The sequence below is a fragment of the Theobroma cacao genome, chromosome 3 (assembly GCF_053813885.1).
Source record: "Theobroma cacao isolate CCN51 chromosome 3, ASM5381388v1, whole genome shotgun sequence".
Taxonomy (NCBI): domain Eukaryota; kingdom Viridiplantae; phylum Streptophyta; class Magnoliopsida; order Malvales; family Malvaceae; genus Theobroma; species Theobroma cacao.
Genome location: NC_142641.1, coordinates 25766539 through 25838627, shown reverse-complemented (window position 1 = coordinate 25838627; position 72089 = coordinate 25766539).

The following is a 72089-nucleotide window of genomic DNA, read 5'->3' as shown; positions in this document are numbered from 1 at the left end:
TAAATCAAACTCTGTTTCATTTTGGATAAACCGATCATAAATGGATGTTTGATTCAAGAAATGTAAAGTGGATGCCATCATTGACAAGAAAAGTCCATTTATAGTCACTCATACGTTCGAAAGCATTGTTACTTGCTTTAAACGGTTTTATAATCTTGTAAATTTTTTTAAATCAAACTCTTTTCTATCATAGCTCAATCCCAAGCCATGACCGACGCAAGGACCCAATAGGCACAGCCCACTAGGCCTAAGCAAGTTCCTATATGAATCTGTACATTAGTCCATCTATCATTCATATTCTTTAAGATCTATACTTAATAGTGTTCGAATGCTAATTTCTTCGAAGATAATTCATAGAACCTAAGTAAATACTCGCACTGGCATCATAAATTAAAATTTACGTAGATAGTTTGTCAAATGTATCTTAACAATTCACATTAAATATATATGTGCATATACAAAGACCTTGACTATTAGTGGAATGACTCTGGGTGTGGGTGCTAACATTTAGTGTCAGGGCGACCTACCAACTACCCTCAAACCTAAAAACTAAAACATGAAGTTGAAAATAATGAGTATAAACTCAGTGAGTGAACATAGGAAGGGAACAAGCAAACGATGTGGAAAGATTTTGAAAACACGATGCATTTATTTTAAAAACAATGCAATTTAGTTTACTTTCTCGTAAAGCCCTTAATTCAACCCTTAATTATTTAATCCCTTAAGATGAAGAATTTATAATCCGCAATGGAGTTGAAAAGAGTGAAAACTATAGCAAATATCCAATCAAGATAAGCAAAACAGAGGGTTTCTTGCTGCAGTAGAAAGGTATTTTATAACATATAGTACAATCACATTTTTTATTTTCATAACTTGTCTATAGCATATATATATATATACATGTACACCACCACCGCCTTACTCAGCTCATCTGCACTCCCTACACGCACAAGGCAATATCATCATGTGCACTCCCTACACGCACATTTCAATATCATCATGTGTACTCCCTACACGCACATTTCAATCTCATCACACGCACTCCTGCCCACATCATTACAGGTATGTGCACTGCAACACCGCACACCACCGGCACCGTCATGTGCACTCCCACACCACACATGCATGGTTATAGCTATTATACAACATTATCGCTCATAGCATAACAAACATATCCATATAATATAGGAACACATGGTTTCATTATATCACATATTTTACCACATAAAAACATTTCATCAAGGGCTTGTTCCCATGCACGTTTTAAAGAAAAGTCCGATAAAACATTTCAAGTGATTCAATTAAACACGTATGCATTTATCCCAAAACATTTTAATGCAAGTTCACTCACAATGTCTTTGTTGATGCTTTGATCAACTCTAACTCCGTCTAATGCCCTGAATGGAGATGTGGAGTCTCATTGGAACCTATCACACAAAATAGCATCACACTAACTCAATTTACATAAATACTATTCCAAAAGTTGTTTTCTAAATCAAGTTTTACTAGTTATTCCTAACTAGCTTCCATTTATCATTTAAGTAGTTGTTGTTTACACTAGACATGATTACATAACTTTCAACAATAAATCAGCCCACAAACCTAATTATTGGCCATCATCAACAACTCAAAAATCAAATCTAACTCATTACTCACCTTAGTGGCTTTATAGTGGAATTCTTTTCAAGAGTTCTTCAAGCTATCAAGGAAAGTCTATCTCTCTCTCTCCGAAAATGTTCAGCTAGTGAGAGAAAGTGCAAAGGAAGAGCTTTTGAGAGTTCTTGAGGTGTAAAGGTGAAATAGTATGAAAAACCCTATGAAAAAGTGTACAAAAGCATGAGAATCAGAGTTTATTCGAGAAAGTTATGGAGGCTTTAAGGTTTCTTTTCCATTGAAGTGGGAAAACGTTTGGTGAGGGAAAAAGATGGGGAGAAGAAGAAGAAGAAGCTGCTGGAAGTGAGGAGAAGGTGTTGGAAGAAATGAGATATTTATCCTAAAGTCAATCAAAGTTTCACGGAATTTACAAAAATACCTCTTTTTTGTTCTTCTAGTGCAGTGCCTTAAATTTGACAAAGATTTTGATCACTTTCCGGTCAAAACTGGTCAAAGTGGTAAACATGAAAGTTGTAGCCCTACCTCTTAGCTTTCTAATGGTCTAAAAATAATGTTATTTTGACCTTTGTAGTGGGAGATACGTTTGAAAAACTGAAAAATATGCAAATAAAGCAACAGTTAATTATGCACCTTTCCTCACCAATTGAAATTATTTTTGATCCTACTCCTATAAAAACATAAAATAATTATAAATTATGTAAAACTAGCATCATTAATTAAAAATAAATATTTAAACATAAATTAAACTACACTAATAAAATAAATAAAATACCTAAATTCAATCCTAAATCTAGTCCAACTTGAACTAATTAGGTATTTAATCTCCCATTAAATATGTGAATTTGATGCATTCAACAGTCTACCTCTAGTCACGCATCTATGGAGGTCGGGGTTTCACAATTGGCCACTATATTAAAGTACGGGGTATTTTATTTCCATTTTTGGATAAAATCAATCATAAATGGATGTCTGAATCAAGAAACACGTAAAGAGAATGCCATCATTGACAAAAAGAGTCCATTTATAGTCACTAATGCATTCAAAAGCCTTGTTACTTTCTTTAAACGGTTTTCTAATCTTATAAATGCTTTTAAATTGAAATCTTTTTCATTTTTGGTTAAAATCAATCATAATTGGATGTTTGCATCATGAAACATTAAGTGGATGCCATCCATTGATAAGAAAAGTCCATTTATAGACACTTATTTCTTCAAAAGCCTTGTTACTCACTTTAAATAGTTTTATAATCTTATAAATCATTTCATATCAAAATCCTTTTCTTTTTTGGTTAAAGCATAGCGTAATTGGCTGTTCGAATTAGGAAACATGAAGCGAAAGCCATGCATTGACAAGAAAAGTCCATTTATAGTCATCATGTGTTCGAAAGCCTTGTTACTTGCTTTAAATACTTTTATAATCTTATAAATGATTTCAAATCAAATTTTTTTTTATTTTTGGTTAAAACAAAGCATAATGGGATGTTTGCATCAGGAAACGTGAAGTAGAAGCCATCCATAGACAAGAAAAGTCCATTTATAGTCACTAATGCCTTCGAAAGCCTTGTTACTTTCTTTAAATAGTTTTATAATCTTGTAAATGATTTTAGATCAAGCTTTTTTTCATTTTTTATTAAAATCAATGATAATTGGATGTTTGCTTCAAGAAACGTGAAGTGAATGTCATCCATTCACAAGAAAAGTCAATTTATAGTCACTCATGCCATCGAAAGCCTAGTGACTCGCTTAAAAAGCTTTTATAATGTTATAAATGACTTCAAAACAAAATCTTTTTCATTTTTGGTTAAAATAGATTATATTTGGATGTTTGCAACTGGTAACATAAAGCGGATGACATCCATGGACAAGAAAAGTCTATTTAAAGTCACTCAAACCTTCAAAAGCCTTGTTACTCGCTTTAAATAGCTTTGTTATTTATAAATGATTTTCAATCAAAATATTTTTTGTTTTTGGTTTGAACAGATTATAATTTGATTTTTGCATCAAGAAACATGAAGAAAAAGCTATCCATTTATAATAAAAGTCCATTTATAGTCACTCTTGGCCTCGAAAGTATTATTACTCGCTTTAAATATTTTTATAATCTGATAAAGGATTTGAAATTGAAATCATTTTCATTATTGGTTAAAATCAATCATAATTGGATGTTTACAGTGGTAAACATCAAACGGATGCCATCCATTGACAAGAAAAGTCCGTTTGTAGTTACTCATGCTTTCGAAAGCCTTGCTGCTTGCTTTAAATAGTTTTATAATCTCATATATGGTTTAAAATTGGAATGTTTTTCATTTTTGGTTAAAATTTATCATAATTGGATATTTGCTTCGAGAAACGTGAAGCAAATAGCATCCATTGATAGGAGAAGTCCTTTTATGGTCACTTATGCCATCGAAAGCCTAGTTACTCACTTTAAATTGTTAGATAATCTTATAAATGATCGTAAATCAAAATCACTTTTGTTTCGGTTCAAAACCATCATAATTCTATTTTTCATTGGAAATGTGAAGCAGATGACATTCATTGACGTGAAAAGTCCATTTATAGTCACTCATGCCTTCGAAACCCTTGTTACTAGTTTTAACTGGTTTTATAATCCTATAAATGATTTTAAGTTGAAATCGTTTTGTTTTTTGTTAAAACAGATCATATTGGATGTTTGCATTGGGAAAAGTGAAGCAAATGCCATCCATTGACAAGAAAAGCTCATTTATAATCACTCATCCATCGAATCCCTAGTTACTCGCTTTAAATGGATTTTATAATTTATAAATGATATTAAATTAAAATCTTTTCCATTCTTGTTTCAAACATATCATAATTGGATGTTTGCATTGGGAAATGTGAAGTGAAAGCCATCCATTGACAAGAAAAGTCCATTTATAATTGCTTATGCCATTGAAACCCTTATTACTCGCTTTACATGGTTTTATCATATATAAATGATTTTAAAATGAAATCTTTTTCATTTTTAGTTAAAATAGATCATAATTGGATGTTTGCATCGAGGAAACATGAACTATAAGCCATCCATTGACAAGAAAAGCCCATTTACAGTCACTCATGCATTCGAAAGCCTTATTACTCGCTTTGAATGGTTTTATAATCTTATAAATAATTTTAATTCAAAATCTTTTTCATTTTTTGTTAAAATTGTTCATAATTGGATGTTTACATTAGGAAATATGAAACAGATGCCATCCATTGACAAGAAAAATCCATTTATAGACACTCATGCCTTCGAAAGCCTTATTACTCACTTTAATTGGTTTTATGGTCCTATAAATAATTTTAAGTGAAAATCTTTTTGTTTTTGGTCAAACCTATCATAACTAGAGGTTTGGTTTGGAAAACATAAAGGCAATGACATTTGTGTCAAAAAAAAGTCCATTTATAGTCACCCATGCCTTCGAAAGTCTTGTTATTTGCCTTAAATGGTTTTATAATTTTGTAAATGATTTTAAATTGAAAATTTTTTCATTTTTTATTAAGATTGGTCATAATTGATTGTTTGCTTTAAGAAATAGAAAACAGATGCGATCCATTGACAAGAAAAGTCCATTTATAGTCACTTTTGCCATCGAAAAATCTTAGTGAATTGCTTTAAAGGTTTTATAATCATATAAATGATTTTAATTCAAAATCTTTTTTGTTTCTGGTTAAAATAGATCATAACTGGATGTTTACATCAGAAAACATGAAGCGAAAGCCATCCATTGACAAAAAAAGTCCATTTATAGTCACTCATGCTATCAAAAGGCTTGTTACTCACTTTAAATGGTTTTATAATCTTATAAACGATTTTAAATCAAAATTCTTTTCATTTTTGAATAAAATCAATCATAATTAGATGTTTACATTGAGAAACATGAAGTGGATGCTAACCATTGACAAGAAAAGTCCATTTATAGTCACTTATGCCTTTGAAAGCCTTGTTACTCGCTTTAAATGGTTTTATAATCTTAAAAAGGATTTTACGTTGAAATCTTTTTCATTTCTTTTGAAAATTAATCATAATTTTATGTTTGCACTAGGAAACATGAAGCAGATGCCATTCATTGTTAAGAAAAGTCCATTTATAGTCACTCATATTATCGAAAGCCTAGTTACTCACTTTAAATGATTATATAATCTTATAAATGATTTCAAATCGAAATGTTTTTCATTTGTGGTTAAAATAGATCATATTTGGATTATCACATCGGGAAACATGAAGCAGATGCCATCCATTGACAAGAAAATTTCATTTACAGTTATTAATAATTATAACATATTAATATGTAGGATATTTACTATCATATATTATAATATTAACATATAACTTATATCATTTAAAATATATAACTTGTAGTTTCATATTAATACAGATTTATAAATAAATATATATAACTTATATTAAATAACAATGATTATGATTTGTATACGTACGTACAATACCCTAATCTATTTTAAATATATTATTAATTAAGTTTACTATCAATTCTTCTTAATATATAAAAAAAATTATATATATGACTATATATATAAATATATGAAAAATTAGTTTTGTTTTTTAGGTGAATTGGTCCAAAAATTTTAAAACCAAGAACCGACCAAAAAACCAATTGGACCAAATATTTTGGACCAATTGACCCAATGGAACAATTAGATCAAACCATTTTGCCCAAATCGCATTTGGTTTGGGTGGGTAATTGGTCTGGATTGGTTTTGCTCACCCTTTAGTACACCCAAAGATGGAGAGATACGATAACGCAAGTTAGCCACCTCTCACTGATAAAGAAATGACTATGTTGTTCATAAACACACTCAAAGCTCTATTCTATGAATGATTGATTGGCAATGCCTTGAAAAACTTCGCGAACTCTGTCTTATCTAAAGAGATAATAGAGAGACCTATAAAAAATGAAAAGATTGAAGAGAATGAAGCTATTGGCTAGAAAAAAGGGAATATGTCCCAAAAAAAGGAAGGGGACGTACAAGCAGTCGCCTATGATAGGCAACAAACCCAAGGAATTGTGGAATGTCATAAATGGTGAATAATTTTATTTGTCGTATTATATATTGAGAATTTAATGCACAATGTGGGAAGATTGTTCTAAGGTGAGACTTATTAGTTGAAGATAAGTGTTAAAGGATAAAATGAGTTTGAAAAATATTGATTCGGCTTAGTGCATATGATAAACAAAATAGAAGATAAACATGGTCATGAAAATTATGGGATAGGCTTGGAGGAAAGCCAAATGGTTGAGCATGATCCTTGTAGTAACTTTAAAGATGGAAGATGTCATGACCCGGTACTCCCTTCGAGCCCGTGACAACCGCCTCGACATCCCGATAGACATTCATTGCCTGGAATGCCAATCGAAACCTTGCAAGGCTTTAATATCAGTTTTCACACCTCCCCTGTGAGCAACAGTTGTTAAGTATCATGTTTTGAGATATTATAAACTATTTCCAAATCAAAACAATAGAAAAATAATTTTTTCTCATAGGGGTATTTTGGTCATTTTTCCTCGAAAATCTCGAAACTAGCTAAAAATGTAGTATGCGAGTGGAAAACACATATTTCATAATAAAAAATAAGTTTAGATATCTAAAACATTCATTTAAAGTGAAACTATAACTATTTGAATATAATAAAAATATTGAATAAAATATTCAATTTTCTTATAAAACAATATTTATCGAGTTACTGGTAAATAATTTTTGTAGCGTAAAAGCTAAATAAATTCATACGTACTGTAATACAGATAACGAAAGCATAAGATTTAATTTACAGTGACACATGGGCCCACGAACGACCAAAAGTATCAAAAGCGGTAAACCTATAGTTTTTTAGGATGCAAGTCCAACTGTAGCCCTCAACAAAATGAGCTATCTACCGACTATCCTGAGTCTGAAATGGGTCGAAATTAGGGGGGTGAGATTATATAATCCCAGTGAGTAAACAAGTGCCATCTAAAATATCTAAAGCTAAGTAAATGGAGACAGATAAAATAGTTTAACATAAAAATGATTCACAGCATTTTGAACTCATTTTAATAAGATAAAATAGATTCATTTCACCCAAATAAACAACGAGGCTTATGATTTCCTAAAAAGCTTGGCTCATGCCAAAATCATTCTCATACTCAGTTATCAGGGATACCTTGGCCTGAGGCTATCCCAACAGAGTCAGGCAAGGCTGTTAAAAAGTCATGTACGCATAAATCATGTTTTTATTTTGAAAACATAGCCGTTCCTTAGCGTTGGCCAAGTTCACCCTCACGTGGTGGTTTGGCATGAAGTGAACTCTAAAGTTGTACCTCGGGAGTTACCCTACGTGCCTCCCGAACTGAGGTAAGAATATAACAAGATTTCGTGGCCCTCAAAAAGGTTGGTCCACAGAACTCGTCCACTGCAGCAAGCTAAACCTACCATACAATAAAATTTGCAATAGCATGACATGGCAATTATTTTATTTTACAGCCTCTCAAGGCAAATCAACAGTTCATACATTTTCAGCACATTTACCAGTTCAACCATTCATGCCAATATTATCATAAGCCATTTAATTCAAACCATGATTTATAACACAACAATTAGTCTCTAATTACTCCATTTTCAAAACCATCATTCAATTTCAAGACAATTTTATATAATCATTTCATTTAATCACATTTTGCTTATAAAACATAAAGATTTACCATTTAAACTCTTTTTTCTATCAAATCACAAAAACGAATAAAAACTACTTTAGATAATTAAGACGATAATAAGGTTACTCACTGTAATGGAAATCGAATTTCGAGTACTCCGATTCTTGATCCTCGGGTACTATCTCTTTACTTTTGCCAGAATGCTCACCACCTAGACATAAAGCACAATAAGCCATTTACTACATTTGTGCTAAATTGTTATAAAACCAATTCAGGCTTTATACTAATGCATGAAATTGGATGTGAAATACTCAGGTAACCATCTAAATACAGTGTTCAATGTAAGTTCAATTGTGTGCCTAAATAAAATGGTATTGGTCTAATTCGATTTATCACCCGATTAATTAGCCAATACGTCCAATTCAACTCCAAATAATTCCATTTCTCTCCCAATACTCCAAATCATCAAACACAAATTAAATAACTTGAAATATGGCAAAATCATCCTCACATTTTCTCTTGGAAAATTTGGCCATGGCGGGTGCATCAACACTATGATTTTTCCTACTTGATTTTCTCATCGTAATTCATCATTTCCTAACCAATTCACTGGAAATAAAATCAAATCCAGCATCCATACTCTACATGGAAGATTCGGCCAATGATGGGTGATGGGAGGAAGTGAATTTTTCCTGTTGGCTTTTATGCTACACATCACTAACTAACTAAAAACACTAAAATAAATTGAAATCTAACCAAATCAAGCATCAAAACCTCCCTCTAAGTGTTTGGCCAGCAAGGGATTCATCATGATTTCATGTGATTCAACCATGGAAAATAAGAAAAAATGCTTAAGAAAGAGAGATCTCAAGCTTAATTGAAAAAATCTTAGCTTTTTTCACTTGTTTCCTTGAATTTTCACACTTTTCCTTTGAATTTTTCCACCTAGGGTTTTGTTCTTCCTTTTTCTTGCTTCTCCTTGGTGAGGCCAACCATAATGAAGAGAAATGGGCTGGTTTTGTGCTAATTTATAAGGAAAATAATAAAGAAATAAAAGCTTGACACTTGTCACCTTACCATTGGTCCATTTTTAAATTCTTAACTATTAAGCTTTCTTTCTCCACCACATAAAATCCTTCAATTATCTATGATAATAATGGGTAAAATCCATGTGCTGGACAAGTGTTGGGTGGTGTAAAATTACAATTTTGACCCAGGGGTGGCAAAATGACTATTTTGCCCTTATCCTCTAAAAAACACTGAAATTAAAATTGTTCACTACTCAAACTCAAATTATACTCCAAATGATGAATCTTAGTCAAAAATTTCATCCAACACTCACATCTTAACCTTGGGTAGCAAAATGACCATTTTGCCCCTAGGTCATGAAAATTTCAATTTGACTCCAAATCGGTCTTCGAAGTCTAAATCACCATTTTAAGTCATTCTAGGGTTTTAAAATTCTCAATTTCATCTTAAAATCTCTATTTGGTCTAATTCGAGACTTAATTCAACTTAATTGTACCATTTGCTACAATACCGTCTTTAACGATTTCCAAGGTACCCAAGTAAGCAAACATACATTCTTATGTAGGAATGGCATAATAAACATATTGCAGAGCAGAGCTTGACAGAAGAACTTATTTGTCGAAGAAAATTCCAACAGCCACAATGCTATAGCACTAACTCTTTAGCACTACAGTGTTGAAACTATCCCATGTCTAGCAGCCGCGACGCTGCAGCACTAATTTTCTAGCGTCGTAGCGTTGGGGACACCTCATGTCTAGGATGCATGAGCAAGATGGGAGTGGCACGATAACGAGCTTACAAGCTGAATTATCGCCATTGGTCATTAAGCTTTGTTATTTAGGAGTTTTAAATGTTTCGGAGAATGCCTACATGAATGAATTGAAAAGTTTCTTTATTGCCTTGTATATGCGCATATAATTAAAAGATAAGTTGAAAGATTCTTGAGATGGCTACATTGAGATAAGATACCATGTGAAGTATTAAGATGAATAATATGTTGACCAAAGATAAATCCTAAGAAATAAGGAAGATGAGAGATTAAGCCTTGTCAAAGGCTAAGGAAAAAGGGAGTGAAGAGTTAGATGAATATATGAGATATTGACAAGGGATGTCAATACCAAGTGATGGAAGTGTGAATGAAGGACTACAACAGTGGTATAGCAAATGGGTTTATCCAGAATATCGTTATGAGAATTTACAATTCTTGTCTTGACTCAGCTAAATGAAGAGGGTTAGTAACAACACAAGGCCAATTGTGTGACACACTAGAAACCTATGAAGATGAATTGGGGATTGAATGGATGACTATGTATTTATATATCTTTAAGAATAAGTTCATGTCTATAGAACAATATGCTCGGGATGTTAAGGAGCAAATAAGAGACTAAGTGTTTCAGGAATGCACAAACATCTTTGAGAAGGAATTACAATCATACACGGCAAGTATAAAATGTGGGATTTTTTAAACTTGCTGAGGAGCCTAACAACCAAGTCACGGGTTAAGTGATCACATGCCGTGAGACGTAAGTTTAAGATAAGTATCCCCAAGGAAATACTCAAGAGAAATTTTGCTAGGGATCTTGTGAAAGCAAGCATTAAGTTATGTGGTTGTAAAGAGGAAGCCGTAAGCTAAAAGAGATATTCGTATTGACATTGAAAAGTACTTGAGGAGGACCTTGTTTCAAGTCTTGCAGTTTCAAGTACAAACTGCAAATTAGTCCAAGGAGAATGATGTCACATTACTATGGAAGAATAGAACAAAGGATGATTGAAGATAATCTGGATAATGAAGTCCGGTAATGAAAACTTCCTAATGTAGTATGGAATTGGAATTTGGAAATGCTTGAGGCATGCACGATTCAAATGAGTGTAAGTTTTAAGTGTTTCATTAAAGTCGAAATGAAACAAGGATATAATATATATATGTTAGAGGTATGAAGAATAATTGAGAAATAAAGATGACTTTTAGGGATGGTGGTATTGCATAAGATGCAATGATCCAATAAAGATAAACCTTTGAAATATCAACGAGATTATAAAGCATATACGAATACCAGATTGCAATTTAATGCAAATTACATTTAGCAAGTGAGATGTGATTAACGACATTGTGATGCAAGGATATATAGTACGATGAAACTCAAGCATATAAATGGGAAATGATATAAAAGATATGAAGTTATGCATAGGCATAACAAGAATGTTGACAAGCACTATGAGGATTATTTTATTGAATCTTGGATAGGGATGGGCATGAATAAAGGGGGATGTAGTCCAAGGCATGTGAACACATGGATCCCTATGCATAACGAGGAATGTTGACATTTGGAAATGCATGTACATACGTATATGTGAAATTGATGACTTGACAAACTGAGGTGAAGAATTGTTCTCAGTAATTTGAGATTTGAACTTTATGTATTTGATGAGTTGTATAGATGGTACAACGACAAAAAGTACTATTAGAAGTTGAACTATGATGATATAAGTAAATTTTGGGAAATATAGTCAGAGAAATGAGATTAAAGAATGGTAATCCATAGCGTGGGAATAATTGAAGTATGTGGCATAAATGCAAGATAAACCAAAAGTATGTGGGAATAAGTGAAGGCATTAACCTTCCTCAACGTTGAGACTATGTACAGAAATAAATATGGAATGTTTATAATGTTGTAGGCTACATAATAGCGTATGGGGATAAGATGAATGAATCAATGTTGAGAATTTTGGCAAGGAGCGAAATAATAAAATGGTGATTAAGTATACATAAGCAAGTATAATATGTGATCGAAATCGGTATGATTGAGATGGAGTTATGGTTCAAATTTAATGATAATGTTTGAGGCATGCTTGGAGTCTCAATATAAGAGATCATGATTGTGAAGTGTACTGCTGATCTGATTCTAAAGGTTAATAATAGACATAAGTAAAGTATTCAAGTTGAATTGGAGGTGAACAAGGTGAATAAATCGAAATTCCCTATAAAAGAAGAAATGGAATAAGATCATAAAGTGAGATTGATAACTTAGCACCGACGTGAATTCGAGGACAAATTCTATTTAAGTGGGGGAGACTATAATACCCCGTACTTTGATATGGTGACTAATAAAAATTATCGGATGCCAATTGAGGTTAATTATAATATTTAAAAGTAATGAAAGATGAAAGGAATAATTTGAGCTAAAATATTCCGCGCGCGAGGAAATAACAATAAAATAATAATATTTTTATCAAAAAAGAAATTATGAGATAAAAAGTGATTCGGAAGTCAATTGAGGCATAATAAGGTATTTTGGGTACCAGGACAAAAGGAGACAAGAGAAAATTTTTAGAATAAAATAATATTAAAATATTAATATTTTATTCAGTATCAAAATTTTCCATGAAGAATGAGTATATGGTCTGTAAAACCCGACCCTATAAACACATGTCATGACATACATGCACTGAGTAGCATGTTATTACGCTGGGAAAGTCCTAAGAATAGACGAAACCCGGTATTGTACCTAACGGTACACTTGAGTTGATTTAACCTCGAACTAGTTCAAATAGGAATCGTAGGATAAAATTTAATATTTTGCAGTCTAGGAATGACTAAAAATGATTGTTCGAAGTTCGAGGGTTCATTTGGGGTAAAATTGGAAATTTTGATGTTCAGGGGCAAAATCGTAATTTTACCACTTGCGGATAAAATTTGAGGTTTTGAGAGCATTTAGATCAAATTTGACAAATTGGGGAATGGTATGAGTATAAGGGATGAAAAATATGTCTATGGGCAATTTTTCAGTTTTTTTGGGTAAAAATGTAATTTTTCACTTTTACGAGGGCAAAAGTATAAATTTTAAAAATTACTCCACCAAGACTTTGGATAAGTCTGAGAAATTTATCTAAGCTATGGATATGTGGGACAAGTGTATGGTGAAAATTTGGAAACAAATGGATGAAATTTTAAAAAGGGGCCAATGGGAAAGTGACACGTGGCACTTTTTAATGATTTAATATTATTTTAATGAAAAGTCAGCCCATTTAAACCCCATATTAAGTGCTGACCGGCCATAAGGAAAGAACAAGGGAGAAAATAGAGAGGAAAAGAAGAAAAGAGAAAAACAAAGGAAAACTAGAAAAATCAAAGGGGAAATCGCGTTTTTTGTCCGTTTATGCATTTAACGGTAAGATTTTTCGATTTTACCTTGATTTCTACCTTTCCTATGCCTTTATTTCCATTAAGCATGCTTAAGGAGAGAGATCAGAAAGTGAAACCAAGGGCTGGCCGATATTATAGGGGAGAGATTATGGAATTTTTAGGTTTTGATTTTTAGTTAAATTGGTAGTTTTAGTTAGTTAAATGTGTATAGAAATAAAATTGGGCAAGAAAGCATGAAATTTTCACAATACCCACCCTTGGCTGAATCTTCAATGATGTACAATGATGGTGAATTGATTTTTATTCTAAGAGAAATGAAGAGAAAATGATGAAAAATGGTTAAATGTGATAGAAAAACAAAGTGGAAATTTTACCTAGTTAATGTCCCATTTTTGGCCGAATTTTCCAAGGAGGAAAGTGAGCTGATTTTGGTGATTTTAGAGGGTTATTGGCTGATATTTAATGGTTAAAAATGTTGGAGAAAAAATGGGACAATTTAGAGCTAAAATGGAGCGCGTTAGCAATTTAACGGGTAAAGTATCAAAAATAGGTTAATACCGCGTTTAAGCCGTTTTAGGCTGTTGCATTTCATACCATGCATTAGTATAAGATTTAAGTCAATTATATAGTGATTTAACATCAATGTGGTGAATTGGGTAAATTTTGCAATGTGTTTAGGAGGAGAGCCTTCCGGTAAAGGCGAGGAAGTCGTACCCGACAAACAGTGATTAGGACATCTAAAAAGCATTTAGTTTGTAAAAATGGTGAGTAAACCTATTATTATTGTAAATTATCTAGAGTTTTTTTTTAAATGCTCTTCATGGATTTTATGAAACAAAAATGAGATTAAAATGGGATTTTTGATGTTTTAGAAATAAATGTGACAAATAAATATATTGTCTTGATTTTCTGAAATAAGAAACTTTTGATTATAAAATTGACTAATTGGATGCTGCCAATTATTTTGAAATATATATTTTCCTATGAATGGCTTATGATATATGAGTATATGTGGCTATATGTTATAATTGCATTGGGAATTTATGTAAGCTGTCTTTTACTATGCAAGCTGGGTAAATAAATAAAAGCCATGTTATACTGTCAAAATTTTATTAAAATTGGTGGGTTTAGTCACTGTAGTGACGGGTTTCCGTGGACTGCCTATTAGAGGGGCACGGTAAACCCGGTTATATAATTACTCCGATTGTAGAGGCGAGGAGGGTAACTCCCAGGGTAGTATTAGAGCTGACTTCACGTCGAACCCCCACGTGAATGTGTAACTCGGCCAACGCCAAGGAATGGCTTGTTTTAAAAATAAAAATGTGTTTCATATGTAAATATCATAACTACCTTGGCGAACTCGGTTAGATGCCTCGGCCAAGGTATCCCCAAGGATTAGTTTTGGCTTGAGCCTTGTTTTAATAAAAGTCATAAGCCTTAACAACTATTTTGGTAAATTACAAATATTTTATGGTTTAAGGAATAAATTGAAAACCTTATGAAATGGTTTGTAATTTGTTGTTTAAACTTGCCTCCATTTTACTCGCCTTTAGATATTTATGATAATGTTTGTTTACTCATTGGGATTGCAAAATCTCACCCACCACCTTTCCAAACATTTCAGGTCTGTGGTAGCTTGTAGATACCCGATTTTGTCGAGGATTCCAGTTGACCCCTTTTTCTCATAGATAGTAGGTTACTAGCACCAACACTGGGTGTATTTTGGGCTACTTGTCATTGTAATTATTCTTGTACATTATAACTTTGTAAATTTTTGCATGTATGAATTTATTTTACTTTCACGTTACAAAAGATTATTTACACATGTTTCTATTTTATATTGTTTTATATAAAAAAATGATATATTTTTATCTTTTGATTTACTCGAGCCAGAAACGACTGGTAATTGTTTAAAACGGAATATTTAAAAATGATTGCTCACAAGAAAGGCAAGAAACTAATATGTAAGCCTTGCGGGGTTCTGATTGGCATTTCGGGTAATGAGTGTCAATCGAAACGTCGAGGCGGTTGTCATGGGCCTGAGAGAGGTTCCGGGTCGTGACAATTCGGTTGGTATTAGAGCCAAGTTTAAAAGCTTATGGTTTTAAAAAAAGTTTTTGATTTTTAAAGTTCTTGGATTTAAAGTTATTTTAAAATAATTTACAATGTTAGTGTGGCCCAGTTAAGATTAGTTAGTTGCATGTAGTTGCATATAGAGTCTTAAGTAGTCTAAACCAATTTCGTTCTTCTTGTAGATCATTATGCCTCCTTGACATGAGCTACCACCTGTCACTAGATCTACCGGCAGGGGAAGAGGTCGCCCCAGACAAAGTCGGTCAGATTTCATAGAAGAAGAGTTGGCTGCATCTTCTTTTAGAGCAGTTCCTACTGCTGAGTCTACGAAAATTCCTGTACCTCCTCCACCACCTGTTGCTACTCCTGGCGTACCTGCCATGACACCCGAGGCAGCTCAGGCATTAGCGGCTTTTCTCGCTACTCTTGAGGGCTAGGCTTAGACTGCTCTAGTTCCACCCACTGTTTTCCCTATAACAGCCCCAATACCACCACCTCCTATTCCACCCCAAACACCGGACGTCTCCATTTCTAAGAAATTGAAGGAAGCTAGACAGTTAGGTTACGTCTCATTTACTGGTGAGTTGGATGCGACCGTAGCTAAGGATTGGGTTATTCAGGTATCGGAGACATTGGCAGATATGGGATTAGATGATGAGATGAAATTGAAGGTGGCTACACGGTTATTTGAGAAGAAAGCCCGTACCTAGTGGAATTTAGTGAAGTCTCGCTCTCCTATACCGCTAACTTGGACGGATTTCCTCCAAGAGTTCGATGGTCAGTATTACACCTATTTTCATCAGAAAGAGAAAAATAGAGAATTTTTTAGTTTGAAACAAGGGAACATGACCATTGAGGAGTATGAAACTCGTTTTAACGAGCTGATGTTGTATGTACCTGAGTTGGTGAGATTGGAGCATGATCAGGTAAATTACTTTCAGGAGGGACTCCGTAATGAGATACAAGAGCGTATGATAGTGACTGGCAAGAGTCATATAAGGAAGTTGTGCAGATGGCCTTACGGGCTGAGAAGCTCGCTGCTGAGAATAGATGGATCCGAGCTGAGTTCGCAAAGAGAAGGAATCCGCCTACGTTCTCGAGCCAATCTTCAAAAAGAGGTAAAGATTTGACATCTGCTGCAGGAAGTACTACCTTACCATCTGTGGCATCCACTAAACCTCCGTCTCAGCAGTCACAGCTGAGATCATCTAGATTTGATCGACCAGTGATGAGTAGTTAAGGGAGGACTTCAGGAGGATTGGACAGATGCCGTAATTGTGGAGGATTTCATGTTGGGTCATGTAGACAGCCTGTGAAGTGTTTTTAATGCAGCTAATAGGGGCATATCAAGAGAGATTGTCCTCAGTTGAGACAGGGTACAATAGCTACTTTTGCTCCTCTGACTCGTCCTAGTATACCACGGAGAGACACTTCGGGATCACAGTCCAGACAAGGCCTAGTGATAAGGTCAGTCATGGGGAGTAATACCCCAGAGCAGCCATCTTCCAAACCGCAGCCCCAGATTTCAACCAAGGTCTTTGCAGTGACTGAGGATGAAGCCCGGGTTTGACCTAGCACAGTGACAGGTACTATGATTGTGTTTGAGAAAAATCCACATGTTTTGATAGATTCGGGCTCCGATAGATCATACGTGAGCATATCATTTGCATCATTCTCAGATAAGAACCTGTCACCATTAAAGGAAGAGATTATAGTGCATACTCCTCTAGGCAAGCGGTTAGTAAGAAATATGTATTATAGAGACTGTGGTATTAAAGTTGGGGAAGAAGAATTTATGGGTGATTTAATCCCTTTGGGGATTCGAGTTTTTGATTTGATCTTGGGTTTGGATTGGTTGTCCACTCATCGAGCAAAAGTGGATTGCTTTAAGAAAGAAGTGATTCTCCAAAGTTTAGAGGGAACAGAAGTTGTATTTATGGGGGAGCATCGAGTATTACCGTATTGTGTAATCTCGGCCCTCAAAGCTTTGAAATTGGTACGAAAGGGATATCTGGCATACTTGGCTCACGTGATTGATATATCCAGGGAGGAACCTAAGTTAGAGAATGTCCCCGTAGTAAGTGAGTTCCCCGATGTATTTCCTAATGAATTACCGGGACTTCCTCCCGATCGTGAGTTAGAATTCACCATTGATTTATTTCGGGTACTGCCCTATCTCTATTCCTCCATATAGAGTGGCTTCGGTAGAGTTGAAGGAGTTGATAGTACAATTGCAAGACTTAGTGGACAAGGGTTTTATACGCCCTAGTATATCTCCATGGGGAGCACCGGTTTTATTTGTGAAAAAGAAAGATGGTACACTTCGGTTATGTATAGATTACCGACAGCTTAACAGAATGATCATTAAGAACAAGTATCCGTTACCGAGGAATGATGATCTTTTCGATCAATTATAGGGAGTTACAGTGTTTTCTAAGGTTGATATGAGGTATGGGTATCATCAGTTGAAGATTAAAGAATAGGATGTACCCAAGACAGAATTCAGGACTCGGTACGGTCATTATGAGTTCTTGGTCATGCCTTTCGGGTTAACTAACGCACAGGCAGCTTTTATGGATCTCATGAACAGGGTGTTCCACCCTTACTTGGACAAGTTTGTTATTGTGTTCATTGATGATATCTTAGTTTACTCGAGAGATAATGATGAGCACGCTACCCACTTGTGTATAGTATTATAGACTTTGCAGGAAAGACAATTGTATGCAAAGTTTTTGAAGTGTGAGTTTTGGTTACAGGAAGTGGTATTCTTGGGACACGTAGTATCGGGAGCTGGAATATATGTTGATCCCAAGAAGATAGAGGCAATTTTACAATGGGAGCAACCGAAGACAGTGACGGAGATTTGTAGTTTCCTCGGATTAGTCAGGTTTTATCGGAGGTTTGTTTAAGGGTTTTCCTTAATAGCAGCTCCTTTGATCCGTCTAACTCGTAAGGGAGTTAAGTTTGAGTGGGATGATGTTTATGAGAATCGATTTTAAGAGCTAAAGAACCGGTTAACCTCCGCTCCCGTTTTAACACTTCCTATGAGTGGTAAAGGATTTGTGGTGTACAGTGATGCATCTAAGTTGGGGTTAGGGTGTGTGTTGATGTAGGACGAGAAAGTAATAGCTCATGCTTCTCGGCAGTTGAAGAAGCATGAAGCAAATTACCCTACCCATGATTTAGAGTTAGTAGCAGTGGTATTTGCTTTAAAAATCTTGAGGCATTACTTGTATGGTGAGCATTGTCGGATATTTACGAATCATAAGAGTTTAAAATATTTGCTCACTCAGAAGGAGCTTAATTTGAGGCAAAGGCGATGGTTGGAGTTGATAAAAGATTATGACTTGGTGATAGACTATCATCTGGGAAAGGCGAAAGTTGTAGTTGATGCCTTAAGTCGTAAGTCTTCATCGTCTTTAGCCACACTTCAGAGTTGTTATTTTCCAGCATTATTAGAGATGAAATCTCTTAGGGTCTAGTTGAGAAATGGTGAGGATGGATCCTTATTGGCAAACTTCATTGTGCTACCTTCGTTACTTAATCAGATCAAGGACATTCAGAGGTCTGATGATGAGTTAAGAAAAGAAGTTCAAAAATTGATCGATGGGGAGTTAGTGAGTTCAGACTCAGAGAGGATAACGTCTTAATGTTTAGAGACCGAGTTTGTGTTCCTGAGGGAAACCAGTTGAGACAGGCGATCATGGAAGAAGCCCATTCATCTGCCTATGCATTACATCTCGGAAGCACCAAGATGTATAGGACTATCAGGGAGAATTATTGATGGCTGGGTATGAAACGAGACGTAGTAGAATTGGTAGCAAAGTGTCTTGTATGTCAGCAAGTTAAGGCCGAGCATCAGAGGCCAACAGGTACACTTCAATCTTTACCTATTCCTGAGTGGAAATGGGAGCATGTAACTATGGATTTTGTTTTGGGACTATTGCGGACACAGAGGGGAAAGGATTCGATTTGGGTGATCGTAGATCGGTTGACTAAGTCCACTCACTTTTTATCAGTCCATAGTACATACTCTATTGAGAAGCTGGCTCAGCTCTATATAGATGAGATTGTGAGGCTACATGGAGTTCCCATTTCTATAGTGTCAGACCGAGATCCTCGATTCACTTCTTGATTTTGGCCGAAATTTCAAGAAGCTCTCGAAACCAAATTGAAATTTAGCACTGCTTTTCACCCACAGACGGATAGTCAGTCAAAGAGGACTATCCAAACTATGGAGGATATGTTGAGGGCTTATGTCATGGATTTTCTTGGGAGTTGGGATAGACACTTGCCGTTAGTGAAATTTGCTTACAACAACAGCTTCCAGTCTAGCATTGGTATGGCATCGTACGAAGCTTTATATGGAAGGAAATGTCGTACTCCACTTTGTTGGGATGAAGTGGGTGAAAGAGAGTTAGTTAGTGTGGAATTGATCGATTTAACTAATGACAAGATCAAGGTTATACGAGAGCGGCTAAAAGTAGCCCAAGATAGGCAGAAGAGCTATGCAGATAAACGGAGAAAAGACTTGGAATTTGAGATCGATGATAGAGTTTTTCTTAAGGTTTCTCCTTGAAAAGGTAATAATCTGAATGCTTTGTAGTATTAAGTTTTATTTGATTATATTATTGTGGTAAATTATGATATCTTGTTGGATAATGAAAGGTGTGATCCGGTTTGCAAAGCGAGGAAAGCTCAATCTGAGATACATTGGACCTTTTCATATTATTGAAAGAATTGGGCCAGTGGCGTATAGACTAGAACTACCTCTGGAGTTAGATCAGATCCGCAACGTTTTCCATGTCTCCATGCTTAAGAAATATGTACCAGATCCCTCTCACATCCTCGAAGCACCTTCGATCGAGTTGCAAGACGATTTGAACTTCAAGGTGCAACTTGTGAGTATCTTGGATCGAAAGGATCCAGTACTGAGGAACAAGAGTATTTCAATGGTCAAAGTATTGTGGAAAAGTGCTCGAATAGAGGAAATGACATGGGAAGTAGAGCATCAGATAAGGAACCAATACCTGCATCTATTTGTCAAATTTGGTAAGTGAAATTTTGAGATCAAAATTTTATTTTTAGGGGGGTAGAATTGTAAAATCCGACCCTATAAATACTTGTCATGACATACATGCACTAAGTAGCATGTTATTACGCTAGGAAAGTCCTAAGAATAGACGAAACCCGGTATTGTACCTAACGGTACACTTGAGTTGATTTAACCTCGAACTAGTTCAAATAGGAATCGTAGGATGAACTTTAATATTTTACAGTCCAGGAATGACTAAATATGATTGTTCGGAGTTCGAGGGTTCATTTGGGGTAAAATTAGAAATTTTGATGTTTAGGGGTAAAATCGTAATTTTACCACCCGCGGATAAAATTTGAGATTTTGAGAGAATTTAGATCAAATTTGACAAATTGGGGAATGGTATGGGTATAAGGGATGAAAAATATGTCTATGGGCAATTTTTCAGTTTTTTTAGGCAAAAATGTAATTTTTCACTTTTACGGGGGCAAAAGTATAAATTTCAAAAATTACTCCACCAAGACTTTGGATAAGTCTGAGAATTTTATCTAATCTATGGATATGTGGGACAAGTGTATGGTGAAAATTTGGAAACAAATGGATGAAATTTTAAAAACGGGCCAATGGGAAAGTGACACATGGCACTTTTTAATGATTTAATATTATTTTAATGAAAAGTCAGCCCATTTAAACCCCATATTAAGTGCTGGCTGGCCATAAGGAAAGAACAAGGGAGAAAATAGAGAGGAAAGGAAGAAAGAGAAAAACAAAGGAAAACTAGAAAATTCAAAGGGGAAATCGCGTTTTTCATCCATTTACGCCTCTAACGGTATGATTTTTCGATTTTAGCTTGATTTCTACCTTTCCTATGCATTTATTTCCATTAAGCATGCTTGAGGAGAGAGATCAAAAAGTGAAACCAAGGGCTGGCCGATAATATAGGGGAGAGATTATGGAATTTTTAGGTTTTGATTTTTAGTTAAATTGGTAGTTTTAGTTAGTTAAATGTGTATAGAAATAAAATTGGGCAAGAAAGCATGAAATTTTCACAATACCCACCCTTGGCTGAATCTTCAATGATGTACAATGATGATGAATTGATTTTTATTCTAAGAGAAATGAAGAGAAAATGATGAAAAATGGTTAAATGTGATAGAAAAACAAAGTGAAAAATTTACCTAGTTAATGTCCCATTTTTGGCCGAATTTTCCAAGGAGGAAAGTGAGCTGATTTTGGTGATTTTAGAGGGTTATTGGCTGATATTTAATGGTTAGAAATGATGGAGAGAAAATGGGACAATTTAGAGCTAAAATGGAGCGTGTTAGCAATTTAACGGGTAAAGTGCCAAAAATAGGTTAATACCGCGTTTAAGCCGTTTTAGGCTATTGCATTTCATACCATGCATTAGTATAGGATTTAAGTCAATTATATAGTGATTTAACATCAATGTGGTGAATTGGGTAAATTTTGCAATGTGTTTAGGAGGAGAGCCTTCCGGTAAAGGCAAGGAAGTCGTACCTGACGAACAGTGATCGAGGCACCTAAAAAGCATTTAGTTTGTACAAACGGTGAGTAAACCTATTATTATTGTAAATTATCTAGAGTTTATTTTTAAATGCTCTTCATGGATTTTAGAAACGAAAATGTTATTAAAATGGGATTTTTGATGTTTTAGAAATAAATGTGACAAATAAATATATTGTCTTGATTTTCTGAAATAAGAAACTTTTGATTATAAAATTGACTAATTGGAGGCTGCCAATTATTTTGAAATATATATTTTCCTATGAATGGCTTATGATATATGAGTATATGTGGCTATATGTTATAATTGCATTGGGAATTTATGTAAGCTGTTTTTTACTATGCAGGCTGGGTAAATAAATAAAAGCCACATTATACTGTTGAAATTTTATTAAAATTGGTGAGTTTAGTCATTGCAGTGACAGGTTTTCATGGACTGCCTATTAGAGGGGCACGGTAAACCCAGTTATATAATTACTCTGGTTGTAGAGGCGAGGAGGGTAACTCTCGGGGTAGTATTAGAGCTCACTTCACGTCGAACCCCCACGTGAATGTGTAACTCGGCTAACGCCAAGGAACGGCTTGTTTTAAAAATAAAAATGTGTTTCATATGTAAATATCATAACTACCTTGGCGGACTCGGTTAGATGCCTCAGCCAAGGTATCCCCGAGGATTAGTTTTGGCTAGAGCCTTGTTTTAATAAAAGTCATAAGCCTTAACAACTATTTTGGTAAATTACAAATATTTTATGGTTTAAGGAATAAATTGAAAATTTTATGAAATTGTAATTTGTTGTTTAAACTTGCCTCCATTTTACTCGCCTTTAGATATTTATGATAATGTCTGCTTACTCATTGGGATTGCAAAATCTCACCCACCTCCTTTCCAAACATTTCAGGTCTGTGGTAGCTTGTAGATACTCGATTTTGTCGAGGATTCCAATTGACCCCTCTATCTCATAGACAGTAGGTTACTAGCACCAACACTGGGTGTATTTTAGGCCACTTGTCATTGTAATTATTATTGTACATTATAACTTTGTAAATTTTTGCATGTATGAATTTATTTTACTTTCACGTTACAAAAGATTTTTTACACGTGTTTCCATTTTATATTGTTTTACATAAAAAAATGATATATTTTTGTCTTTTGATTTACTTGAGCCAGAAACGACTGGTAATTGTTTAAAACGGAATATTTAAAAACGATTGCTCACAAGAAAGGCAAGAAACTGATATGTAAGCCTTGCGGGGTTCTGATTGGCATTTCGAGTAATGAGTGTCAATCGAGACGTCCGGCGGTTGTCATGGGCCTGAGGGAGGTTCCGGGTCGTGACATGGTCAATCTAAGTGGAGGAGAAGAAGAATTAGAAAAATTTTGGAGAAAAATGACGTTAATGGGGTCGCATGTCTTTATTAAGTAAAGATAGTGCGGGTAAATAAATATTTTAAATATTATGGAGACATCGTGTTGGAGTACAAACTTTATAGTTTGTTTGTACAAGTGTAGAAGAGGATAATATAAGGAAATTGGAGTTAAATGAGTGTTGGGAGGACAAAATTAAAAAGGGAAGAAACTTGGTGTGCAAAACGATAATTTTACACAGTTTGGTCAAAGCTTCCAAAGGAAGCTTTGACTCTCATCTTTATCAGCCCAAAAATGTCCTTATCTCCTCCAGCATGATATTTTCTTCTCCTTCTTGAAGCTTCCAACGCCATTTTCATGTCGAGTTCATGAAAATCAATTTTTTTCATGTGATTTTCCTTATTTCTTCTCATTTCCTTTCTTTTCTTAATTCTTTCTTCTCCAAACTTCTTAGGCACTAAACATGAAGCTTTTAACCCTAATTTCCAGCACATCTAAACCCTAGGAGAAGAAGGAAGAAAAAAGCTTGGTTTTGGTGATTCAAATAAGGAAAGGTAAGGATTCTTGTTTTTGGTTTGAGTAGTCTTTGAAAATGAGTTAGTGACTTAGAGAAATGTCTTGTGGTAGCAAAGATTGGCTTGATTGGAGAAAAATTGGTAACATATAAGCCAATAAACCAGTGGGTACCTGAAGGACTCAAAGTGGAAATGGAAAACGGTAAGCTTAACACTATGTTTTAAAGCCTACGGTTAGTTGAATATTGTGAGGAATTATGGTTGTTGAAAGGATCTATTTGCCTAAGCTAGTTGAAAATTATTAAGATTGTATGGCATATTGTTTGAAAGAAATGGAAAAGGAAATTGTGGATGGAGGATTGAGAAACAAAGTATCGAAAGTTAGATAGATAACGATGCATGTAAACTAAGAAATAATTGAGTGAAAGTGAGAATGATTGTTGCTACCATATATGTGGATTATGTGTGGAAATATAAGACGAATTTGAATGAAAATGGCTAGAAAAGGTTAATATGGGTGCTAGAGTCATAATTAAGTTGCATGTAAAGATATAATTTAAAGAATTACACAAGTAAAGGATAAAGGCAACTTTGGTAAAAATGTGTCAAGATATAAGTTAGTTGACTAAGGATTCGTGATTGAAGGAAAAAGAGAAGTAGGAATGATGTACATTAAAGGTATTGCATTTGAATTGTTGCTAGGAAATACAAAGGTAAAGTTAGAGGACTATAGTGGCGTGCCAAAGGAAATGACGAGTGATCGGCCAATAAAAATAGTTAGAGACGCCTCTGAACAAATAGCGACTTAATATCTCGTTGTTGCCGAGTGAGTGAACTTGCATTAAAATGTTTTGGGAGATACACATTTATGTTTGATTGAATCCCTTAAAACGTTTTATTGGTTTTTCTTCAAAAACTTGCACGGGAACAAGCCCTTATGAAATGTTTTTATGTTATGAAATGGATAGTGTGATGAATTCATATGTTTATGTATAATGTTGATATATATATACTATGTCATAAATGGTACCATTGCGTGATAAATGCAACCGTGCATGTGCAGGGTGAGTGTGCACCTGCCGGTGATGACGATGGTGAGGGAGATGGATGGTGATACTACCCGTGTGCAGGATGTGGGGGGATGTACACGATGGCATTGACTGTGCATGATGTGGGGGGATGCACACGATGACTCCAGCTATGTGCATGATGTGGGGGGATGCACATGAGCTAGGTGAGATGGGATGTCCAACTATGTGCACGATGTGGGGGGATGCACATGAGCTAGGTGAGATGGGGTGTCTGGCTATGTGTACAATGTGGGGGGATGCGCATGAGCTAGATGAGATGTGGTGGTATACTAATTGATATATGCTTAAGTATATGTATATGCAATAGAAAGATCATGATTATAATATGTGATTATATGGCATTATGAATCTTGAAAATTTCCCATTTACTAATAAATTGATTTTATTGCAGCGAGAAACATTCTGTTTATATTGCCTTCCTTGGATGATTGTTGGAAATTTCCTCTCTTTCCAATTTCATGCTGAATATGGTTCCTTCATCATTAAATGATTTAATAACCAGGGGTTTAATGGAGGGATTTTTATTAAAAACTTGAACTAAGTTGCATTGTTTTCAAACTTAAGTGCATCATGATTTCTAAACTTTCCTTAACGTTGCTTGTTCCCTTTCTATGTTCACTCACTAAGTTTGTACTCACGTTTTTAAAATTCATGTTTTAAGTTTCCTGAGTTAGAGGTGATTGGATCCTAGGACGAGGTGCTTCTCCTTATCTATTGCTCGGTAGGTTTAACGTTACACTAAATGTTAGCAACCGTATCTAGAGTCACTCCATTGACAGTCAAGGTCTAATCATGTGTATATGAATACTTGATGTGAAATATTAAGAATCATTTGTTAATCTATATATGTATATAATGGTTGATGATGCCATTATGAATGCATGATTGGGTTTTATGAATTGTTTTTAAAGGAACTACATTTGAACACTACGAATTATGGATTTTAAAGAAATGTGGATTAATGTATAAGATCATATAAGTAGGCTTGCTTGGGCTTAGTGGGCTGAGCTCATTGCGCCCTTGCGGCGGTCATGGTTTGAAAATTGGGCTGTGACAAGTATCAACCCTGTGAGTGAACATAGGAAGGGAGCAAGCAAACGATACGGAAGATTTTTAGAAAAAATGATGCACTTGTATTGAAACCATGCAATTTGTATATCATAAACAAAACTCGATGCCATGCTGTTTTTCTACTCATTTTGAAAACATTTAAGAATATCAACTTTCAATAAATAATTCAATCACATTACATCTTCCAAAAAACTCTACGCTACAGGACAGGTGCACTATGCATGTAAAAATTCACGTATACATTATGTATATATAAATATATAGATAATTCAAACATACACCAAGGTCATCCCCACACTAGTCACCACGGCTTCGCGCATACTCCCGCCATCCTCAATTCAGCTATCACGACCCGATTTTCGAGCCATGACCAGCGCATGGACTCAATGGACATAGTCCACTACACCCAAGCAAGCCTATTTACATAATCCTGCTCATCATCCCATCAACTATTCTTAAAGTTATATCTCACAATTCTAACCCTTAAGTACTTTAATAATAACTATAGCAATCAAAAACTGCATTTATATTAACCCAAAATAATATTAACCATTGCCACTCGTGGTGGCTTACCAATCAAAATATACATATATGGTCTAAGGCATGCATTTTAATACTTTACATCACATGTACGTATTTACAAACAAAAATGACTCTAGGCTTCCAACGGAGTGACCAAGATGAAGGTGTGGCTACTGAATGCCAAGATACCTACCAAGAAGACGAAACTACAAGGATACCTCAACCTAGGTTCCAATTGCCTCCTGATCTGAAAACATGAAGTTGAAAATAGTGAGTACAAACTTAGTGAGTGAACATAAGAAGGGAACAAGCAATGATAAGGAAAGTTGATAATCATGACGCACTTATTTGAAAACAATGCAACTTAGTTCAAGTTCTTATTAAAATCCCTCCATTTAACCCTTGGTTGTAAAATCATTTAAGGATAAAGGAACCATGTTCGGCATGAAATTGGAAAGAGAAGAAATTTCCAACAATCATCCAAGCAAGGCAGCATAAACAACATGTTTCTCGCTGTAATAAAATCAATTTGCAAGTCAATGGGAAATTTTCAAGATTCATCATACCATACAATCACATATTATAATCATGATCTTTTTATTGCATATACATATACTTAAGCATATACCAATTTGTATACCACCCCATCTCACCCAGCTTATGTGCATCCCCCCACATCGTGCACAATTAGTGCCATCGTGTACATCCCCCCACATCGTGCACACGGGCACTATCATCTTCCATCTCTCACGCCACCATCATCATCGGCATGTGCATCCCCCCACATCGTGCGCACACACGGTTACAGTCATTATACACAATATCATTCATCATGCACAACACATACATTTATATATCATCATACTACAGTAGGGCATGAATCCATAGCATTCACATATCACAATATAAAACCATTTTGCAAAAGCTTGTTCCCAAGGCACTTGTCCTTATGAAGAACATGATAATTCATTCAAATGGGTGGCAAATACATTATATTTCCCAAAACAAGTTTTGGAGGCAGTCCACTCACCAATTGATTGTAGAGCCTTTAGATTACTCCAATTCCCTTAATTGTCCAAATGAGATGATGGGGCTTCCTTAGAACCTAGGATCACATTAGCATAAGCAATAGGTCAATTTACACACTATGAACCCTAAAAGCTATCTCTTAACTAGCTTTCAATTGCCAAATTAAATGGCTATCTATGTTCACTATCTTAATCACTAAAAAGTAATGAACATAGTCAACAACAAAATAGCTTATAAATCCCAATTACTAGCCATTTTTTGTAGCTAAAAACCAAGCTTAATTCATCACTTATCCTAGGGCTCCTTTGTAGTCAAATTCCTAATTTTCTTTTTCTCTCTCTAGAACGTCCAACTAGTGAGAGAAAGTGCAGAAATGAGATTTATCAAGGGTTTTAAAGTGAGAGGATAAAATAGCACAAGGGTTTATGGAAGGTTTACCAAAAGCATGAAAATTGAAGCTAGAGAAAGAAAGTTATGAAAGCTTGAAAAAACTCCCACGGAGGAATTGAATAAACGTGAGAGAGGAGAAGGGAAGAAGAAGACCAACTGCTGGAAAATCTCTAGAAGCTGCTGGAAATTCAAGATATTTATAGCCAATCTTATCCATTCCCTTAAAATTACGAAAATGCCCCTCCACCAATTAACTTATCCTTCTCCAATCTTTTATGCAATATTTTTGCTCTTTTAATATTGGGACAAGATCTATAATGTCTACACATGTTCGGGTTCATAAAAACTTAAAATTTTAACCCGAGGTGAAAAATGACCATTTTGCCCCTGTTATGAAAATTATTGAAACTTCTAGTATTCTTCGTGTTTTCATCAGCACACATCATTTATGCAGTCTTATACCCATTTATACCTTAAAATAAAATAAAACTTTCTTCTGGAAGCTTATTAGAGAAAATGACGAAACTACCACTAGCTCATATTATTACATCTATACTTAGTTACAAGCCTATAGAGGTTGAGGTCTCACATTAAGGTACCAAGATTATATTGAGATATTAAAATACATTTGTATGAAGAGTCATACATAGGAGACATGTATTTTAATTGAATCTAAAAAATTATTCACAGCCATATAATAAAGCTGGTCACTTTATTATGTTAAGGTTGTAGTGTCCAGATTACTTCCAACGAAACGAATGTGATTCATTTCAAGAGAATGATGAGTCTCAAATCATCGAAATGGTTGACTTTGAGTAATGACACTATAACATGAGCTGGAATCATGTGAGAATCAAATTTAAGTTTTATCGTTACCTAAATCTTGATCTCACACTTATGCATTTGCATATAGTAAAACCAAAATCCTGATGGATAGAGGACTCGTGTTTAATCTCCTTATAATCTTTGATTTACCATGAGCATGATCATCATAAAGCATTAATCTAGACTCCGTGTTTTGGGATTATAATCAAGATGAACATCTAGGAACATATATCTAGATAATGGAGTTCATAGCATTAACATCACTTCTAGTGATTTCAAGAAGATTAGTGATTAATCTGGGCCTAGTGGATTGATGAATTAGCTATTCATCACATCTGAATGCTCAAAAGATTAGATTTAGAGTATTGAAGCACTAATTGGATGAAATTTGAGACTAGGGGAAAAAATTGACAGAAAGGGTAAAACGGTAATTTCACCTTTTGTCATTGGATGGTTATGAGGGTTCACAATATAAGGTTTGCAATTGGACAGCTAATAATTAATATCAAGTATTGAATTGTTTCTTGTAATTATAGTTAATCCAAGAGTGCAACCATGAATCTATGGTGGAGTGATTTCATGGTCAATAAGCTTCAATTATTTTTAATGAGATTAAGAATAATTCTAAGTTTATTGGAGCTTGGAATATCTATGTCCAAATAGATTCCCCACTTAGCTTTGTAGAATTCAACTTGTTTAAGTTGGAATGCATGTTTTAATTTGTTTAATTAAATTGTGTACAAAAATGACGGCTTTGACATTTTTGTCTTAACTTAGACAAGAAAACATATTTGTCTCAATTTAGACAAGATAAAATATTTTTTTTGTCTTAATTACAAACAAGAGTTGTCTTAAATTAAGATAATTTTAGGAGGATTCTTGCAAAATGAATCTAGACATCCATGTTGATAAAAAGAGACTCCATGTTTGACTATTACTCTTTTATTTATTATTAATTCTTTTTAAATAAAGATGGATAATAATAAAATAAGAGTTATTATTCAATAAGGACTTTTATTTTATCATGAACTCTAAATGATAATTAAAGAATTAAATTATTTATTCTTTAATTTTTATTTTGATAATTATGGATCATGTTTGATGCTTCCATAACTCTGAATGGATGGTCAAGATTGATTCAAACGTGTTTCATTTTGATTAAACCTTTGAAGCAAGAGTTTTAATAAAAAGAGAAGAGATTGCAAGAAAATGAGAGAATGTACTTTTTCTTTAAAAAAAAAAAGTTTCAGCCATCTCTTTTCTTTTCCTCCTCCAAGCTTTTTCAAAGAAAAGAGAATAAAATCGGTTGCCATCTTGTAGCCTTGCATTCCACACCTTGTGCACTCAAAGTTCAAGTTGAAAGTATTCTTGAAGAATAAGTGGTAAACTTATTTGGTCGAGAAATCATTCATTGGTGTGGTGGTGTCCGAATATAAGAATCTCAAAATAAAGGTATGGTTTTTCTTACTTAATAGATTCTTATTTTATTTTTTGATGTGATTATATTGCTTGCAATAATAATAATGCATGTTTCCGCTTGTGTAATTAGATTACTTGCTTCTTTTATAAAAAATTTTTTTTTTTGAAATCCATGCTTTACACAATCACATTAATTCACTAAGATCCTACTCTAACAAAACACACATCACGTGACCACGTAACCCATGGTTTAGCCATTAGGCTCCTTGACAATTCCAAATACCACATTACCTCATCATGCATGTAAAATATTCCAAAGTACTATTAACCATCTTCCTTGGAATTTGTAGTTTGATGTATTCTTTTCAAAATTCTATGCATTTCCAAACACTTAGTTACTTATGTGTTCATCAATCCTTCAAGCACATTTAGTCTAAAAGCATGCACTTATCCTCTGAGATATTTGGATGGGTCCTCATCAATTCATACCTTTATTTATATTCTTAGGTGTCTAGTACACCACATAATTAACCTTGTCTTATTACTAATCTCTTTTCTTTCAACTATATCAAAATAAGATTGCAAATCCTCCTAACGATACTGTAAATTAGCTCATTTGTTATGCCAACCTTATAATCCTTCATTCACAATTTCCTCACTTGGTATTGGCATCTTTTTATTTCTTAAAATTCATTTTTAATCAACTTAATATTCCTTTCAATTCTTTACATCGCAGCTTATCTCAAGGACTTTCCATCCTCACTTTTACTTACATGCCACTATCTACAAGGCAAAAAATAACTTTTCAATTCATGTATCATTCTCCAATCATTTAAATCTCCACATAACAATGCTCAATATCAAGGTCTTTGATACCAACTTTGTCATTAGGGGCAACTCTACCTCTTTGGGTAGCCTTTTCCTCTATAAGCCCCTGGACGGAGAGTCATGCTTCGCCACTATTCACATGCAAGTTCCTAGGGATCGGGTTACAACCTCTTGCTCATACGTTCAATACATGAGATGTTCCTAGCGTCGTGGCGCTGGACAGTTAGTGTTGCGATGGTGCAACTGTTGGAAACTTCTTCCGCAAGGAAGCTCTCCTACCTTCAAGGTTACTACTTTCATCCTTTTCAACCATATGGCTTTCCTTTAAGCTCTTACCATAATTTCCATAAGCATATGTATCTTCTCTTTACTTGTCATATGCACTAAGCCAAGTTAATACTTTCAACTCATATTATCTTTTAACACTTATCATCAATCACTAAGTCCCACCTTAGGACATCCTTTCCATATGGTGTAATGAATTCACAATATATATATATCACTACACACATAATTATTCATTATTTATGGCATCCCACAATTCATATTATTCATAATTAATTGTCTATCTTGTCTCCTATCTCAGATAGTTCATTGACTTCCAGTACAAATGATCAAGAAAATAATTAATCTTTTTCCACACTTTATACTCATAATCCTTATTAAATCAAGAATTCACCTTTTCCAAGTTCCATATTTTGCCTCCATTGGTCTATATTTGTACCAAATTATCATCTTATAATGTCATGGCATCATTTTGTAGTTCTCTCCATACTTACATTTTACAATCCTTGACTTAATCACGTTAACCATGCAAAGTGCCACCTATAGCCTCATTGATTTCTCTAATATCCTTCCGAATTGAAACTGTAATTGAGATTTCAATTTTCATATTTCCATGATGGATTACTTACCTTACCACTCTTTCTCACGATATTCTATGCAGTTACAACACATTGAATTTGCTTATTATAACATAATCCCCTAGTTCAATGTCTTTACTCAAAAATAGACTTCTTTGATTCAACTTGCCCCATAAGCTAGGACTTTATGTATTTATCTTTGCATTCTGAATCATGCCAAAAACCCACATACCATGGTAAATGATAATTCCTAATAAACGCTATCAATTCAAATGGCATTTATGCCTTGTCAAAAATCTAGGGTTACCACTCAAAAGTCCATCACGTTTATGGGTAACCGTTTCATAGTATTGTAAAACATTTATTGTCAGGTCCGGTAGTTGCTTGAATTGTTAATGGCTTTCTACATCAAACTTCAATAATTGCCTAAGGTGACAGATCACGCCACTAAGGTGTATAACCTTCCTTAATGATTATATTGCTAGTCCACCTCTGTCATACTCAAAGATTCCCATATGCACCAAGTCATTTAAAAAGCTGCTTCATAATTCATTCAAGTCACACGAAAATAAAAACCAAACTCTTAAGTCCTTTGTACAGATGACTGCTACTACTTAATTTGTACCGCATTTACCCATACTTAAAGTAATACGGAGTTCAACGAAAATATTAAGTGTCTTTAGGATGATTGTTGCCTTGATCCGAGCACATCGACGAATCCTCTTATGGGTCCTCTTCTACCTCATGAGATTTCCCCATTTTATCCTTAATCAAAACTTGTTGTATTTATGCATTCTTCCCTATTCACAAGCACAGCACCTCTCCCATAACCTGGGGGAAAGTCTTGGACAGCTGACACCTACCTAAGGCAAATATCTCCCTTTGCAATTACTTTTTTCGTCTTTTGCATATGCCATTCCTCAAACCTTTCCAAAAGGAAATTTCATATGGCTTCTTGAATGTCAGAGCTGTCCTCACTTTCAAGGCTCTTGCTACTCTCAAAGCTTTCCTTATTATGAAAACTTTCTTCTAATTTTGGTGGAATCTATGTTATAGGAATTCGAGATGGGCCACTTTTCGGACTACCTAAATCAGGGCGCCATTGGCTCCTAGTAGTGGAATCTAGCGATCCCTCGCTAGTATTGTGAGGGGCATCCGGACTACAGTCGCTTCTAGACATAGAGTGTGCAATAAGAGCACCTCCAAACCTATACGCAACCAAGCATCAATTGCTTAGCCATTTATATATCATAGGAATAGGTAGGTTTTCTAAAGAATTAAGGGCCTATGTAGCCTCCCGTCCTTAACTTGCATTGCGCACCCATAATACAAGGATGAGACTCTACACAGACTCCCACAACTTTGCTGACAACACAAGAATCCCTAGGATTCAACTAAACGTAGAGCTTTGATACCACCTTTGTCACAACCCAATCCTAGGCCATGACCGGCGCAAGGACCCAATAGGCACAGCCCACTAGGCCTAAGCAAGCCTTCTTATATAAATCTGTACATTAGTCCATTTATCATTCATATTTCTTTAACATCTATACTTAATAGTGTTCGAATGCTAATTTCTTTGAAAACAATTCGTAGAACCCAAGTAAATACTCGCACTGGCATCATAAATTAAAATATACATAGATAGTTTGTCAAATGTATCTTAACAATTCACATTAAACATATATGTGCATATACAAAGACCTTGACCGTCAGCGGAGTGACTCTGGATGACCTACCAAAAAATAGATAAGAGGAAGCACCTAGGCCTAGGAATCCAACTACCTTCAAACTTGAAAACTAAAACATGAAGTTGAAAATAATGAGTATAAACTCAGTGAGTGAACTTAGGAAGGGAACAACCAAACGATACGAAAAGATTTTAAAAACACGATGCACTTATTTTAAAAACAATGCAATTTAGTTTAATTTCTTGTAAAGCTCTTAATTCAACCCTCAATTATTTAATCCTTTGAGGTGAAGGATTTATAATCCACAATGGAGTTGAAAAGAGTGAAAACTACAGCAAATATGCAATCAAGACAAGCAGAACAGGGGGTTTCTCGCTGCAGTGGAAAGGCATTCTATAGCATATAGTACAATCACATTTTATTTTCATAACTTGTCTATAGCATATATATATATATACATGTACACCACCGCCACTTTACTTAGCTCATGTGCACTCCCTTCACGCATATTTCAATATCATCATGTGCACTCCCTACATGCACATTTCAATATCATCACAAACACTCTTGCCCACATCATTATCGGCATGTACACTCCCACACCGCACGCCACTGGCACTGTCACGTGCACTTCCACACCGCACATGCACGGTTATAGCTATTATACAGCATTATCACTCAAAGCATAACACACATATCCACATAATATAGGAACACATGAGTTCATCACATTCATATTTCACAACATAAAAAAACATTTCATCAAGGGCTTGTTCCCATGCAAATTTTAAAGAAAAACGAATAAAATATTTCAAATACTTCAATCAAGCATATAATCATTTATTCTAAAACATTTTCATGCAAGTTCACTCACAGTGTCTTTGTTGATGCTTTGATCGGCTCTAATTGCGTTTAATGCTCCGAATGGAGATGTGGAGTCTCGTTGGAACCTTAATGGCTTTATAGTGGAATTCTTTTCAAGAGTTTTTCAAGCTATCAAGGAAAGTCTATCTCTCTCTCTCTCTCAAAATGTTCAGCTAGTGAGAGAAGTGCAAAGGAAAAGCTTTTGAGGGTTCTTGAGGTGTAAAAGTGAAAGAGTATGAAAAACCCTATGAAAAAGTGTACAAAAGCATGAGAATCGGAGTTAATTCGAAAAAGTTATGGAGGCTTTAAGGTTTCTTTTGCATGGAAGGGAGAAAATGTTTAGTGAGGGAGAAAGATGGGAAGAATAAGAAGGAGCTGCTGGAAGTGAGGAGAAGGTGTTGGAAGAAATGAGATATTTATCCTAAAATCAATCAAAGTTTCATAGATTTTACAAAAATGCCCCTTTTTTGTTCTTCTAGTGTAGTGCCTTTATTTTGACAAAGATTTGGACCACTTTTCAGTCAAAACTGGGTAAAGTGGTAAACATTAAAGTTGTAGCTCTGCCTCTTATATTTCTAATGGTCTAAAAATCATGTCATTTGAACTTCTGTAGTGGGAGATATACTTAAAAAACCAAAACATATGCAAATAGAGCAACAGTTAATTATGCACCTTTCTTCACCAATTGAAATTATTTTTGATCCTACTCCTATAAAAACATAAAATAATTATAAATAATGTAAAACTAGCATCATTAACTCAAAATAAACATTTAAACATAAATTAAACTGAACAAATAAAATAAATAAAAATACCTAAATTCACTCCTAAATCAAGTCCAGCTTAGACTAATTAAGTATTTAATCTTCCATTAAATATGTGAATTTGATGCACTCAACAGTCTACCTCTAGTCACGCATCTATAGAGGTCAAGGTTTCACAATTAGCCATCATATTAAAGTACGGGGTATTATACTATAAATGGACTTTTCCTGTTAATGGATGGCATCTGCTTCATGTTTCCTAATGTAAACTTCCAAATATGATCTATTTTAAGCAAAATCAAAAACGATTTTGATTTGCAATCATTAATAAGATTATAAAATAATTTAAAGTGAATAATAAGGCTTTTGAAGGCATGAGTGACTATAAATAGGCTTTTCTTGTCAATGGATGGCATCCACTTCAAATTTCCTGATGCACACATCCAATTATGATTGATTTTAACCAAAAATAAAAAAGACTTCGATTTAAAGTCATTTATAAGATTATAAAACCATTTAAAGCAAGTAGTAAGGCTTTCAATTGCATTAGTGACTATAAATGGACTTTTCTTATCCATGGATGGTTTCTACTTCAAGTTTCCTGATGCAAACATCCAATTACAACCTATTTTAACCAAAAATGAAAAAGATTTTGGTTTGAAATCATTTATAAGATTATAAAACCATTTTAAGTATGTCATTAGGCTTTCACTAGCATTAGTGACTATAAATGGACTTTTCTTGTCAATGGATGAATCCACTTCACGTTTTCCGATGCAAACATCCAATTATTATTGATATTAACCAAAAATGAAAAATATTTTGATTTAAAATCATATGCAAGTTGTAAAACCATTTAAAGCAAGTAACAATGCTTTCGAAGGCATAAGTTACTATAAACAGACTTTTCTTGTCAATGGATGCATCTGTTTCACATTTGCTTATGCAAACATCCAATTATGATTGATTTTAACCAAAAATAAAAACCATTTCGATTTAAAATCCTTGGTAAGATTATAAAATCATTTAAAGCGAGTAATAATGCTTTCTAGAGCATGGGTAACTATAAATGGCCTTTTCTTATCAATGGATTGCATCCACTTCACATTCACCAGCGTAAACATTCAATTATGATAGTTTGAACAAAAAAAAAATTCAATTTAAAATTGTTTGGAAGATTATAAAACCATTTAAAGCAAGTAACAAGGCTTACGATGGCATGAGTGACTATAAATGGACAATTCTTATCAATATATGGCATTTGCTTCAAGTTTCTCAATGCAAACATCCAAATATGATTTGTTTTGACAAAAGATGAAAAAGATTTCTGTTCAAAATCATTTATAAGATTATAAAAACATTTAAAGCAAGGAATAAGACTTTTGAAGGCATGAATGACTATAAATGGACTTTTCTTGTTAATGGATGGCATAAACTTCAAGTTTTCGAATGCAAACATCCAATTATGATAGGTTTAAACCAAAAATGAAAAGGATTTTGATATAAAATTGTTTATATGATTATAAAACCATTTAAAATGAGTAACAAGGCTTTTGAAGGCCTGAGTGACTATAAATGGACTTTTCGTGTCAATGGATGGCATTATCTTCATGATTACCAATGAAAACATCCAATTATGATAGGTTTTGAAGCAACAAAGCAAATATTTTAGTGTAAAATAATTTATAAGATTATAAAACTATTTACAGAGAGTAACAAGGCTTTTAAAGCCATGATCGACTATAAATTGATTTTTCTTGTAAATGGATGGCTTCCGCTGCATGCTTTTTGAGGCAAACATCTAATTATGACTTGTTTTATCCAAAAATGAAAAAGATTTTGATTTAAAATCATTTATAAATTATAAAACCATTTAAAGTGAGTAACAAGGGTTTTAATGCATGAGTGACTAGAAATAGCCTTTTTTGTCAATAGATGGCATCTGCTTCATGTTTCCTGATGCAAACATCCAAATATGATCTATTTTAACTAAAAAAAATTTTTTGATTTAAAATCATTTATAAGATTATAAAACTATTTAAAAGGAGTAACAAAGCTTTAGAACGCATGAGTGACTATAAATGCACTTTCTTATCAATAGCATCCGCTTTATGTTTCCCAATGGAAACATCCAATTATGATGGGTTTGAATCAAAACCCAAAAAAAGATTTTGATTTAAAATCATTGATAAGATTATAAAACCATTTAAAGCGAGTAACTAGACTTTCGATGGCATAAGTGACTATCAATGAACTTTTTTTGTCAATTGATGGCATTCACTTCACGTTTCCCGATGCAAACATCCAATTATGATCGATTTTAACCAAAAATGAAAAAGATTTCGATTTAAATCATTTATAAGATTATAAAACTATTTAATAGGAGTGAAATGAATTTCGAATACATGAGTGAATATAAATGAACTTTTCTTGTCAATAGATCACTCTTGTAACCCTTTGTACTTTAGATCCCTAGCTACTTGAGCTTAATTATGCATAATAGAGGAGAAATAAGGTTGATTATGGTGTTACTAGGCATAAGATGGTGGGAAAGAAAATTTAGGATAAAATAATAATTACACAATAAAAAATATTTAAATAATAATAAAATAATACTATTTTATAGAAAGTTGAATTACTAAAGTCAAAAGGTGATATGGAAGTACATTGGGGTCAATTAAGATGTTTTGGAGCATTGGAAGGTGAAAGGAATTTTTTAATAAAATAATATTTTTTGAATAAAATAATATTAAAATAATTTATATGTTGAATTGGTTATATTACACTAAGAACGTGTAACTTGTACAATTAATTTAAGTGGGGGAGAGGAAGTTAGAAAAATTTTGAAAAAATGGAGTATTAGTGGGGCCCACATGCCTTCATTAAATAAACTGAAAAGAATAAGTATATATTTAAATATTGTGGTGACACCTTGGTGAAGTGTGAATTTGATATTTTATTTGTACAAGTGTAAAGGACGAATAATAGAAGAGAATTGAAATTAAAGGAATGGTGGGAGGACCTAATTGAGAAGAATAAGATGTTGAGGGGTGGAATTGTAAATAATAAAAAGTTAAGGGGTGAAGTTGTAATTAGTAAAAAGTTGAAGGATCAAATTGTAATTTGTGAAAAAGTTTAAAGGACCAAATTGTAAAGGATGAAAAGTTTGAAAGGTTAAATGGTAATAAAGAAATTTTTAAGGACTTATGTGCAATTTCACCATTTTTAAATTAAAGTGAATATTTAATGGATATATTTGCATTTTGGAAAGCAAAATGAAATTCAAGTGCAATGCATGTGAAATGGAAATTCAATGCAAATGCAAGCATGGGTAGACGAAAGGAAAACCACAAACTTGGTGAAGTTAGCTCATAGTTATAAAAAAAAAGAAAGTGAAATAATGGGATGGTGGAAAGTTAATGAAAGCCATCATGTGTAAAAAAAGCAAGAAACATGGAAATCTCAAAACCATGGGCAAACCACCCATGGTAAACAAAGTAAGATTGGTAATGTGTCTTGAAAGGAAAAAGGTATAATCATAACCTTTGACTTGATTTGTAAGAAAATAAAATAAAGAAATGTGGTGTTTCAATTAATTTTGTTCTTTAATAAGCATGTTGCAACGACCTCTCCCCGATCGCTACTGGTGTCCAAGACTTCCGGAAAAGACCCGCCAAGTCTCGAACAAGCCTGTCTAGAATTTGCTTGTTAATCCACTACATTCAATCACCATATAATATTGATACTTTCATATACTAAATTGAACCATAAATATAAAAATCAATACAAACTTTTTCCTTTTATTCGTAAGTATATGCATTAAAATCTATAATCTCCAAATTAATGCTTATATAAAAATTTAGAATTCGTTTACAACTTAATAAATAAAATGCTACGACTTGACCTCTAACAGTGGAGCGCCTCAAAAGAAAATGCTGGGAGATGCCTTTACCTATTCACGGTTGACCAAACGCATCACAGAATACAAGTTAGGCTAATCCTTATCTACAAAAAGGGAAATGAAGGGGTGTGAGTCTCAAAGACTCAGTGATAATCATCGACTCAGCGAGTAGGGCATAGATGGGAAAACAACCAAACGGCAGATCAGTTGAATATAAAAATGCAAGATTATAAAAGCAATTCGTTTCAAACGAGGGTTTGTGCCTGATATAGAAATCGAGAATTTCTTATAAAGTATAAATAATCGAGGTAATAAAATTTTTCACATCAAAATATATTAATAATCATTTTCGAATCAAATCAATAAAATTTAGTAAGCTCCCGTGAAACCAAATAATATTTAAAATCATGCACAAATCATAACTCGCCCCATATGCGAGGAATTACAGATTCATTTCACAGATAAACAAATAGGGGAGCTACGAAAAAACCGTTTAATTCCATTTTCACTATGCAAAAAAATATAATTCATAATATTAAAACTTATTTCAACTCATATAAAACCATTACATTTTTGTCAAAAATAAACAACATGGCTTATGATTTTCTTAAAAACTTGGCTTGTGCCAAAATTATTCTCGTACTTCGTTGTTAGGGATACCTTGGCTTGAGGCTATCCCAACCGAGTTCGCTAAGGCTGTTAAAAAGTCATGTACGCATAAATCATGTTTTTATTTTGAAAACATAGCCGTTCCTTGGCGTTGGCTGAGTTCACCCTCACGTGGTGGTTTGGCGTGAAGTGAACTCTAAAGTTGTACCTCAGGAGTTACCCTACACGCCTCTCGTACCGAGGTAAGAATATACCCGAATTTCGTGCCCCTCAAAAAGGCTGGTCCACAGAACCCGCCACTACAGTGACCAATCTATAACCCACCAATTCAATAAAAATTCAACAACATGACATGGCAATTTTATCATTCTCCAGCCTATCAAGGCAAACAACAATTTATACATTTTCAACACAAATACCCATCCAGCCAATCATGCCCATATTATCATAAGCCATTCGATTCAAAATACAATTTATAGCACAACAAGTAGTCGTCTCCAATTACTCTTGAATTTCTTGGTTAAAATGAAGTCACCTTTTAAAAGAATTCAAATTTGATCTTCAAGGGGATATTTTAAATCTTTCTCAAGATATCGATCCCCACATCACGTTAAAACTCTCTTTTCGTAAAATGTTCATTGCAAATATTTGCATGATATTTTGTATCAAAATAGCATGGTGAATATGTAATAAAATTCATGAATGCACACCCCACAAACAATAAGGCACAATTTCCTTTGATGTAAATCTTTTCGAAAAACTTATTTTTCGGTTTAAAACACTTTACGTATAATATATATATATATTCCAAATATTTTCTAAAAATAACTTACACCCACAATTCCTTAAAATTCTATCAACACATGCTTTCCATAAATTTTACACTTCACGTAAAATATATGTACATGTATATATATACGAAATTTTTAAAATTGACACCCCCTACTCACCTCATAATAGTGGGATATTACTTCACTATTGATTCGTACGCGTATATAATTATTCCTATTTATCGGTCACATACTTCGTTCGGCACGCCTCCACAAGAAACTTTCCTAGCAACAATTTAAACTCAGTATACTTAATCTCACATTTGTATGGGTAGCAACTTACTTAAAATTCCTTAAGCAACTTGCATATTTTTCATCCAAAATATGCACAATATTAAACTACCCATAAACCTTAAAATATAACATTAACTTACCATTGGGCCCTCTCCATGGGCTTCTCCATATTTCCTATTTGGGCTAAGCCCATTTTTTCTTATTTCCTATTGGGCCATGCCCACTTATTTTCTATGTCTTTTCTTTTCTTTTTCTTTCTTTTTCTCTCTTCCACGTTTCTTTTTTTTTCATTCCAGCCCGTTACTCCCTTCACCACCGTGGCTTCCTCTCTTCCTTTCCTCTCAAAATCGATCACCAAAAGCCTTTTTTTTTCACTCTTTTTGCTACCATTTTTTGCTCTAAAATCAGCAGATTTCCAGCAACAAAACTTCTCAATTTTGGCAGCAAAAAGTTATCCAATTTTCTTGTACAAACTACAAGTAAACAGCTCAGATTTTTTCTGCACAAATTGGCAGCAAACAGCTCAAATTTTTAGCAGCCAAAGTTGCCCTTCAATGGCAACAAAAATCTCCAAAAATTTCCAGCAACATAACCTCAAAATTCAGTAGCAAAAACCTTGAATTTTCAGCACCAAAATCCCTCCAAAAAGCACCAAATTTTCTCCCTCAAAGTGCAGCAAAAATCAGCTTCTTACCTCACAAATTTTCAGCTTTCTTTTTCCTTCAAAAATTACGACAAAAGCTCTCTTTCTCCTTCCTCTCTCACGGTTCTTTCTCTCCCTTTTCTCTTCATTTCTTTCTTCCTCTCCCACGATTTTTCTTTCCTTTATTTTTCTTTTCCCACTCTCAACCGACTTCTTCTCTTTTTTCTCTTTTATCTCACATGGCCCACCCCACCATCATTTCTACATTCTTCTCTTTTGTTTTCTTTGCTTTTTTTTTTTTTGTCATTCTCCCTTTCTTTCTTTTATTCTTGTGGCCGGCCCCCCATTCCATCTTTATTCCTTTCTTTTATATTTGTCCTCATTCTATTCTTGACTCATGTGGCCACTCATGTACATATAAAAATATTGTTTGACTTTTCAACATCTTTTCTTCATCATTTTATCATCTATTTTATTTTCATTTTTATTTTTATTTCTTCAAAACAATAAAATTTACATATTATGCCTTAACTTCATTTTATTTAACACACCTCCCTCAATTTTTCATATTTTAAAATTAATTCTTTCGACACGTGTAAAAATTCCAATTTCCTTCCATCTCCCTTGTCTTATACGTGTATAATCAAAATATCGAGATAGCATTTCAACGCGGTGTCACCATAATATTTAAATATTTACTTACCCGCGTTAGCTCAATTCAATAAAATCATGCTGACACAATTATCGTCGTTTTCCTCCAAAATTCTTCTTTACTTCTTCTCCCCGCTTAAATTAGTCATATTCTATTTTTCATGACTAATTCCGACAACATATTAAATATTAATATTTTAATATTATTTTATTGAATAAAATATTATTTTATTTCAAAAATTTTCACTTGCCTTCTTTGGTCCCGAAACACATCATTACATCTTGGTTTACTTCCGAATCATCCTTTAGCTTACTAAATCCTCTCCAACAAAAATATTATTATTTAATTATTGTTTCTGCACTTGCGAAGCATTTTATTCTTGAACGTTCCTTTCATCCTTGGTCGCTTTTTAGCATGCCAATCCACATCAAACGATCATTTGTTTGATCAATAAGGTCTTATTTGTGTCCAACGAGGGTGCGAGGTATTACACATGTGGTTTTGAACATTAAACTATGCTTTCAAATGATCGTACCCTTTACTAAGTGCATTGTTTAAACTATATACCATGATTGGAAATCTACGTATATGGGATTTTGAAGCGTTATTCTTATGAAACAACACGGTGTTTGAATGCTATGCCATGTCTAAGAAAAATATGTTTATGAAGTAGATATTTGAATTAAAGGTGTGATACATTCTATTTTTGCATAAGGTGGTTTTATCGTGGAAATTGATGGTTTTATGTGTGATATTCTCAATGGTAGGCCTATTGTCACACCAAGCTATGTGACATTTGTGAATAAAGTTACCTATGTTGGGGGAAGAACTTCTGATGTAGAAGGCTGAATGTAGGGAGATGAACTCCTGGTGTAGTAGGCTGAATGTAGGAAGATGTACCCCATGGCATATGATGTAAGGGTAAGGCCCCCTGGTTTATACAAGTTGGTGAGACCATAGATTTTTATGACGTGGCTAAGGCCACTGGTTAGCATAGTTGGGAATACATATTATGTGGGAGAGGGCCCACAAGCTTAAGACCTACCTGAGATTTGTTTTCTGTACTTGGTTTGATTTCAGTTACAGCATGGCTATGGTTTATGTAATTGTCTTTCATATGGCAAGTGATTATTAAATACGCGGAAAATCCTATATTTTCCAGTTGGTTACACGCTTAAATATCATTATGTTCTTTCCAAGTGCATCGTTTTCGTTATTTAAACTAACATATGATTTAGGCTAATGAGGGTATTTACATACGGGTTTTAAAAAAGTGCATGCTACTTGTTTATAACAACATAAAGATGATTTTTATTATGGTATAATGTCGCATAATCAAATTTTTTTTTAAAATTTCAAGTTAGTTTCATATGATTCTTGAGTTAATTATTACTATGATTTTTATTCAAATGTTTTTCCTTTGTGCTTATTTCCTATCCTCGCTTCGCTCACTAAGTCTGTGAAACTCATCCCTCTATCTTCTTTTGTAGATAAGTGCTTGTTTGTGTGCATTCTTTCCAAGGTTCTTCTTTTACTGTTTTCTAGGTAATGGCACTCTTAACAACTTCTTCCGTGTCACTTCGCTGCTAAAAGTCTTTATGTTGTCAAGAGACTTTAAGAACTTATTCTTTGTTATAAAAAGTAAAACAAATATTTAAATGATGATGAAACGTATTGTATTGAGTGAATATATGCCATTAATGAAATTGAAATGGTTCTAAGATTCCTAGGACACATGTTGTGGTTTGTTGAGTTGATGAAGTATGGAAGCTTGTTCGGGTCTTGTAGGCTTTGCTTGTTGGACTCGTGCGCCGATAGCGATCGTGGAGAGAGGTTGTCACAGCTTTTGCTTCATGTTGCCTGATGCAAAAATTCAATTATGATTTGTTTTAACTAAAAATGAAAAAGATTTTGATTTAAAATCATTTATGAATTATAAAACCATTTAAAGCAAATAACAAGGTTTTTGATGGCATGAGTGACTATGAATGGACTTTTCTTGTCAATGGATGGCATCCACTTCATGTTTTCCAATCCAAACATCCAAATATGATCTACATTAACCAAAAACAAAAAAGATTTTGATTTAAAATCATTTATAAGATTATAAAACTATTTAAAGTGAGTAACAGGGCTTTCGAAAGCATGAGTGACATTAAATGGACTTTTCTTGTCAATGGATTAATCTGCTTCACGTTTCTTGATGCAAACATCAAAATATGATCAGTTTTAACTAGAAAGAAAATGATTTCGATTTAAAATCATTTATAAGATTATAAAACAATTTGAAGCGAGTAGTTAGGCTTTTGATGGCATAAGTGACTATAAATGGACTTTTCTTGTCAATGGATGACATCCGCTTCCCATTTCCTGATGCAAATATCCAATTATGATAGGTTTGAACTAAAAACAAAAAAGATATCAATTTAAAATTATTTACAAGATTATAAAATCATTTAAAGCGTGTAACTAGGCTTTTGATAGCATAAATGCTATAAATGGCCTTTTCTTATAAATGGATGGCATTTGCTTCATGTTTTCTGATGCAAACATCCAATTATGATAGATTTTAACAAAAAATGAAAAAGATTTTAATTTAAAATCATTTACAAGATTATAAAACCATTTAAGGCTAGTAATAAGGTTTTCGAAGGCACCGGTGACTATACAAACACTTTTCTTGTCAATGGATGGTATCTGTTTCATGTTTCCTAATACAAACATCCAATAATGATATGTTTTAATGAAAACGAAGAAGATTTCAATTTAAAATCATTTACTAGATTATAAAACTATTTAGAACGAGTAATTACATTTTCAATGGCATGAGTGACTATAAATGGACTTTTCTTGTCAATGGATGGCTTTTGCTTCACATTTTCTAATGCAAACATCCAATTATGATAGGTTTGAACCAAAAATGAAAAATATTTTTATTTTAAATCTTTTACAGGATTATAAAACCATTTAAAGCGAGTAATAAGGCTTTTGATGCATGCGAGACTATAAATGGACTTTTCTGGTCAATGGATGGCATATGCTTCACATTTCATGATGCAAACATCCAATTATGATCAATTTTAATCAAAAAAGAAAAATATTTTGATTCAAAATCATTTATAAGATTATAAAACCATTTAAAGTGAGCAATAAGGCTTTCAAAGGGATGAGTGACTGTAAATTGACTTTTTTTATCAATGGATGACTTTCGCTTCATGTTTCCCCAATGTAAACATCCAATTACAATCTGTTTTAACTAAAAATGAAAAAGATTTCTATCTAAAATCATTTATATATTATAAAACCATGTAAAGCGAGTAACAGGAATTTTGATGGCACGAGTGACTTTAATAGACTTTTCTTATCAATGGATGGCTTCTACTTCATGTTTCTCGATGCAAACATCGAATTATGATATGTTAAAACCAAAAATGAAAAAGATTTCAATTTAATATCATTTATAAATTATAAAACCATTTAAACAGAGTAACTAGGGTTTCGATGGATGAATGACTATATATGAACTTTTCTTATCAAAGGATGGCATTTGCTTCACATTTCCCAATACAAACATCCAAATATGGTATGTTTCAATTGAAAACATAAAAGATTTTGATTTAAAATCATTTATAAGATTATAAAATCTTTTAAAGTGAATAATAAGGCTTTCGAACGCATAAGTGACTATAAATGGACTTTGTTTTATCAATGGATGTCATCCACTTCATGTTTTCCATTGGAAACATCCAATTGTGATAGGTTTGAACCAAAGCAAAAAGGATTTTGATTTAAAATCATTCATAAGATTATAAAATGATTTAAAGTGAGTAGCTAGGCTTTTGATGGCATGAGTGACTATAAATGGACTTTTCTTGTCAATGGATGATATTTGATTCCCATTTCCTTATGCAAACATCCAATTATAATAGGTTTGAAACAAAAACAAAAAAGTTATCGATTTAAAATCATTTACAAGATTATAAAACTATTTAAATCAAGTAACTAGGCTTTCGATAGCATAAGTGCTATAAATGGAATTTTCCTATTAATGGATGGTATCCACTTCATGTTTTCTGATGCAAACATCCAATTATAATTGATTTTAACTAAAAATGAAAAGATTTCGATTAAAATCATTTACAAGATTATAAAACCATTTAAGGCGAGTAGCAAGGTTTTCAAAGGTAGGGGTGACTATAAAAAAACTTTTCTTGTCAATGGATGGCATCCCTTTCATGTTTCCTAATACAAACATCCAATAATAATATGCTTTAATGAAAAATGAAAAAAAAATTGATTTAAAATCATTTATAAATTATCAAACCATTTCCAGCAAGTAACAAGGCTTTTGAAGCCATGAGTGACTATAAAAGGATATTTCTTGTCAATGGATGGCATCCACTTCGCACTTTCGATTGCAAACATCCAATTATGATTTGTTTTAACCAAAAATAGAAAAGATTTCAATTCAAAATCATTTGCAAGATTGTAAAGTCATTTAAAGCGAGTAACTAGGCTTTTGATCGCACGAGTGACTATAAATGGACTTTTCTTGTCAATGAATGGCTTCCACTTCACATTTCCCTAATGCAAACATCCAATTATGATATGTTTGAAGTAACAGCAAAAAAGATTTTTATTTAAAATCATTTATATATTATAAAACCATGTAAAGCAAGTAACAAGGGCTTTGATGGCATGAGTGACTATAAATGGACTTTTCTTATCAATGGATGCCTTCCATTTCACATTTCCTGATGCAAACATCTAATTATGATATGTTTGAACCAAAAATAAAAGTGATTTAGGTTTAAAATCATTTATAAATTATAAAACCACTTAAAGCAAGTAACTAGGGTTTCGATGGATGAGTGAATATAAATGGACTTTTCTTGTCAGTGGATGGCATTTGCTTCACATTTCCTAATGCAAACATCTAATTATGATCTGTTTTAACCAAAACCAAAAAAGATTTTACTCTAAAATCATTTATAAGATTATAAAACTATTTACAGCGAGTAACAAGACTTTCGAAGGCATAAGTGACTATAAATGGACTTTTCTTGTCAATGGATATCATCTGCTTCACGTTTCTGAATGCAACATCCAATTATGATAGGTTTGAACCAAAAGAAAAATTATTTTGGTTTGAAATCATTTATAAGATTATAAAACAATCTAAAATGAGTAAGTAAGGTTTCAATGGCATGAGTGACTATAAATGGACTTTTCTTGTCAATGGATGGTAGTCATTTCCTATTTTTTGATGCAAGCATCCAATTATGATAGATTTAATCCAAAAATGAAGAAGATTTTAATTTTAAATCATTTACAAGATTATAAAACCATTTAAAGCAAGTAACTCTGCTTTTAGTGGCATGCATGACTATAAAAGGAAGTTTCTTGTCAATAGATTGCATCCGCTTCATGTTTACCATTGCAAAAAACCAATTATGATATGTTTTCACCAAAAATGAAAAAGATTTCGATTTAAAATTATTTACAAGATTATAAAACCATTTAAAGCGAGTAACTAGGCTTTTAAAGGCGTGAGTGACTATAAACAGACTTTACTTATCCAATGATGCCTTTCGATTCACGTTTCCCTATTCAATCATCCAATTATGATGGGTTTGAACCAAAAACAAAAAAGATTTTGATTTAAAATCATTTATAAGATTCAAACACAATTTAAAGCGAGTAATGAGACTTTCAAAGGCAAGAGTAACTACAAATGGATTTTTCTTGTCAATGGATGGCATTCGTTTCACGTTTCCCAACGTAAACATCCAATTATGATCAAGTTTTACCAAAAATGAAAAAGATTTCGATTTGAAATCCTTTATAGGATTAGAAAACCATTTAAAGCGAGTAACAATGCTTTATAAAGCATGAGCGACTATAAATGGACTTTTCTTATAAATAAATAGTTTCACTTCATGTTTCCGAATGCAAACATCCAATTATGATCTGTTTTAACCAAAAACAAAAAAGATTTCTATTTAAAATCATTTATAAATTATAAAACTATTTAAATTGAGTAACAAGGCTTTCGATGACATGTGGGACTATAAATGGACTTTTCTTGTCAATGGATGGCATCTGCTTCACGTTTCACAATGCAAGCTGTCATGACCCAAATTTAGGTTTCGTGAACAGTACACGAGCCCAATAGGCAAGCCCACTAAACCCAAGCAAGCCTCAGAGTTCACAACCCTATAACTTAAATGCCAAGGGATTTATAATCAAATATTCGTAACAATTTCCAATATATATTACACTATCCCTGGCTCATAAACCATACAATTATACATAAGGCCATACATTGGCCATAAAATCGGGTTCATGCATAACAACCGTTAAACAATTCTTATGGCACATTGTGCCTGACGTACTTTTTAAACTAATCAAATTGGAAGGTGAAATGCCCACACAAACTCAGTAGAGTAACACATTGGGATGGAAACCTTTCAGATGCCAATTATGTGTTCTTTCAATCGATGACACTTGCCACGTAACCCTATAGCTTCTTTTATCTGCACATGGTATAACAAAGGGGTGAGTCATCTAATATTCAGTAAAGGGATGCTATCACAACATAACATCTCATATATATATATATTATATCTAAGCCTATCTAGCCATAATATATTCATATCCAAACATCTCCAATTCAAAAGATGCAAGGATCATCTTGATATACAACATGCACAACTCATCATATTAAACCTTGCTGGATCACATATCAATGGCATATTATATCCACAATTCACAAGTTCTATGTCCACAACATATCACAAATTACATTTATCAATTCAAGGCTCATCCTTTAAGCTATCACCATCAAACTAAGCTTCTTAGGCACACCTTAGTTACAGAGAAAAACCTCAAATTTCATTTACAAACCATTGCTTATTCTGAAGCATTCCATCATATATCATTCATAGTCAATCACCATAATTTCATACTCAAATCAAATCATGCCATGTTCTATTCATGTTATCATAGTCGAAGGAAATCGAATGAGTGGTCTTACCCTGGACACAGTTAGATCATGCACGGTGGCCAACTGAAGGAGAATTAGATCACACTTAGGGCAAAACCGCTGGTTGAGAAACAGATCATTGGGGTGTTAAGGCAACAGGCGGAGAACAGATCACACACAATGCCGAAGCAGCTAGTGGAGAATTAGATCATCTATCAGAGTAAACTCCTGACTTTGGCATCACCCGGAGTCATCTCAATTGATGGCATCAAAGCACTATGGGCGAGAATCACAGATGGGATTAGTGCCACCGCCCATAATTACCACCATTGCTGTAGGCACACAGGTCACAGGGCATGGGACTCCACTCAACCTCACGTTATATCAATGTTTGGAATTCATCCCTCGGACGGAACACATATCCACAAATCAGGCCATTGTGACCGTAACATTCCTTTGGTCCACATCAAATCTCATTCAAATTCATCGAGCTTTGGTCATCTCTAAGCTTAGTATAATTCTAAGTGCTTTCAAATCTCTAAGGCATCATTAAATGATACATAATAGATCTATAGGCCCTCATGCCTTTAACCACACATGGGCATTCATCATATTCAATCAAATCAATCGTGGCTTAACAACCATATACTTATCCTCAAGTCAACCACAAATGCATGGGCATTCACACATAGATGATGTCTATAAGCAATCATGGCCTTTCGAGCCCAGATATTCAGTATCACTCAATTGATGTGCCATTAACCCAAATACACATCATGCCCATACACCTAATTGGGCAATCCATTCATCACAATTTGGCACAATCCTTATGTCAAACCCTATTCTATAAAATAATCACGATGTCATTTACATGCTCAATAAAATGTTTGCATGTTTAGGAAGTTCGAGGAATCGTTAAAATACGATATTGCCCCTAATGGTACCATTAAGTCGATTAAGCCTTAAACTAGTTCAAATAGGAATTTTGAGGTGAAATTAAGAGTTTCATAGTTTAGGGATGACTCAAATTGGTAATTCGGAGTTCGAGGATCAATTTAGAGTCAAACCGAAATTTTCACTATCTAGGGGCAAAATGGTCATTTGCCACCTGAGGACAAAATGAGAATTTTGAGAAAAGATTTTTTTTGGCCCCATTTAACTTATTGAAGTATGATTTGAGTATTGGAGTATAATCTGAGGGTTTGGTAGTGAAAAAGTTTAATTCCAACGATTTTTGGAGTGTAGGGGCAAAATCGTAATTTTTTCACCCGCGGACAAAATTTGAGATTTTGAGAGAATTTAGATCACATTTGACAAATTGGAGAATGGTATGAGTAAAAGGGATGAAAAATATGTCTATGGGCAATTTTTCAGTTTTTGGGGCAAAAATGTAATTTTGCCACCCGAGGGCAAAACGGTAATTTTGCACCCTCAGAGCATTTTTCCAGCACAAGGTCTTCACCCATCATCATTTTTGACCCTTGAATAGTGTGTGGTGGAGAGAGAAAGCTTAATAGTTAAGAAATGACATATGGACCAATAATGAGGTGACATGTGTCAAGTTTATATTTATTAATTATTTAACTTTAAAATAAACATAAAATCAGCCAATTCTCTTTCATATGGCCAGCCAAACAAAGAAAAAGGAAGAACAAAAGGAGAAAAGGAAAAAACAAGAAACCTAGGTGGGAAAATTAATGGAAAATTGGTGGATTTCAAGGAATCAAGCAATCAAAGGTAAAATTTCTTGATTTTGACTTGTGATCTACCTTTCCCATGCTTTTCTCCTTATTTTACATGGTTAGATTTCATGTTTTCATGGTGAATTCATGGCTGCCCAAATGGGTATGGAGAGAGAATGAAGTTAGATTAATTTGATTTTAAGTTATGTTAGTGTTTTAAGTTAGTTTAGCATATTTAGAAACAAAACAACAAGAAAAGAATTCATTTTCCTCCATCACCATTATTGGCCGAATTTTCTAGGGGAATATTGGCTGTTGATCTTGATGTTTATTTGAGGAATTATGATGAATAATGATGAATTATGAGCCTAGAAAAATAATGGAAATTTTCGGAGCAAAAATACAAAGTTTTACCCACTAGGGGTATTTTCATAATTTGCTACCGAGACTGATAATTTTCACCACACTGAGGAACATTAAGTCAATTTGGGTGCAATTGAGGTATAGAAACTGAAAAAAATTAATTTGGAGTTTAAACAGACGCGTATATCGATTTATCGGGTAAAAGATCGAAATAGGCTAACACCGCGTTTAGGCAAAATTTAGACATTTTGCACTTCATATCATGCATTAGTAGTATAAATTAGTTTATTTTGGTTTAGTACCAAAGTATTAAACCTCTTAATTGTGCAATTTGTCAAGGTGGTGAATCCTCTGGCAAGGGCAAAGAAATCGCACCCAATGAGTAATAGTTGGAGTACCCAAATTTAGTTTTCAGAAACTGTGAGTAAACTTATTATCGTCTTAATTATCTAGAGTAGTTTTATACAAATGTGTGATTTTATGGAAAATGGATTTAAATGGTAAATTGCTATGTTTTAAGAGAAATTGTGATTTTATAAAATGATTTTATAAATTTTCTGAAAAATCAAATACTGGTTTTGAAAATAGAGTAATTAGAGACTGCCTACTTGTGTTATAAATTTATGGTTTTAAATTGAATGGCTTATGACAATAAATGAGCATGAATGGCTAAACTGATTTTGGTGTTAGAATTATTTGTACTATGTATTCAGCCTTGAGAGGCTAGGTTGCGATAAATTGCCATGTCATGCAGAAAAAAAAAGATTTTATAAATCAGGTGGTAGATAAAAGATTAGCTACTGCAGTGGTGGGGGGTTCCATGGGCCAGCCTATTAGAGGGGCACGGTAAACTCCTTTATATTCTCACCTCGGTTGTAGAGGCGCGTAGGGTATCTCCTGAGGTGGGCTTTTTGAGTTCACTTCACGTGGACCACCTCGTGAGAGTGAGACTCAGCCATCGCCAAGGAACGGCTATGTTTCAAAATAAAAATATGATTTATGGGACATATGAATTTTTAACAGCCTTGACGAGCTCGGTTGGATACCCCTGGTCCAGGTGTCCCCGAGTACAAGATTTGGCATGAGCCAAGTTTTGAGTAATTCATGAGCCATATTGATTATTTGGTTGAAATGAATATTCGTGATGTGAAAATTTTGCTGAAGTTAATTATTTTTAATTGTATCCATTTACTCACCTTTAGATAGTTTAGATGGTGTCTGTTTACTCACTGGGATTTTATAATCTCACCACCCTCAATTCCACACATTTCAGGTTCGGGATAGCTGGTAGATAGCCGATTGCATCAAGGACTTCAGTTAGCCTTGCATTGTCAAAATTATAGGTTTACAGCCTCGCATCTTATTGGTTAGTTGGGGGCCCACGTGTCATTGTAAAAATAATTTTATACTTTCGTTATCTGATTTAAAATATGTATGAACATATTTAGCTTTTACACCATGTTTTTGTCGAGTTTCGATATTATCGAAGAAAAATGACGAAAATGCCCTGGTGAGCCAGAAAATAATATTTTATTGTTTTGATTTGGAAACGACTTATGATTGCTTGAAATGCAAGATTTAATAACTGTCGCTCACTGGGGAGATGCGGAAGCTGATGCTAAGCCTTGCAAGGTTTCGATCGACATTTGGGGTAATGAGTGCCTATCGGGATGTCGCAGCGATTATCACGGGCCAGATGGGGGTTTCGGGTCGTGACACCTTAATTCATAATTTGTATCACTCCATGATAAGCCTCTTGCCCTAGGTCCTACATACCATGGGTTCCAACACAATACCCCATGAGGCTTACCACAAATCACACAATCACAAGTTCCCTATTCCAAGTAACAAATTAGCCTAGGCATCCTCATCTAGGCACACAATCATAATTGTTCACTAGCCTAGGCACATACCTCTAGGCAAACATACATATACATACATATAGATATATACATACACATTAATTCTCTAGCCTAGGCATCCTTATCTAGGCATACCTTATACACACATATATAGTTTTGTAGCCTAGGTTCATTCGTTTAGGCATGCATCTTTTATCTTAGTACCATGGCAGCGCACCTATTGTACATTTCGCATTACGTGTATTTAACTTAAATCCCACTCACATTGATAATTGAAGGTGCTTCCTTAGCCAAGCTCTAATTCTTAGCCTCCAACCATCATTCAACTCACTTGTGAGTAAAATAGCTCAACTCTCCCCTTGGACACATTAAAAGGTCAAAATCATAATTATTTCTTAACTTTAAAAAATATCCTAACTTTTCAAAAATAACCCAATTTAATATATATATATATATGCTCAATCTTCCAACAAATGAGCTAAATCTTTACCTTAGAAGTTGGGTTGCCCAAATCTAGGCTCCAAGTCTCTAATAAACTCAAGGGGAGAAAGTTTGGCCAAATTTGAAAATATTTAGATCTGAGGTTACTAACAAATTAAATTGAAAATCAATCAGTAAAAATGCGTAATCTTACCTCTGGATCATTTCCCAAGCTTGGATCTAGCTCAAATGGGCTGCAAATGGCATTTAGGGGCTTAGGGTTTGAAGAGGGTAGAGAGAGAATGAGAGAAAGAAATAGGGTGGAATGCCCCAAAACTCCTTTTTAGTTTTGCCTTTTCTCTCTAATGTAACGATACATTTGGCAATTTATCGATACATCTACCTTAATTTCGAATAAATGTATCAATACATTGAGGTAATGTATCGATGCATTTTAGGCAAAATGGTTACGAGTGCTCTCTAGTTCAAATGTATCAATACGTTGAGGCCATGTATTGATACATGTTTATCCTTTGCCAAATCTATCAATACATCCTTAAATGTATCGATAGAATTCCTCTGAAACACCTCATATTGTTTGTAAAACCCGACCTTATAAATACATGTCATAACAACATGCACTAAGTAGCATGTTATTATGCTAGGAAAGTCCCTAAGAATAGACAGAACCCGGTATTGTATCTAATGGTACACTTGAATTGATTTAACCTTGAAATAGTTCAAATAGAAATCGTAAGATGAAATTTAACATTTTATAGTCAAGGAATGACTAAAAATGATTGTTCGGAGTTCGAGGGTTCATTTGGGAAAAAATTGAAAATTTTGATGTTTAGGGGCAAAATCGTAATTTTTCACCCGTGGACAAAATTTGAGATTTTGAGAGAATTTAGATCACATTTGACAAATTGGAGAATGGTATGAGTATAAGGGATGAAAAATATGTCTATGGGCAATTTTTCAGTTTTTGGGGCAAAAATGTAATTTTTGACTTATACGAAGCAAAAGTGTAAATTTCAAAAATTACTCCACCAAGACTTTGGATAAGTCTGAGAATTTTATCTAAGCTATGGATATGTGGGACAAGTGTATGGTGAAAATTTGGAAACAAATGGATGAAATTTTAAAAATGGGCCAATGGGAAAGTGACACATGGCACTTTTTACTGATTTAATATTATTTTAATGAAAAGTCAGCCCATTTAAACCCCATTTTAAGTGATGGCCAGCCATAAGGAAGAACAAGAGAGGAAAGGAAGAAAACAAAGAAAACAAAGGGAAACTAGAAAAATTCAAAGGGGAATTCGCGTTTTTCGCCCGTTTACGCGTCTAACGGTAAGATTTTTCGACTTTAGCTTGATTTCTACCTTTCCTATGCCTTTGTTTCCAGTTAGCATGCTTGAGGAGAGAGATCTAAAAGTGACATCAAGGGCTGGCCGAATTTCAAGGGGGAAGAAATTGAAATTTTTAGGTTTTGATTTTTAGTTAAATTGATAGTTTTAGTTAGTTAAATGTGTTTAGAAATTAAATTGGGCAAGAAAGCATTAAGTTTTCACAATACCCACCCTTGGCCAAATCTGCAATGAGGTACAATGATGATAATCTGATTTTTATTCTAAGAGAAATGAAGAGAAAATGATGAAAAATGGTTAAATGTGATAGAAAAACAAAGTGGAAAATTAACAGAGTTAATGTCCCATTTTTTGCCAAATTTTCCAAGGAAGAGAGTGAGCTGATTTTGGTGATTTTAGAGGAATATTAGCTGATAATTAATGGTTAGAAATGTTGGAGAGAGAATGGGACAATTTAGAGCTAAAATGGATCACGTTAGCAATTTATCGGGTATAGTGCCAAAAATAGGTTAATACCGCGTTTAAGCCATTTTTGGTTATTGCATTTCATACCATGCACTAGTATAGGATTTAAGTCAAATATATAGTGATTTAGCATTAATATGATGAATTGAGTAAATTTTTGCAATGTGTCTAGGAGGAGAGCCTTCCAGTAAAAGCAAGGAAATCGTACCTGACGAGTAGTTATCGAGGCACCTAGAAAGCTTTTAGTTTGTACAAACGATGAGTAAACTTAGTATTATTGTAAATTATCTAGAGTTTATTTTTAAATGCTCTTTATGTATTTTATGAAATGAAAACGAGATTAAAACGAGATTTTTGATGTTTTACAAATAAATGTGACAAATAAAGATATATTGGGTTGATTATGAAATTGAGTAATTAGAGGCTGTTAACTGTCTTGAAAATTATATATTTTCCTATGAATGGCGTATGAGATATGAGTATATGTGGCTATATTTTGTAAGTGTATTAGGAAATTTATGTAAGTTGTTTTTACTATGCAGGCTGGATAAATAAATAAAAGCCACGTTATACTGTCGAATTTTTATTAAAATTGGTGGGTTAGTCATTGCAATGACGGGTTTCTGTGGACTGCCTATTAGAGGGAAATGGTAAACCTGTTTATATAGTTACTCCAATTGTAGAGGCGAGGAGGGTAACTCTTGGGGTAGTATTAGAGCTCACTTCACGTCAAAGCCCCACGTGAATGTGTAACTCGACCAACGCCAAGGAACGACTTGTTTTAAAAATAAAAATGTGTTTCACATGTAAATGTTATAACAACCTTGGCGGACTTGGTAAGATGCCTCGGCCAAGGTATCCCTGAGGATTAGTTTTGGCTTGAGCCTTGTTTTTAATAAAAGACATAAGCCTTAACAACTGTTTTGGTAAATTACAAATATTTTATGGTTTAAGAATTAAATTGAAAACATTATGAAATGGTTCGTACTTTGTTGTTTAAACTTGCCTCCATTTTACTCGCCTTTAGGTATTTATGATAATGTCTATTTACTCATTGGGATTGCAAAAATCTCACCCACCTTCTTTCCAAACATTTCAGGTTTGTGGTAGCTTGTAGATACCCTATTTTGTCGAGAATTCCAGTTGACATCTCTACCACACAGACAGTAGGTTTCTAGCACCAACACTGGGTGTATTTTGGGCCACTTGTCATTGTAACTATTATTGTACATTATAACTTAGTAAATTTTTTGTATGTATGAATTTATTTTACTTACACATTACAAAAGATTTCTTACACGTGTGTCTATAAATATTGTTTTATATAAAAATGCTATATTTTAATCAATATTTTGAATAGTGATATTTGTCTATAAATCCTTTTAAAAAAAATTTTCTTTGGATTTATTTGAGCCGAAAACGACCGGTAATTGTTTTAAATGGAATGTTTAACAATGATTGCTCACAAGAAAGGAAAGAAACTTATATGTAAGCCTTGCGGGGTTTCGGTTGGCATTCCGGGTAATGAGTGTCAATCGGGACGTCGCGGCGGTTGTCATGGGCCCGAAAGAGGTTCCGGGTCGTGACATTGTTCTTCCTACCAATAATGTATCAATACATTTTCCCCTGTAGGTAATTTTAAGTCTTCCAAACTCTCAAAAATCCTACTTAACATCTCAATTCCATTTCTTGTTAATCTCATACCTCAAATAAGTCATATAATTCAAAATCCTCATATATATATCCTCAAACATGCATCAAATTAAATCAAATCCTCAATCTATAGGATTAATTCATCATTTTCGTCAATATTTACCTTAATGGCATACTTCATTGTCAAATGGCCAAACATCTGCACAATTTCATTAAATATCTTAATTTACACCCACATTCATAATCATTTACCCCATAGACATATTCATTTTCATTAAAACTTAAATAACTCCTCAAATCACTTGGCCAACATCACGTATAAGCCATATCAAAAATAAAAGGGTGTTACACAAACATGTAATTCTAATAGATTTTAATAAAAGTGCAAAAGATTTTGATTTAGAATCATTTATAAGATTATAAAATCATTTAAAACAAGTAATAAGATTTTCAAAGGCATGAGTGAGTGTAAATGGACTTCTCTTTTAAATAGTTTATAATCTTACAAAAAATTATAAGTTGAATTTTTTTTATTTTTGGTTCAAACAAAACATAGTTTCTTGTTTGCATTAGGAAACATGAAGCGAAAGCCATCTATTGACAAGAAAAATCCATTTATAGTTACTCATGCCTTCAAAAGCATTGTTACTCTCATTAAATGATTATATAATCTTATAGATGATTTTAAAATTGAATTTTTCTCATTTTTTGGTTAAATTAGAACATAAATTGATGTTTCCATCAAAAAATGTGAAGCAAAAGACATACATTGACAAGAAAAGTCAATTTATAGTCACTCACGTCTCCAAAAGCCTTGTTACTAGCTTTATGTGATTTTATAACTTTATAAATGATTATAAATTGAATTTGTTTTTCACTTCTAGTTAAAGCATATCATAATTTGATGTTTACATTAAGTAACATGAAGCAAAAGCCATCCATTGACAGGAAAAGTCCATTTATAGTCACTCATACCTTTGATAGCTTTGTTACACATTTAAATGGTTTTATAATCTTATAAATAATTTTAAATTGAGTTTTTTTTCAATTTTCGTTAAAACAGACCATAATTTGTTGTTGGTATCAAGAAACTTGAAGTGAAAGCCATCCATTGACAAGAAAGGTCCATTTATATTCACTTATGCCTTTGAAAGCCTTGTTACTAGCTTTATGTGGTTTTATAACTTGATAAGTGATTTTAGATTGAATTTGTTTTCACTTCTAATTAAAACATATCATAATTTAATATTTGCATTGGGAAATGTGAATCGAAAGCCATCAATTGACAGGAAAAGTCCATTTATAGTCACTCATACCTTCGAAAACTTTGTTACTCCTTTACATGGTTTTATAATCTTACAAATAATGTTAAATTGAATTTTTTTTCAATTTTGGATAAAATTGAACATAATTTATTGTTTACATTGGGAAACATGAAGCGAAAGCCATCCATTGACAAGAAAAGTCCAATTATAGTCACTCACGCCTTCGAAAGCATTGTTACTAGCTTTAAATGATTTTATAATCTTATAAATGATTTTAAATTTGAATTTTTCTCATTTTTCATTAAAACATATCATAATTTGATGTCTGCATTAGGAAATATGAAGCAAAAGCCATCCATTGACAAGAAAAGTTCATTTATAGTCATTCATGCCTTCAAAAGCCTTGTTACTAGCTTTATGTGGTTTTATAACATTATAAATGATTTTAAATTGAATTTTTTTAACTTATGGTTAAAACATATTATAATTTGATGTTTGCATTGGGAAACATGAAGCAAAAGCCATCCATTGACAAGGAAAGTCCATTTATAGTCACCAATGCCTTCAAAAGCCTTAATGCTCACTTTAAGTGTTTTTATAACTATATAAAGGACTTTAGATTGATTTTTCTTTTCAATTTTGGTTAAAACAAATCATGATTTATTGTTTGTATCAGGAAATGTGAAGCGAACGCCATCCATTAAAAAGAAACATCCTTTTATAGTCACTCATGCATTCGAAAGCCTTGTTACTCTCTTTAAGTGGTTTTATAACTTTATAAACGATTTTGAATTGAATTTTGTTCACTTTTGGATAAAATTGATCATAATTTGATGTCTACATTCGGAAACATGAAGCGAAAGCCACCCAATTACAAGAAAAGTCCAATTATAGTCACTCATGCCTTCAAAAACCTAGTTATTCGCTTTAAATAGTTTTATAGTGTTATAAATTATTTTTAGTTGAATTTTCTTTCATTTTTGGTTAAAAAGGATCATAATTTGTTGTGTGCATTGGGAAACACGAAGCAAAAGCCATCCATTTACAAGAAAAGTCCATTTATAATCACTCATGCCATCGAAAGCCTTGTTACTCACTTTAAATGGTTTTATGGTTTTATAAATGATTTGAAGTTGAATTTTCTTTCATTTTTGATTTAAACATATCATAATTTGTTGTTTGAATTGGGAAACATGAAGTGACAACGATTCATTCATAAAAAAAGTCCGTTTATAGTCACTTATGCATTCAAAAGCTTTATTACTCGCTTTAAATAGTTTTATAATCCTAGAAATGATTTTCAATTGAATTTGTTTTTAAATTTTGGATAAAATAGATCACAATTTCCTATTTGCATCGAGAAGCGAGAAGCGAAAGCCATCTATTGGCAATAAAAATCCATTTATAGTCACTTATGCCTTTGAAAGCTTTGTACTCCTTTAAATGGTTTATAATCTTCTAAATAATTTTAAATTGAATATTTTTCATTTTTGGTTAAAACCAAACATAATTTCTTATTTGCATTGGAAAACATGAAACGAAAGCCATCAATTGATAAGAAAAGTCTATTTTTAATGACTCATGCCTTAAGAAAGCATTGTTACTGGCTTTAAATGATTTTATAATCTTACAAATGATTTTAAATTTGAATTTTTCTCTCTTTCTGTTATAAAGATCATAATTTGATGTTTGCATTTGGAAATGTAAAGCAAAAGCCATCCATTGACAACAAAAGTCCATTTATAGTCACTCATGCCTTTGGAAGTCTTATTACTAGCTTTATGTGGTTGTAAAACTTTATAAATGATTTTACATTGAATTTCTATCCACTTTTTGTTAAAACATATCATAATTTAATGTTTGCATTAGGAAACGTGATGCAAAAGCCATCCATCGACAAAAAATATCCATTTATAGTCACTCATGCCTTCAAAAGCTTTGTTACTCCTTTAAATGGTTTTATAATCTTATAAATAATTTTGAAATTGAATTTTTTTTAACTTTGGTTAGAACAAAATATAATTTGTTGTTGGCATTGGGAAACATGAAGCGAAAGCCATCCATTGACAAGAAAAGTCCATTTATAGTCACTGATGCCTTTGAAAGCCTTGTTGCTTGCTTTAAATGATTTTATAATCTTCTAAATGATTTTTAAATTGAATTTTTCTCATTTTTGGTTAAAACAGAAGATAATTTGATGTTTGTATTAGGAAACGTAAAGCAAAAGCCATCCATTGACATGAAAAGTCTATTTATAGTCACTAACGCCTCAAAAGCTTTGTTGCTAGCCTTATGTGGTTTTATAACGTTATAAATGATTTGAAATTGAATTTTTTTTCCTTTTGGTTAAAACATATTATAATTTGATGTTGCATCAGGAAACGTGAAGCGAGACTCATCCATTGACAAAAAAAGTCCGTTTGTAGTCACTAATGCCTTTGAAAGCCTAGTTACTCACTTTAAGTGGTTTTATATCTTTATAAATGATTTTAAATTTTATTTTTTTCACTTTTGGTTAAAACAGATCATAATATATTGTTTGCATTAGGAAACGTGAAGCGAATATCATCCATTGACAAGAAAAGTTCACTTATAGTCACTCATGTCTTCATAAGCCTTATTACTCGCTTTAAGTAGTTTTATAACTTTATAAATAACTTTAAATTCAATTTTATTTTAGTTTTGGTTAAATTAAATCATAATTTGATGTCTGCATCGAGAAACGTGAAGCGAGAGGCACATAATTACAAGAAAAGTCCATTTATAGTCATTTATACATTGGAAAGCCTAGCCTTTGAAATCCTAGTTATTTGCTTTTAAATAGTTTTATAGTGTTATAAATGATTTTAAGTTGAATTTTCTTTCATTATTGGTTAAAAAGGATCAGAATTTGTTGTGTGCATTAGGAAACCTGTAGTGAAAGCCATCCATTGACAAGAAAAGTCCATCCATAATCAACCATGCCTTTGAAATCCCTGTTACTTGCTTTAAATGGTTTTATAATATTGTAATGATTTTAATTGAATTGTTTTTCATTTTTGGTTGAAACATATCATAATTTATTATTTGCATCGAGAAATGTGAAGCGAAAGCCATCCATTGACAAGAAAAGTCCATTTATATTGCTCATACCTTCGAAAGCCTTATTACACGCTTTAAGTGGTTTTATAACTTTATAAATGATTTTTAATTAAACCTTTTTTCATTTTTGGTTCAAAGAGATCATAATTTGTTGTTTACATTGGTAAAATGAAGCGAAAGCTATCTATTGACAAGAAAATTTCATCCATAGTTACTAATGCCTTTGAAAGCCATGTTACTTGCTTAAAATTGTTTCATAGTCTTATTACTAATTTTAAGTTGAATTTTTTTTCATTTTTGGTTAAAACATAACATAGTTCGATGTTTGCATTGGGAAATGTAAAGCGAAAGCTATCCATTGAAAAGAAAAGTACATTTATAGTCACTTATGCCTTCAAAAGCCTTGTTACTCGCATAAGGTGATTTTTTAAGTTTATAAATAATTTTAAATTAAACTTTTTCCCATTTTGGTGAAAACATATCATAATTTGATGTTTACATCAAGAAATGTAAAGCGAAAGCTACTTATTGACAAGAAAAGTTCATTTATAGTCACTCATGCCTACGAAAAGCCTTATTACTCACTTTAAATGGTTTTATGTTTTTATAAATGATTTTAAGTTAAATTTTCTTTATTCCTTGGTTAAAACAGAACATAAATTCTTTTTTGCATCGGGAAACATGAAGCAAAAGATGTAACACCCTGTACCCTCATATAGGAGTCAATAAGACCTTATCGACAAGATGAAGGGCCAATTGACGTAAATTTAAGTGCCAAAAAGTGGTGACGAGTGAAAAGAATATTTTGAAATAAAATATTTCACACGCAAGAAAATAATAATTAAGTAATAATATTTTTATCGAGGATGAATTAAATAGTTAAAAGGTGATTTGGAAGTGAACAAGGATAGAGTGAGACACTTTGGGACTCGAGGAGACAAGCGAACAATTTTGGAGTAAAATAATATTTTATTAATATCATATTAAAATATTAATGTTTTACCTATTGTTGAAATTAGTCATGAAAGAGGACTATATAACTAATCTAAGTGGGGAAGTAGAAGTAAGAAAGAATTTCGAAGAAAAACGACGTTAGTAGGGCTCGCGTGCCTTTATTAAATAAAGCAAGAGAGGGTAAGTATATATTTAAATACTATGGTGACACCTTGGTGAAGTATGAATATGATATTTTATGTGTACAAGTGTAAAGGAAGAAAAATAAAAGGAAATTGAAATTAAAGAAATGTTTGAAGGACCAAATTGTAAAGGATGAAAAGTTTAGGGGGTCAAATGGTAAGGAAAAATTTGAGGTCTTATGTTCAATTTCAACATTTGAAGTTAAATGGAAATTAACTAACCAAGGAAAATTAGAGTATGTGGGAGGATGGAATATGCATGTAACAAATACTATTACATGCCAAGATATGCATGCTAGGATATACTTGTAGTGGGGATATGACAAAGATATGCATGTAACAAATACCCCCACCATGTGACAAACAAAAAGGCATATGACAAAATGAATAAGATAACACATGCATGTGGATTTTTTAAGTTAAAAGAATGCATGGAAGATTTATGCATGATGGACATTTGGTGACAATTAGACTAAAAGAAGAAAAAATATAGTTGCATGTAATGTCATTGGCCAAGCAGGAGGCCAAATGGAAATTAAGGTGGGAAAGTTGCATGAAAGACCATTGGGCACAAATAAGGTGGGATTAAGTGGAAATGAATCAAAGAATGGATATGGATAGTAAAGGTGGATTTCTAATCAATGTGGAAGAAAGGAAATAGGATGCATGAAACCTATTGGTTGGCAAAATGGCCAAATGAAAATAAAAGGCAAATGTGTGCATGCAATTTGATTGGTTAAATGGGTGGCCATATAAAAACCAAGTTTCAAGGAGTAAAAGAAATGTGAATTGGCCTTGATGACGCTTGAGAGAACCAGCCATTGAGAGAGGAAAAGAAAGAAGAAAGTGTTTTTGAAGAGTTCCACTCGAGAGGAAGAAAAGAGAAAGAAAAGCGAGGAAAGTGGGGAAGGCTCGGGTTGTGAGGATTCAAGGAAACCATGGGTTCCTTGCTCTTCATCATTGAGTTTAACATTTCATCACCCAAAAAGGAATCTTCAACATGCAAGAGAAGAACTGGGGAACTTAAGGAAAGAGGAAAGCTTGGTTCAAGAGAAAGAACTGTGGAACTGAAGGAAAGAGGAAAGCTTGGTTCAAGAGAAACAAGGGTAAGCATTGTGGTTTTGGTTTGATTATGTTTTGATAATCGGTTGGTAAACATAAGAAATGTATTATGGTAGCAAAGAAAAGCTTGATTGGAGAGGATTTAGTGACATGCAAGCCATCAAACTCTTGGATGCATGATGGATTCAAAGTGAAAGAGAAAAGGTAAGCATGGTATTGTGTTTTAAGGCCTACGGTTGTTAAAATTATTAAGAAAATAATTTATGAATAATGTTGGTAGCTTGGTGATTGAAACTTGGAAAAATATTGGAGTGCATGTGAGGCTCAAGCAACCTCAAAGGTAAAGATGAGTAATGCTTTAAGTGTAGTTTGAAGATTTTGAGAAAATGACTATTGTTGTGTTGATTGAAAACTTGAAAGACACATTGTGAGGAATGATGATTGTTGAAAAGATTTAAAAATGCATGAGCTAGTTAGAAATGTTAAGGTTGCTTGCTATGTTATTTGAAAGAAATAAGGATGAATAATGTGGATGAAGGATTGAGAAATAAAGCATTAAAAGTTAGATAGACAAATTATGCATGTAAGCTTGGAAATAATTGAGTAAGATTGGAATGATTGTTGCTGCCATTAATGTGGTTTAATGCTATGAAAATATAAAATGGACTATGATGAATGTTGCATGGAAAGGTTGAAATGGGCACTTAATGTTATAAATAAGTTGCTAGCACATGTAGTACAGAGAATTATGCATGTAAAGGATATGGATTCCTTTAGTAAAAATATGTCAATATGCATATGAGTATGCAAAGGTTAATTGAGAAAGAATGGTGATTTTAGCATGATTTGAGTTATTAAAATGATGATGGAATGGGATATAAAAACATAAAGCTAAGTGTGGGCAGCAAGTGTGGCATAGAATAAATTGTAAAGTTGCTAAGTATTTTGAATTTAATTGTTGCTAGGAAATTGACAAGTAAAGGATAGTTGTCATGCGTGTAAATCAAGAAGGATAATAGTTAAACGAAAAGTGATATTGATCAATTAAGAACGCAAGGAGTTTAAATTGCTAAAGTAATATCCCGCCAAGAAAGGTGAGTAGGGGTTGTCAATTTTAAAAGATTCTTACTATATCAAAGTATATATATATATAATTATCCAATTGATTTGGAAGTTGTTTTCATATACTATGGATATATACATATATGTAAAGTGTTTTAGAAATCGAGAAACAAGCCCTTTTGCAATGTTTTGCATCAAAATCGTGCCTTGAATCTTTGTGAACTGTGCATAGATGTTTGCACTTGATAAATGGCTTAAATTTGATTTCTTGTGAGCCGATTTTAGTCTGAACTTTATGAAAAGTTTACACCATGCGTTTTAATATGAAAGGCAATTTTGAAAGGTTACCGAACCTTATTTTCAAATAATTTAAGAAACGCTCTCGAAAACCTTGATTTGGTTTTGAAAATGGTTTTGACAAACCAAAAGCATCGAGAGTAGGTCGGATGTCACATTGAAATAGTGTGACCCTTGTGCACAAGTGAGCTCTAGCTAGCGAACCCTTAGGTCGCCAACAAGTTGTTAAACGTGGCTAGGCCATGGTCTATGATTATACATGGCAAGGCCACGGGTTGTTATACGTGGCAAGGCCACGAGTTGATATACGTGGTTGCGACCACATGATTTCTCCTATGTCGGCCAACGTCTTCGAGACTGCCATAGCTGTGGGAATCCGGTGGAGGGGGGCCTCTCGGATTGTTATTATGTGGAAGAGGGTCCACGGGTTGATTATCTATCATTACCTACTTGAGAGCGTTGAGAGTTTTAAGGCTCGTACTCTTTTGCATGGTGGAGAGATATTTATTTTTTGCAGCTCCCCTATTTAATTGATAACTTTTAGTGCTTTTTATGTTGATCATGAGTTGATGTATGTAGATGTACATGATTATTTTTACATGCCACACGCTTTGGGAGCGTGCATGTTTTATATGACTATTCATATTTTGAAGGAAATATATGATTTCGAAGACAAAAATTTTATTTTTCTATGCTTTGATTTCAGCATTGTTTGCCAAGGAAAGTATTCCACTATGATTTTTTTTTATGGCATTATTTTTACAAGGCACAAATACCTTACTTGTTATTTGGTTTGATAAGGTTATCATTTTACACTCTAATTTTATCTTTCAAATTATCTGCTCTAAGCTTGTTTCCCATCTACGCCCTACTCATGGAGTCGATGATCACTGAGTCTGTGAGACTCACCCCCTTATCCCCTCTTTTGTAGATAAGTGATCGGCCTAGCGTGCATTCATCGGCACTTGTTGTCTACTACAGATAGGTAAAGGCATCTCATAGCACTTTATTTCGAATAGCTCCGCTACTCAAGGTCAAGTCGTCATAATGTATTTTGTTACGAAGAAAGACATTAGTGTTAATACGAATGTACATTTGAAGATTATAAACCTTGATGTATTTTATAATTACGTGGAATAAAGGTTAAGTCGATTTATAACAACTTTTGTTCAAATCATATTACAAAGAGTTATACAGTTTGAAGTGATTACGTAAATAAGTGGAATGAATATAATGTATTAACAAGAGTTCTAATAAGGCTTGTTCAAGACTTGGCGAGTTCTCCCTCAAGACTCAAACGTCGGTACCAACCAAGGAACAGGTCATTACAAAAGCCATCCACTGACAAGAAAAGTCCATTTATAGTCACTCATGGCTTCGAAAGCATTGTTACTCACTTTAAATGATTTAAAAATTAAATTTTTCTCATTTTTTGTTAAAGCATATCATAATTTCATGTTTGCATTGGGAAACGTGAAGCAAAAGCCATCCATTGAGAAGAAAAGTCCATTTATAGTCACTTATACCTTTAAAAGCCTTGTTACTAGCTTTATATGACTTTATAACTTTATAAATGATTTTAAATTGAATTTTTCTCATTTTTGGTTAAAAAAGATGATAATTCGATGTTTGCATCACGAAATGTAAAGCAAAAGCCATCCGTTGACTAGAAAAGTCCATTTATAGTCACTAATGCCTTCAAAAGCCTTGTTACTTGCTTTATGTGGTTTTATAATGTTATAAATGATTTTGAAATGAATTTTTTTTCACTTCTAGTTCAAACATATCATAATTTGTTGTTTACATCAAGAAACCTAAAGCGAAAGCCACCAATTGACAAGAAAAACTCATTTATAGTCAATAATACCTTCGAAAGCCTTGTTACTTGCTTTAAATAATTTTATAACTTTATAAATAATTTTAAATTGAATTTTTTTCACTTTTGGTTAAAACATATCATAATTTATTGTTTGTATCAGGAAATGCAAAGCGAACGCCATTTATTGACAAGAATAGTCCATTTATAGTTACTCATGCCTTTGAATGCTTTATTACTCAATTTATGTGGTTTTATAACTTTATAAATGATTTTAAATTGAACTTTTTTTCATTTGATTAAAACAGATCATAATTTGATGTCTACATTAGGAAACGTGAAGTGAAAGCCACCCAGTTACAAGAAAAATCCATTTATAGTCACTCATGCCTTCGAAAGCCTAGCTTTCGAAAGCCTAGTTATTCACTTTAAATGGTTGTATAATGTTCTAAATGATTTGAAGTTGAATTTCCATTTATTTTCTGTTAAAAAGGATCATAATTTGTTGTGTGCATCACAAAACGTGAAGGGAAAGCCATCCATTGACAAAAAAAGTTAATCCATAATCACTCATGCCTTCGAAAGCTTTATTACTCGCTTTAAATGGTTATATAATCTTATAAATCATTTTAAATTTAAATTTTTTTTAATTTTTTATTAAAACAGATCATAATTTATTGTTTGCATTGGGAAACGCGAAGCAAACGCCATCCATTGACAAGAAAAGTGCATTTATAGTCACTCATTTCTTCGAAAGCCTTGTTACTAGCTGTAAATGGTTTTATAATCTTATAAATGATATTAAATTGAATTTTTTTTCATTCTTGGCTAAACGATATCATAATTTATTATTTGCATTGGGAAACATGAAGTGAACGCCATCTATTGGCAGGAAAAGTCCATTTATAGTCACTCATGCCTTCGAAGGCCTTGTTACTCACTTTAAATGGTTTTATAATCTTATAAATGTTTTTAAATCAAAATTTCTTTCATTTCTTATTAAAATAGGTCATAGTTGGATATTTGACTTAGGAAAAGTGTAGCGATAGCCATCCATTGGAAAGCAAAGTCCATTTATAGTCACTGATGTCTTCGAAGGCCTTGTTACTTGCTTTAAATGATTTGATAATCTTTTAAACAATTCTAAATTGAATTGCTTTTTATTTTTGGTTAAAGCATATCATAATTTGTTGTTCGCATCAAAAAATGTGAAGGGAAAACCACCCATTAAAAAGAAAAGTTCATTTATTATCACGCACGCCTTCAAAAGCTGAATTATTCACTTAAATTGTTTTATAATCTTACAAATGATTTTAAATTGAATTTTTCTCATTTTTTTGTTAAAACAAATCATAATTTATTGTTTGCATTGAGAAACGTGAAGCGAGCCCCATCCATTGACAAGAAAAGTCCATTTATAATAACTCATGCTTTCGAAAGTCTTGTTACTCACTTTAAGTAGTTTTATAACTTTATAAATGATTTAACTAAATTTTTTTGCATCGTTGGTTAAAACATGTCATAATTTATTGTTTGCAATGGGAAACTCGAAGCGAAAGCCATCCATTGACATTAAAAGTTCATTTATAGTCATCTATGCCTTCAAATGCCTTGTTACTTGCTTTAAATGGTTTTATATTCTTATAAATGATTTTAAGTTGAATTTTTTTTCATTTTTAGTTAAAATAGGTCATAATTTGATGTTTGCATTGGAAACTGTGAAGCGAAAGCCATCTATAGATAAGAAAAGTCCATTTATTGTCACTTATGCCTTCTAAAGCTTACTTATTCGCTTTAAATGGTTTTATAATCTTATAAATGATTTTAAGTTTAATTTTTCATTCACTTTTGTTTAAAACAAATCATAATTTGTTGTTTGCATTAGGAAATGTGAAGCGAAAGCCATTCATTGACAAAAAAAGCCCATTTATAGTCACTTATGCCTTTGAAAGCCTTATTACTTGCTTTAAGTGATTTTATAACTTTACAAATGATTTTAAATTGAATTTTTTTTTCATTTTTGGTTCAAACAGATCATAATTTCTTATTTGCACTGTGAAACATGAAGCGAAAGCCATTCATTGACAAGAAAAGTTCATCTGTAGTCATTCATGCTCTCAAAAGCCTTCTTACTCGCTTCAATGGTTTTAAAATCTTATAAATGATTTTGAATTGAATTATTTTTCATTTTTTTTAAAACAGATCATAATTTGTTGTCTGCATCAAGAAACGTGAAGCGAATGCCATCCATTGACAGGAAAAGTCCATTTATATTCACTCATGCCTTCGAAAGCCTTCTCGCACGCTTTAAATCATTTTATAATCTTATAAATGATTTGCAATTGAATTTTCTTCTTTTTTGGTTAAAACAGAATAGAAATTATTGTTTGCATTAGAAAATGTGAAGCGAATGCCATCCATTGACAAGAAAATTCAATTTATAGTCACTCATGTTTTCGAAAGCCATGTTACTTGCTTTAAATGGTTTTATAATCTTATGAATGATTTTTAATTGAATTCTTTCTCATTTTTGGTTAAAACATATTATAATTTATTGTTTGCATCAGGAAACGTGAAGCAAAAGATATCCATTGATAAGAAAAGTCCATCTATAGTTACTCATACCTTCGAAAGCCTAGTTACTCACTTTAAATGGTTTTATAATCTTATAAATAATTTTAGATTGAATTGTTTTTCATTTTTAGTTAAAACAGATCATAATATGTTGTTGCATTGGTAAACGCGAAGTGAAAGCCATCCATTGACAAGAAAAGTTAATTTATAATCACTTCAACCTTCGAAGGTCTTGTTACTAACTTTAATTAGTTTTATAACTTTATAAATGATTTTAAATTAATTTTTTTTATTTTTAATTAAAATAGATCATAATTTTTTGTTTTCATCAAGAAACATTAAGTGAAAGCCATCTATTGACAACAAAAGTCGATCTATAGTTACTCATTCCTACGAAAGCCTTCTTACTCATTTTAAATGATTTTATAATCTTATGAATGAATTTAGATTGATTTTTTTTATTTTTCATTAAAAAAGATCATAATTTGTTGTTCGCATTAGGAAACGTGAAGCGAAAGTCATCCATTTATAAGAAAAGTCCATCTACAATCACTCATGCCTTCGAAAGCCATATTACTTGCTTCAAACGGTTTTATAATGGCATAAAAGATTTTAAATTAACTTTTTTTCTTTTTTGGTTCAAATATATCATAGTCTGTTGTTTGCATTGGGAAACGTGAAGCGAAAGCCATCCCTTAACAGGAAAAGTCCATTTATATTCACTCATTCCTTTGAAAGCCTTGTTACTCGGTTTAAATAATTTTAAGCTGAAATTTTTTTCATTTTTGGTTCAAATCGATCATAATTTGTTGCTTGGATTCGAAAATGTTAAGTGAAAGCCATCCCTTGACAAAAAAAAGTCCATTTTTAGCCACTCTTGCCTTCGAAAGCCTTGTAACTCGCTTTCAGTAGTTTTATAACTTTATAAATGATTTTAAATCAAAATATTTTTTCATTTTGGTTAAAACAGATCATAATTTTTTGTTTGCATCGGGGAAATGTGAAGCGAAAGCGATCCATTGATAAAAAAAGTCAATCTATAGTCACTCATGCCTTTGAAAGCCTTGTTACTTGCTTTAAATGGTTTTATAATCTTATAAATGATTTTAAATTGATTTTTTTTTCTTTTTTGGTTGAGAAAGATCATAACTTTTGTCTGGATTAGGAAACGTGAAGCAAAAGCCATCCATTGATAGCAAAAGTCAATCTATAGTCTATCATCCCTTCGACAGTCATGTTTCTCGCTTTAAATAATTTTATAATCTGATAAATGATTTTAGGTTGAATTTTTTTTTTTCATTTTTGGTTAATACAGATCACAACTTGATGTTTGCATTGGGAAACTTGAAGCGAAAGCCACCCCTTAACAAGAAAAGTCTATTTATAGTCACTCATATCTTTGAAAGCCTAATTATTTGCTTTAAGTGGTTTTATAGTCTTATAAATGATTTAAAGTTGATTTTTTTTTTCATTTTTGGTTAAAACATATCATAATTGGTTGTTTGGATCAGGAAACATGATGTGAAAGACATCCTTGACATAAAAAGTCAATTTATAGTCACTCATGCCTTCGAAAGCCTTGTTACTCACTTTAAATGCTTTTATAATCTTACAAATGATTTTAAATTGATTTTTTTTTATTTTTGGTTCAAACAGATCATGATTTGATATTTGCAGTGAAAAACATGAAGCGAAAGCCGCCTATTGATAAGGAAAGTCCATTTACAGTCACTTATGTTGTCGAAGGCCTAGTTATTCACTTTAAATGGTTTTATAGTCTTCGAAATGATTTTAAGTTGAATTTTTTTTCATTTTTTTTCAAATACATCATAATATATTGTTTGCATAAGGAAATGTAAAGCAAAAGCTATCCATTGATAAGACAAATCCATTTATAGTGACTCATACTTTCAAAAGCCTTGTTACTCGCTTTAAGTGGTTTTATAACTTTATAAATGATTTTGAATACAAGTTCTTTTCATTTTTAATTAAAACATGTCATAATTTTTTGTTTGCAATGGGAAACGTGAATCGAAATCCATCCATTGATAAGAAAAGTCCATTTATTGTCATTCATTCCTTTAGAAGCCTTGTTACTCACGTTAAATGATTTTATAATCTGATAAATAATTTTAAGTTGAATTTTTTATCCTTTTTAGTTAAAATAGATCACAATTTGATGTTTGCATTGGGAACCATGAAGCGAAAGCCATCCATTGACAAGAAAACTCTATTTATAGTTACTCATGCCTTCAAAAGCCTTGTTACTTGCTTTAAATGATTTTCTAATCCTATAAATAACTTTAAATTGATTTTTTTCACTTTTGATTAAAGCATATGATAATTTGATGTTTGCATTGAAAAATGTGAAGCAAAAGTCACACATGCCTTCAAAAGCCTAGTTAATATCTTAAATGATCTTATAATCTTATAAATGATTTTAAATCAAAATATCTTTCATTTCTTGTTAAAACGAATCATAGTTGGATGTTTCCGTTAAGAAATGTGAAGTGAAAGCGATCGGTTAACAAGAAAAGTCCATTTATAGTCACTCATGCCTTTGAAAGCCATGTTACTCGCTTTAAATGCTTTTATAATCTTATAAATGATATTAGATTGAATGTTGTTTTCATTTTTCGTTAAAACAGATCATAATTTTTTGTTTACATTGCAACCATGAAACGAAAGCCATCCATTAACTAGAAAAGTTCATTTGTAGTCACTAATGCCTTCGAAAGCCTTGTTACTTGCTTTAAATGGTTTTATGATCTTATAAATGATTTCAAATTGAATTTTTTTTTTCATTTTTGGTAAAAATA